General features: G+C 46.2%; 5 protein-coding genes across 10 annotated transcripts in view; 3 read left to right on the top strand and 2 right to left on the bottom strand.

Moving 5' to 3' along the window:
* Positions 1-3,187: 3,187 nt before the first annotated feature.
* P3H1 (prolyl 3-hydroxylase 1) lies at positions 3,188-20,832 on the bottom strand. 4 transcript variants are annotated; one of them, XM_081055382.1, is made up of 15 exons: positions 20,038-20,832; positions 17,194-17,346; positions 15,904-16,093; positions 15,549-15,680; positions 14,517-14,656; positions 9,711-9,800; positions 9,113-9,165; positions 8,819-8,940; positions 6,575-6,702; positions 6,350-6,445; positions 5,733-5,883; positions 4,972-5,089; positions 4,501-4,576; positions 4,084-4,224; positions 3,188-3,658 (listed from the first exon to the last, which is right to left on the bottom strand). In XM_081055382.1, the coding sequence occupies exons 1-15, from the start codon at positions 20,500-20,502 to the stop codon at positions 3,503-3,505; spliced, it is 2,211 nt and encodes a 736-aa protein (XP_080911508.1). In that variant the 5' UTR covers positions 20,503-20,832; the 3' UTR covers positions 3,188-3,502. The 4 variants fall into 4 exon arrangements, with proteins under 4 accessions (XP_080911508.1, XP_080911507.1, XP_080911510.1 ...); XM_081055381.1 differs by having other exon boundaries at positions 8,765-8,940; positions 20,038-20,554; XM_081055384.1 differs by having other exon boundaries at positions 8,819-8,964; positions 20,038-20,547.
* LOC308500467 (uncharacterized protein C1orf50) lies at positions 20,686-32,490 on the top strand. Of its 2 annotated transcripts, XR_013993734.1 has the most exons (6): positions 20,686-20,868; positions 20,987-21,102; positions 26,582-26,668; positions 27,367-27,498; positions 27,832-30,080; positions 30,120-32,490. XR_013993734.1 is itself a non-coding variant. In XM_081055385.1 (5 exons), exons 1-5 carry the CDS (start codon positions 20,793-20,795, stop codon positions 28,015-28,017), a joined length of 597 nt encoding a protein of 198 aa, XP_080911511.1. In that variant the 5' UTR covers positions 20,686-20,792; the 3' UTR covers positions 28,018-32,490. The 2 variants fall into 2 exon arrangements, 1 of the variants encoding a protein (XP_080911511.1); XM_081055385.1 differs by having other exon boundaries at positions 27,832-32,490.
* Positions 32,491-39,145: 6,655 nt separating this feature from the next.
* Positions 39,146-45,338, top strand: TMEM269 (transmembrane protein 269). The gene is made up of 5 exons (XM_081055386.1): positions 39,146-39,345; positions 43,366-43,463; positions 44,137-44,280; positions 44,906-45,106; positions 45,190-45,338. The coding sequence occupies exons 1-5, from the start codon at positions 39,254-39,256 to the stop codon at positions 45,324-45,326; spliced, it is 672 nt and encodes a 223-aa protein (XP_080911512.1). The 5' UTR covers positions 39,146-39,253; the 3' UTR covers positions 45,327-45,338.
* A 2,158-nt stretch (positions 45,339-47,496) lies between these two features.
* On the bottom strand, positions 47,497-53,865 carry SVBP (small vasohibin binding protein). Of its 2 annotated transcripts, none has more exons than XM_081055812.1 (3): positions 53,835-53,865; positions 52,868-53,017; positions 47,497-47,917 (listed from the first exon to the last, which is right to left on the bottom strand). In XM_081055812.1, exons 2-3 carry the CDS (start codon positions 52,979-52,981, stop codon positions 47,831-47,833), a joined length of 201 nt encoding a protein of 66 aa, XP_080911938.1. In that variant the 5' UTR covers positions 52,982-53,017; positions 53,835-53,865; the 3' UTR covers positions 47,497-47,830. The 2 variants fall into 2 exon arrangements, with proteins under 2 accessions (XP_080911938.1, XP_080911937.1); XM_081055811.1 differs by having other exon boundaries at positions 53,695-53,856.
* A 5,858-nt stretch (positions 53,866-59,723) lies between these two features.
* ERMAP (erythroblast membrane associated protein (Scianna blood group)) overlaps positions 59,724-60,948 on the top strand; it is a gene marked incomplete at its 5' end in the record, with an annotated part of 12,084 nt that continues 10,859 nt past the window's right edge. The window contains 3 exons of the mRNA XM_081055813.1: positions 59,724-59,808; positions 60,045-60,383; positions 60,662-60,943. Of these exons, the coding sequence (XP_080911939.1) occupies positions 59,724-59,808; positions 60,045-60,383; positions 60,662-60,943 (706 nt within the window). The remainder of the gene's footprint in view (positions 59,809-60,044; positions 60,384-60,661; positions 60,944-60,948) is intronic.

Genomic DNA, 60,948 nt, shown 5'->3' with positions numbered 1-60,948 from the left:
GTCCCACAATTGAAAAGTAGGTCTAATACCACTGGCCCTGTCTGCTTCATGGCAGAGTTTACAGGGATCAAATAATGGGTGAGAACTGCTTTTGGAAAACATAGTATGCCTGAAGAAATGTGGCTAATGGAAGCTCTGCTCCCCAAAGACTCCCTCGGGCTGGGTCTCCCCTTTGTGCCCTCTCATCCTGGGTGGGGGTGGACTGCCTGTGGCTGAAGACCCACTGCCACTTCCTGCCTGGCAGCGCCTGGCAGAGAGCGGGCGCGGAGCAGACACGTGTTGATTGTTGACTGGCTGGCATGAGGACTACATGTTTCGGCCCCCCTCCCAATGGAATACTGGAGCCCTTTCCCGGGTCCTTTCCCACTGCCACTCAGGAGGGTCTGACTCAGCTGGTTGCCATCCAGCACATTCTATGCAGCTACCACCTGGAACTTTGGAGGTGGTGCTGGTCTGACTTCCCCAACCGAGTCTGACTTTCCTGCGGAAGCACAAGCTCGGCGTGGAGAAGACTTGCCTCAGGCCACACAGCTAGACAGCAGTTCAGTTCAGCCAGCAACGTGCCCCCCCAGCCACCCTGCCCTCCCAGGCAGGGCCCCTGATCTGGGATCCCCGCATATGGCCCCTCACTGCTTGGTGCGTTGCTCCCCTTCCCCAGACTGTAAGCACCTTGTGGCTCTGCTATCAGCCTCATGTCTGTGCCCCACGCCTGACCCAGGGCAGGGTGCCTTGGTGGCACACATGCCGTCTGGCTGTGAACGTGGCCCACGTCCACATCTGCCCCACGTTGGCTGACCTGCGTGCACCCCTCTAATGCCCCCATGGGCACTCTCTTCATTTCAAGCAGACTCCCCATGGCGGACAGGGCTTTGCACATGCTTTATACGAGCAATCACAGCTGAATCTCAGCCCGACGGGCACTCACCTCCTGCTTCCGGACCGACTCACCCACCCTAATTGTATACACTTATTCTGGTCTTGTTGCCGTTGAAAACATTTGGCCTTTCGTGAGCTCGGCTGAGATGGTCTGCTGTCTCCATGCAATTAGCATACATTGAAACAGTAAAGGTCATGTGCCTTGATATGGAACCTTCTGGAAGACCAGAATCAGGTGGCTACAGTTTTCAGTCATGTTGAGTAACTACTGTGTCCTAAGCATCGAGCCAGGCACTTTTTGAGCATTCCCTCAGGATCCCTCCGGAACCCGCTGGAGCATCCTGGGAGGTCAGCACGGCAACCCCATGTCCCCAGGGAGGAAACACACTCGGAGGTCACACAACTCCAACTGATGGAAGTGGGCGTCTCGCCCACTGAGCTCTGGCTGAAGCTCATACTCTTCCACTAACATGCTTCTCTCTCCATAAGGCAAGTGAGTCACCAAACAGGACACAGGATCATCAATGACTAAAGGAACAGTGACCGTCCCTACAGGATCATTCCCATGAGCGTACTCACACGGGGTGCTGGCTCCCAGCTTAAAAAACAACTGTTCCCGCACTTTACGTCTCCCTTCAGCTCTTCTCTCTGCCCCCACGTAGAGCCAAACTCCTGGAAAGAGCTGTCTATACCCACCAGCACCACGTATTCTCCTCCCCTTCTCACTTGAGCTCACTCCAGCCCATGTTTCGTCCACACCACCGCACCAAAACATCTCTTGAAGTTCTCACTGATCGCCATGTCACCAAACCAAAAGTGGGTTCTCAGCTCCTTCCTGATCATAAGACAGTCCCATCGGCTTCCAGGACACCCTCCCTCCTGGTGCCCCACTCAGGGCAGGTCCCAATATCCTGTTGGGTCCGTGTCCTCTAGCCCATCACCTCCATCCAGGCTGTCTTCTGACTCTTCCTCTGTCTCCGCGGACGACTCCCGGCTTTGAACACCATCCACAAGTCAATGACGACTCCCAGTCACGGTCCTACCTCCACCTCTCCCTGAACATCAGACTCACACATCTCTCTATTTGGTATTTCCACTTGGATACCTAGGGAGCTCCTCAAACTTAAGCAACACGTGCAAAAACAAACCTGGTTTCCACATCACCACCCTTCTTGCAACCTTCCCTGTCATAGGAAGGGGCAGCTCCCTCTTTCCAACTGCTTAGCCTGGAATCCTTTTTGATGCTTGTTTTTCTCTTGCCATCCAATCCATCGGCAACTCCTGTTGGCTCTACTTAAATAGATCCAGAACGTGCCGTGTCACTGCCACACCCTGGTCCACACCACCTCATCTGTCTTGGAGTTACGACGGCAGTGCCGCTCTCCTTGTCCCCACTCTCATCACCACAGTCCATTCTCCACACGCACTCTTCATGGAGGTCTTTAAAATGTAACTCGGATGCTATCTCTGCTCCCCCCTCACCCCCCTTCACCCCAGGTTAAAACCCTCCGAGGACTGCTGTCCCCACCCCGAGTCAAAGCCCAAGTTCGCATGGTGGCCGACAAGGTCACTGCTGTTCTTTCTTTTCCACCTCAAAGGATCTATCACACACACACACACACACACACACACACACACACACACACACACACACACGACCTGTCTCCCCTACTAAAACAAGCTCTAGCAGGGCAGGGACTTGTTTTGTTTGCTGCATAGCCCCAGCACTGGCACTTAGCTGGGCTCAATAAACAAACACTAGGAGATTGAATAAAGGAGCACTGAGTGCAGGTTCCCAAACTCACTACCCCACCGCATCTCAAGCCCAGGAGGGGAGATGGGCTCCTGGCCAGAGGAGCTGAGTCTCCAGTTGTGCCTTTTCTGTCTCCCAGAGGTGTGTCGCCCTCCACACGGAGCCCCTGAGGTCTGTGGATTCTGCGCCAGACTGCGGAGCAGGACGCACGTAGCCGACACGGGGGCAGTGCGCCAGAGCACTGCTGACCGGCTGCTCCCCGCCAGCGAGGGATTAATAACAATCCCTGCCACTCCTCCAGTTTATAAAGTGCTGTTCTGTCCCACATTGCATCTGGGCCATACAACTGCCCACACGGGGGTCCGCGTGAGGACTGTGATCCCGTTATACACGACAACCCTGAGGTCCCTCAGGTTAAGTGTCTGGCCTGATGCTGCACGGGAAGTGGCCAAGCCGGCTTTCTGAGCCACCGTGTCCGCCACTGCGTCCTGCCCAGAGCAGTTTTTATCGGGTGAGACCTCTGGGGCAGGTGGGCATGTTTCAGTCTCCGAACATACTACCGAGTAAAAAAACACGGATCATTTATTCTTTGATTGTCTACACAGACACTTAAATACTATATTGCTGTCACGCAGCTGCCTGTGCAGGCCCAGGGGGTGGCTGTGGGCCTGTGTCCTGAGCCCTCTGCCAGGTCCAGAGGGGAGAGGGCCGTCTTGCCATGTCCACTCCAAGAGCAGTAGCACCGAGCAGACGGCTGTGAGCAGGGTCCCCTCGGCTGGGCAGCAGACGTAGCCCCAGCGGCTGGCCAGTGCACAGCGCGAGACAGTTCCTCACGGTGGGTCTCATCTCCCGTCCGTGGGGAGCTGGGTGCTGTCAGAGCTCATCCTTGTGCCCCGACTCACTGCTGGAGACAGACTCCTCTACAGGTTTGGGGGGGCTCTGCTGCACTTCATGGGGCTGCTCCTGGGGGAGGTCCATCTCTTCTGGGCTGAAGAGCATCTTCACCAGGTCGTCTGCCTGCACCCTGTCCTGCAAGGACAAACCCCTGCTATTCAGAGAGGCGTCTGAACCAGGCACTCACCACCTCTCAGGTGCCACTTCCTGGAGAACAGGAGGCTCTTCCTCAGTGGCCTCTGAGCTCATCTCCTTCCCAGCACGTCTTCCTCTCTGGGCAAAGACAGCTGGGGTGGTGCCCAACGAGGAACCAAGAGCCAAGGTCATTCTCCATCTTGGACGCCCATCAGGACTCCCTTGCAAGTAGGAAGAAGGGCCAGGAAGGAAGAGGCAAAGCAACCACAGAGACAGTGCTGGAGCAAGGAGTCTCTCTGGACTCCCGAGCCCAGTGCTCCTCTTACGTCGAAGCTATCAGCAAGGGGATGGGGCAGGGGGGTGGAGGGGTCGGGGCGGAAGCAGCAAACAGTGCCCTTCTGGTTACAGCAGCACCAGCCTCTCACCCGTTCACTGTGTCGAGCGTCCAAAGTGAACCACAGGGCAATGGCACAGCGTTGCCCTCTGGTGACGGCCTTCACTCCGTGCGGGTTCTCGGTGCCCGAGGAGAATCCCACGGCCCTTCCACACTGCGGCTGCACCTCTGCCTGAAGGGCACAAAAGGGGACACAGGACACACTGTCACCTGCCTTCAGAAGAGGCATGGAGTCATCAGGGTTCTCAATTGTGGGTGGCTTCTCAGCCTGGCTCCCCAAAGACCAAGCTAAAGAGGAAAGGTGAGCAGTCAGAAGAGCAGTGGACACACCTCCAAGCCCCCCTGGTTTGGGGAGGGGAGCACTGGCCACTAGGAAGACCGAGTGGCTGTCCTTTCCCTGCACTTTGGGGGTTTCTGTCTGCCAGGGATGGGACAAGGGCACACTCACCGTCACGGTCTTGGCATCTAGCTCAGTGAAATAAAAGTTTCCTCCATCGAAGTCTCCATTTAGGTAAAGAATGGCGCTGGGAAAGGCAGAGAACATCTTGAAACAGACTGCCTCCTCCCGCTCCCCAGACAACCCACAGTTCCAGTGCCTTCATCTCCAAGTGCTCTCAACCAGCAGCTGGAGGGCGACCTTTCACAGGAAGAAAGCATTCTAGAACCTTCTCTGAAGCCTCACAAATGTATCTCAAACCTCCCACCCGACCCCTCTCATGCCAGAGAATCTGCCATGCCCTCCCCCGGGTCCTTCTGCACCTTGCACTGTTCTCTTCCTCACTACACTGGAATGATTCCCTGATTGTCTGACTCCCTATTCAGGAAGTCTGAGGACAAGGGATCGCACTCTGGGAACAGCTCGTCCCAAACGTGTGAGTGTGTGTGTGTTGGGGGGACAGAGTGCAAGGCGAGGTGGCACCTGTAGTCCCGGAAGGTGTAGGCTGGGGGCTCCTTGATGCACACGAGGGTCTCGGCGTTCAGGATGCAGTTGTCCACGTGGACGGGGTGGCTACTGTCCTTCCTCTCAGCCTGGGCCTCTGGGGCCAAGTAACACACATTAGCACTGAGGTACCTTAGGAGACACCATCACTCTCCTGTTGCATGGGGGTACCGCTCCAAATGTGCCTGGGTCTGTGGGAATGCCCAGTGAACGTGGGGTCTCTGGCTAAGCCATCTCAGCCCAGGAGTCAGGACAGAATCATGTGTGTGCCCAATACCATCGTTAAGAATCACTGGCCTAAAACAACTCTTGACTGTAGCTCTCCATAATTTGGCTTCTGAGGATCTCACCAGCCTTATCTGATTGCTCCCCCATTTAACCTTACTCTGCAGAATGGCAACTTTCTTATTTCCCCCAACTTCCTTGCTCAATGCCTCCACTCCTTTGCACGTGCTGTTTTCTCTGGCTTGAACATCCTTCCATCACCCTGAGTACTCTATGACCCCTATTCATCCTGCACAACTGTCATCACCTCCTCCAGGAAGCCTTCCTGACTCCCCGGGTAGACTAAGTGTAACTTCCTCCACTGTACTTATCACACTGTGTTGCCACATATTTGTTTTTGTTGGTTTCCAAACCAGGATGAAAGGGACCATATCCTGTTCTCCATGTCCTCAGCATCTAGCCAGGGCCCACACAGTGTGTGCTCAAGGAGGGCTGTAAGGCTGAAGGACGCCCACCTTCGATTGCGGTGCGGCACACGAGGTGGGAGTAGGAGAAGTAGAGGGGGCTGTCCAGGCGAAAGTAGGACTCCATGACGCGCCGCACCTTCTCCGTCACGTTGTAGTACAGGTGGGCGCTCTGCAGAGGAACTTTCCCTTCCTGTCCCAGCTGCCAAGGAGACCAGTGGTCAGCTGCCCTGAATGCCCCTCTGTGAGCCAACAGGGACCACTGAGGCCCCACGCCCCACTCCTCAGCCCCCTGCCAAAGGGGCAGTATCTCTGCTTCCCACACCCCTATTGTATCATACTTGCCCTGCTCCTTCACACTTCTCTTTGTGAATAAGTTTTGCGTGCTGTGCAGAAATACAGACCCCTGGAGCCAGCGATTCTTCAGAAAGTTCTCTCATAGCTTTGGATATCAGTCGTGTCTTGCTTGCCTCATTTTATTACACTTGGTCTAATAGCCAGGATTCAAAAGTTAACCTCTCTCAGCTTAATCTATCATCCCTCCATGGCAGTTGGAATGTCGACAGGTAGACACCTTTAACCTTTCCTAGCACCATCCCCAGCTCCTCCCAAAGCCTGGGCCTCCCCTCCCCTTCTCCACACTCTCCAACGCTCAGTACTGACTCTACCTTGAGGGCTTTGAAGACAGTGACGCCATAGAACTTTTCATTAGGGGTGTGTGGGGACGTGTGGCCCCGGTAGCCATCTCCTGAAGTTGCTGCTGCCTATAAGGCCCAAAAAACAGGTGGAGTTAGTCAGGGCAGTTGACCACCTAAGGCCCTCAGCCTAAGAGGCACTGAGTGGGGGGAGGCTGGGCCCGGAGGGAGAAGGTGGGGTCACTGGGTTTCCCTTACATTGGTCAGTCTCTGCAGCTCCCGGCACTCATCATCAGAGATTACACCATCCATCACCACCCGCTGGGAACCATTCAAGACTTTGGAGTTCATGGTGAGATGGATGCCTTCATAGAGCAGAGGGCCACCTACAAAGCAATGACAAGACGGGGCTAAATCCAAGAGCCGTTCTGTCCAGACACTCACCATTGGATACCGCTTCCCTGTAAGGAAGAGAAATTCTAGTTGTTTCCTGTTCACCAGAAAAATCTCTGGTTCGGTCACTTCCAAAGGTAGGGTGGTCCAGAGAACAGAACTTAGAGCTGAAAGATCGGAGAGCCAAGTCCTAGTCCTTGCTCTACTCCCAAACAGCTGCTGCCTCTTGGGACTTCACACGTTGTGGAGGAAACATTATAAACACATTCCTAAAACATGAGCTCCAGAATCAGAAAGAACTGGGTTTGACTCCTGATCCTCCTTGTAAGACATGTATGGTGATGGTAGGTTTCTTAACTTCCTCGAGCCTTAATTTTCTCATCTGTAAAACAGCATCTACCTTGTACGTGTGATGTCTGTTTGATGTAAAGAACAGTAAGGCAAGTTAAAAGCTTAGCACAATACTTGGCACATAGTAAATGCTACAATATTTAGTACCATCACATCATCATCATCATCATTGATTTAAAACGAGGATCTTGGGCTGGACGGGTGGCTCAGTTGGTTAGAGCGCGAGCTCTGGGCAACAGGGCTGCCGGTTCGATTCCCACATGGGCCAGTGAGCTGCGCCCCCCGCAACTAGAATGCAGTCAATGAGCTGCCGCTCAGCTCTGGGGCGGCCAGATGGCTCAGTGGGTTGGAGCGCGGGCTCTCAACTACGAGGTTGCCGGTTCGACTACACAACTCCCGCAAGAGATGGTGGGCTGCGCCCCCTGCAACTAACAATGGCAACTGGACCTGGAGCTGAGCTGCGCCCTCCACAACTAAGATTGAAAGGACAACAATTTGACTTGGAAAAGGTCCAGAAGTACACACTGTTCCCAATAAAGTCCTGTTTCTCTTCCCTAATAAAAAACAAAACAAAACAAAAACGAGGATCTTACAATCTGCCCAGCCCACCTGTCCCAGGTAGCTCACCCAGGTAGTTATGAGAATCAAGAGAAATATTGAGTGAAAAGTCCCTGAAAACAAAGGAAGTCTGGACAAATTCTTTCACATGCCAATCTTGTTAAATTAATCACTGCTAATTTAAGCAACTGTAGAGCAAAGGCCAACATTTCTCTCTTCTCTCTCATGATGTCTGTCTGTGCTGGGGACACACTAGAGACTCAATCCAACTGCCTCTATTTACTGAGGCGTCCGCATGTGCCAGGCACTGAGCTGCACAAGGCAAGGGGTTGACACCAAAAGACAGTACCCATTCCAACACTTACACAAACAACTGGCAGACCGGGGGAAAGTAGGAAGAAAGGGCCCTGGAAGTTCAACAGAAAGAGGGAGGGGATCCCAAATGGCCGGGAAATTAAGGAGGCTTTGTAGGGTGTATTTGAGACGCGAACAGGCAGAGATGACAGGAAGTGAATTAGGACGAGGGATAGGCATGAACAGAGACTTCTGACAGAGACAGGCTCCAAGAACAGGAGGAGCCCAGTGTGGCTGAAGAGAAGGTGCAAGCAGGACATGAGGCCAGCGGGGAGGATGTTAGAGTCCCCATGTTTGGAAGGCTGGTCTGGCCCCCACGTGGGAAGGGGCAGGGACAGACAGGAACAGGAAAGATGCAGGGCGTATAGGAGCTGCTGGGGCCCGAAGCAGGTCTGAGGCAATGGGAAAAGAAAAGGGCTGGGGAGAGAGAGGAGAAACAGAGCAGAGTTATAATCAGTAGGTCTCCCCAAGCACTGAAGGGGACGGGCAAGGAGGGGAGAAGACCAAAGGAGCCCTGAAGACTCTGAGGCTCAGTAACAGGACGAATGATGGAAGTTGGGAGAAAACAGTTTGGAAGTACGAAAACAGGATGAGTTGTCCTACAAATACTCACTGAAGTGAACTAAACCCATGTGACTGCGACACAGGAGTCTATTTCCTACCAAAAGCCAATTCTCAGTGCTCTTTCCGGGGGACGTCCTTTTGGCGAGTTAGGAAGGACAACGAGGCTGGCTCAGATCCGGAGGCTGGCCCACAGTGAACCTGGCGCCGCCTGGCTAGTGTGGGGCTGACCTGCGTTGCTGCCTCCACGACAGCCATGGATGGCTCCAAGCTCGGTCCTCTCACCTTCCCGGGTCAGCCTGCTCACATCCAGCGACTCCTTGGTCTTTTCTTCCACAAGGGTCTCTATCTCTTTCATCAGGTTTCCAATCTCCTGGGAGATGCGGACGGCTGTTTCCCGTTCTGACCTGTGAGCACAGCCACTCTGAGGCCTGGATCTGGGGCTGGCCCTGGCTCCCACCCCAACTTCCAGACTGGACCTGCCCACCCCGTGCCAGGAGTTCACATCTGCCTGGGCTCAGGAAGCCTCAAGTGCTTCATCAGACCGATCCAAGCATGCAGTTTCTTCAAGGTCCTCACTTCTGTTTCTCTTGCAATCTCTTGGGAATCACCTCTTCTGGAGTCCACGAATCCTAAACGCAGGTGAGGAAAAAATTAACAGTGTAGGGTGACCGACTTACCGTTCCAGGTCTCGATGCATAGAATAGAGCTTACAAGAGAATCCACCTATCTGCTGCCTCATCTCAGCAGATAAAGTGAGAGGTCTCTGAACTGCAGTCACTGCTAGCTACCCTGTTTCCCCGAAAATGAGACCTAGCCGGACAGTCAGCTCTAATGCATCTTTGGGAGCAAAAATTCATATAAGACCCGGTCTTATGTTAGTATATTATATTATACCAGATCTTATAGCAAAATAAGACCGGGTCTTATATTAGTTTTTGCTCCCGAAGACACTTTAGAGCTGATTGTCCAGCTAGGTCTTATTTTCGGGGAAACACGGTAGCTGTCCAGAATTCCCTTTTGTCGTTCTCTGTCTCTCATCCACGGATTTCACAGATCCCATGCTTGGCTCAACCCCCTAACAGTTTTCTCCCTAGAATTAGATGCCACACCACTCACCCCCATCCCCTACACCCTCACGCTCCTCCCTGACCCCTGGCTCTGTACCCTGGCTCACCGGATCAACAAACGGAATTCCAAAAACATCATAAGCGAAGAAAAGCAGTTCTTTCTCCAGCAGGCTTCGCTGTCGGTACTCTTGGGCGCTCTGAGGAAACAGTAGAAGAAATGCCCTGGAAATCAGCTCTGTAACTCCTGGGGGTGCCCCCTGGCATGCGATGTGTTGCTCCCAGTGTGACCTGAGGCTCCTCTCCCACCACTAGCGTGTTATTCCCCATCTGGGACAAAAGTGGGACTTCTATGTTATAGGGTTCCTCTTGCTTGGCTCAAGCAGTACCTCTGAGGGTGGCGTAAACCACTTCCCTTGAAGGGAAAAAGCCACCTTCCACCGCCCCCATTAATCTCTGAGATGGAGAATCTGATGATTCTCAGGAGATACAGAAATGTTTCTCAAAGGAGAGTTCCTTCTTGACTTCTGCAGTTTAATCCTCAGGAAGGAAACGTAGGTGTTTTATTTACTGCATCTTTACAGTCATCTTTGAGGTCAGTACTGTTGTCCTCATTCTACAGACAGACACTGAGGTGCAGAGAGGATATGCGACTTGTTTCAGGTGACACTATAGGAAATGGTAGAGCAGGGACCTGCATTCAAATCTAGTTCTTTCCAATCCTAAAGCCCATGTGCTTTTTGTTATGTCACTGCCTCTCCTCAGACTTGGAACAGGCCGTGTCCTCCCCTGAAGATGGGCAGCTATAGCAACAGCAGCTGGGTCTGGCATCTGGCCTTCCCAGATGTGCTCACAGGTAGGGCTTACCCAGGGCATGGAAACTACCTTCTGGCGTCCCATCTTTCCCTAGGTGCCCTGCTAGTCTCCAAGCAGCAGAAGAAAGGAAAAGAAAAACAATACACCATCAGATGAACTAAAAGATGAGGGCAGTAAGGAAAATGTTAACAGCATCAATGAGTCTTATACCATCTATTATATTTACCCAAGAGGAAGATGGAAATTTTCTCCTATGGAGTTTAAATGATTGGTTTTCTTCACCAAGTGCTAGACACCAACCTAGGGATGTTATCTCATCTAACGCTCCCAACAGCTCTATAAGCGGGAGGCTGCTAGGGAACAAATCCTGCTTCTGCATTTATTCATTCAACACCAATTTATTGAACATCAGCTATGTGTCAGGAACTGTGCCAGCACTGGTATAAAGCAGGGAAACAAATTCCAGTCACCACTACCAGCCATAGGTCACAGTGCGACTTAACTCGTCTCTTGGAGCCTAAATGTCTTCATCTCTAAAATGAGAAGAACAGCACACACCTGATAGGGTGGCTGTGATGATTCAATGAGATGACAGGTGTAAAGCCCCCAGGACAGGGCTTGGCCTGGAACGGGGCTCAGCAAACGTTACTTTCTTTCAAGAAGGGGAGTTCTAGTTAAAAATGGTAGATTGACCATATGGGCTTATTTTCCTCTCTGCCCCAGACTCACTAACGTGACCATAAAGGGGGGGGGGGGAAGTATTAACCCAGCATGACAGAGACTACAAATGCCATCTTCAAACCAGGTGGTCCCATCTAGTGGCCAAAGAGGACAACTGCAAGATAACCCGCCTCCACGTGGGAGATGGCCAGAGGATTATTTTGACTAGAGATCCCAGGATTCCAGAGCTAAGGAAGAACTTTGTTTTTTTTCTTCAGCGTAGGTTGGTGACTCCGACCTCACCGAGTTGTTATGAGAATTAAATGAAATACGATGAAAGAATTTTGTAAGCTGTAAGATGCCACACACATTTGATGGGTAATTATTTTCAATAACAAGTGGCTCAACAACCGAATGGAAGTCACTTACTGCCACATCATCAACCTACTTCTCCCAGTGAGTAGAGGAAAAATTAGCCACCCTGGGCTGCAGTTCAGGCAAGCCAGAAGATCTGTGAGGAAAGCAGACCTGTGCGTTCCTGAGCCAGGTGGACAGCACCAAGCATGCATCTCCCAAGCTGGGAATTTGGTGGCTAATTAGATATGAAGAGAAAGGAGGAGTGAAAACACCCCCCACATCCTGCCAATTCCACCTCCTACCTCCACCTAATCAGTCCCTCTCTTCTAACCATGGCCTCACTCGGGCCACGGCAGCTCTCCTCTGTCCCACCTCAATACCCTCCATCTGGTGTCCTGCTTCCAGTACCTTCCCATTTGGAGTCAATCACCATCACATCTTCTTAGGCTAAGGCTTCAAACCCGTCGAGGGCTTCCCACTGTCTACCTCAAGCACTAGAGCCCAAGGTCCTGGAGAGGCACCCAAGACCCTTCAAAATCTGACATCCCCAGGCCTCACTGCCTGTAACCCCCTAGTATCATCTTCCAGTCACATGGTACAATTGTCCAGGTTGTCTGCACATGCTGTTCTCTGTCTAAAAGGCCCTTCCCTGCCTCATTCACCTGAAAGCTTTTACAAAGAACTGTCAACACCACTTCCACTTGTGTGGCTTACCCTGACTCGCCAGTTATTACTTCTCTTCCATGCTTCCACTCTAGCTTGCACACATGTCTATTATAATATATGCACTATAGTATTCTATAGATTTTGGATTCTATATTTTTCTGTATCACCAGTGCCATAAGGTATGTTTTAAATGGCATTCAAAAAGATGTTAAAGTAATACATATATAGCTGAAAGAAATTCCCAGAGTATCAACAGCCATAAACAGAAACGTTCAGTCTCCCTCCGCACCCAAGACCTCATTTCTCAGGGGTAATCCCGATTAACAGTTTCTTATCAATCTGTCCAGAAAGTTTACACTTTAAAGCATATGTATGTAGTTCAAAAAAACATAAATAGGATTTAATATAATTATAATTCTATATCTTTTTCTCTTTGCCTAAAATTGTATCGTGGAGACAATTTCATTTCGGTGCATAGTAATCTATTCATGCAATATAACAGTTGTCTTTTATGTCACTGAATGAATGCAGCAAAATTTATTTACTCCGTCTCCAAATTGATGGCATTTACCTTGTTGCCAGTTTTTTGCTTTCACCGGCAATGTTCCAATGCACAGCTGTGCACTAACCTTTGCATGCCAGTACTGTGAGGCAAATCCCCAGCAGTCCCATTGCTGGTTAAATGAACAGTGCATGAGTGTGCCTGTTTCTCACCCCCTACATTTCTCCAATATATTTGTTGCATTAACACCTGAGTGGCCTCTAGAGTAACTGTAGCTATTCACCATTTTTTCTTTGACAAGATGAAAAACTGATCCAAAGTTTACAGCCATTTTTACACAGAACATAGATGGCGTTTGAGAGAGGCCAGCAGGACACAGGCAATTGAGGGTCACACTCTGTTCCAGGAGGTGGCTGAGGTTAGAGGTGAGGAAACTGGCCACCTGCCACGTGTGTTCTATCAGCAAGACCCCCGTGATGCTACCCAACCACACAACACTTTGTATACATGGTACTGTGTGTGGGGACAGAGCCAGGAGTGCAATTTCCAGGCTCTCGCCCTCACGTGGAAAGGTGCTGGCTCAGGTAGTAAATGGCCATCAACTGTGATTGGATGGCCATCAGCTGTAGCTAGTTGGCCGTCAGCTGTAACCCGTGAGCCATTGGGCACTAATATAACTGCCGTGGCTACGCTAGCAGATAAATGGGGGCTAGCAAGAAGATGGTGGCTGAGCTGGCAAGAGCAGACTGCAGTTAGCAGGGTGGATTGCAGCTAGCAAGTGAGGTTGGTTGGCAGAGAAGCGGACGGCAGGTTGCGGATAGTGTGGCTCCTACTTTCTGTGTCTCCAACCCAGACATCAGTGAGAATATAGTGGTATGACTCCCCTACCTATGGCTCCGTGGGTGTTCCTTTTTGGCCTCACCATGTCCTGCGTTCTTATGTGGGGAACGGGACCTGATACCCCACATGACACCCTGCATGACACTGCGCCTGTTGGCTCACTACCTCATTTGACCCTCACACTTATCCTGTGTTGAAAACAGAACAAGAACCATAATTTCATTTCACAGAAGGAGAAACTCAGATGCAGAGGGACAATGAAGTGCCAAAGATCACACAGCTAGTAAGTGGGGGAACCAGGACTTGAGCCCAGATTAGTGACTTCAAATCCACCTCACTGCTCTGGACTCAAGAAGAGGGTCATATGTACAAAGAGGGTCATATGTACAAGGCATGTGTACAAATATCGAGGCTCATAGTCTCAAACTTCATTAAGTTAAAAGAGGTAAATTTTTATGTTTTTAATACAAAAATAATACTCATTCACTGAATTTAGAAAATAGAAATGAGCAAAATACAAAAATCATCATAATTCCATCACCCAGAAAGACCATTGCTAACATTTCAGTGCATTTCATTTTGGTCATTGTGTTATATAGATTTTTCTACTTGTATTGGAGTGGGATGGGAATAATGCTGAAAGAGGGAGAGATGAGACTATGGCAGAAAGAAGAGAGGGTAGGGAAGAAAATGAAGACAGAAAGTGAGAAAAAAAACACAACAAAAAAACAATGAGCATTATATTAAAAATGATAAATCTTGGCCAAATGGTACCAAGTCTCAAAGTAGGGGGTTCCAAAAAGGGGAAAGAATGTGCTGCTTTGCAGTTCTGTTTTTGAAGACTCAGACAACAGACTTCTGGGCCCAGATCCTGCTAATTAATTATGTTAATAAGGCTCCTTGCTTCCTGTGTTTCCTTGTTCTCCCAGCCACAAGCGCTCAGTGCACTCCCACATGCCCAGGTACTATGTCCCCACCAAACCCAAGCAGTGCCAGCTCACCCTTCGCTACCCCACTCTCTGCCCTCTGGTCTGGGTTCAGCTAGTAGCTGCCATAACTAACGCAAGTCTCTCACCTCACGGGGCCCAATGGATCTGGCTTGTTCTTCTCCAAGCATGGCGGTATAGTAGGCCAGATTCTGGTTCATCACTTCATCATTGGGGAAGAAGAGGAGATAGGTCTTGGCACATTCAATAGCCTGTGTATAATTCCCAACTGCAAAGTGAAAAAAAAAAAGTGGCTGACAAAAAAGGGTCTAATCCTGGGTACCAGGAACCACTAGTGTTCAGTCTCACTACGACTCAAAGCAATGGTGACATAACAAGGTAGCCTAGCTGCAAAACAAAACTGCCTGATGGGGGGGGGGGAGACGTTATAGAAGAATAAGAGTAATAAGAGTTATATAAATATAGAATATAGGATTGATTTTAAGGTGCTCAATGTCCTCAGGGCTGCCTAATATTGAAACGGAAAGTAGAACCCTCTGCAAGCCCACGTATTCAAAAATTTTCAAGTAACTCAAACACTGGATTCAATATTAGACCAACTTCAGGAATATTCCCATTTTCCTACCTTCTTTTCCCTATGGATTTTCAGAAGGGGGGAAGACTACAATAGCAGATTGCCTCTTTATTGATATGTGTTAGTCTCAATTCAACTATAAACATCCTATACTCTTGAATATGCTTAACACACAGCAGGAACTCAGTGAAGACCTGCTGACTTGTTTTTCTGGATATTGACAGGCCCTCCTGAGAACATCAGTGCTATACAAGGGAGAAGGGCTGGAAAATGCCCTGAGAGCTGGTTTCAATGGTAGGATGCCTTTGCTGTGACTTAATTCAGATGCAAAGTTAGAATATAAATGTCATAGAAGGAACAAGAGAGAGAGGTCCTAGAGCCTCCCTCTCCCAGCTTTTGGGCTGCTGGTATCGGCTACCTTGTCCAGTGGCTTGTGACAAAACACCCAGGGATCACGTGGCACAGTACCTTCCAGAGCCAGAGAGAAGGCAAACGTGTTCAAGAAGCACATTGACCATAATCCCTGCCTACCTCGCTTTTGGCTTTGCACATAAAAGCAGCAGAGAAAGAGGAAAGTCGGCCTTACTGTTATAGTAGGCAAACTGCAGATAATTATAATGCGATGGCAGGAAGTCTTCAAAGGGTTTCTCTCGACTTGGGTGGGAAGCCAGCTCGGTGACACAGTTCTGCTTACAGCTGAGAACTTGGATGTAATGATCTGAAAGCAATCAAAGAGGGGGAATAACCTAAGGTCAATCTTCAGGACTCAAGTTTTGGTTAAGATGAACAAATTGAAGTGGAAGCAATTTTTAGTCAGATTCCCAGACAAGAAATCTAGAAATGAGCCTGAAGATGCTATGTGTACGTATTACAATATTATCACAACATTGCTCTTGGAGCACAGGCAGGCCTGACCCGCGGACAGGCTCTGAGCCACGCACCTGTGATGGACTGGAAGAGGTCAGCGTTGTACTCCAGGTAGTTGTAGCCGTCATAGTCATAAGGTCCCTCGCAGAGCACCCGGCACTCCTCGTCCGCCAGGAAGTACTCCTGCAGCGCCGCCTCTAGGTGGGGCACAGCTTCCTGTGGCTGCTCCTCTGAGTAGAGTCGGACTCCCAGTCGGAACTCATCCTACTGGGAGGAAGGAGTACTCAAACGCAGGCCACAGACAACCCCATCTCCTTGTTCCTGTCCACCTTCGCGAGGGATCTCATTTCCTGCTCACCTTGGGCTATGGGTGGAAAGGGTGGCTGCTACATAATAAAGGCCTAGCGTAAGTGGTCTTTACTTGTTTCTTTTGAAATCTAAAATCATTTAACTAAATCTAGATGAAAGATATATGTAATTTGCTTGCACTTTTCTGTAGGGTTAAAAGTTTTCAAAATAAAAGTTTAATAAAAAAATGTAGTTCTTAAATGTTAGAATGTGGTCTGTGGTGATGAAAGCAATCTTTCCAGCAATGAGGGATGATTTGAGCTGCTGCATGCAACACATTATAGACTTTAGTTTCGCTCTCTGTGGGACACAGCTCCCGGTCTGTGGACAATAACTATTTTCATTGATCACAGAATTACTTAAAAATAACCCAAAAACTGTGTATGGTTGTATAATATACTAGGTATACATGATTTATTTTAAAAGTCATTCTGCTATTTTTTCCAATACCTCTATTTCTATACTATTAAAACAAGAGAATATAAACACTTTATAAAAATGCTATATCATCACAGACAATATCTCTTAAGGAATCCATACTTTTCCTGCTAAACAACTAGAATAAGAACATTGAGGAATACGGTACCACTTATTATTGTGAAAAGCCAAATCTACATGACCCAAAAAAATGTGACTTGTAAATAAATACGATCTATGCATGAGATGGACTATCATGCATCCTTTAAAAATTGTGTTTTGAAAGAAAATCTGAAGACTTGAGAAAAGGCTCATGATGTAATGTAAGTTCAAAAAGGATGATGAAACATACATATGCAATATGACACCAAATGAGGTTTAAAAATTACATACGAAAGACTTAAAAAAATAGGTCAAAACAACAACTACCAGTTTTCTTAAGGTGGCAGTATTATAGATGATTACTTTCTGTTTTATATGTATCTGCCTTTTTCTAATCGTGTATAATGAACGTATATTACTTCTGTAATCCGAAAACAACCCCAGTCAATGTCACTTGAAAAAAAAGAGAGAGAGAGAAAGGGAAAAAGTTTCTTCACCATATGGGGTTTGGCCTCAAGATCCTTGAAGTCAGTCTCCTTCACCCCAGACATGGTCTGGTAATAGTCTAGGTTCTGACGCATCTCCATGTGCTCAGGATTGCCCACGAAGAAGGTGTGCGCTGCTGCGACGGCTTTCTCCAACTTGTTTATCTAAGAATGAAGCACAGGCAATGTAATAATCACATGCAAACCCTTAGGTTTGTGTCCAAATGTGCAGTCCACAGTAAACAGGAAATCTCAGTCTTCCTGAACCTTCCACTCAGTGTGCCCCAACCCCTGCCTGGCTCAGGAAACCCACCTATGGCAGGAACTACATAGCAGAGATTAGGAGCACAGGGCCCTGGGCAGATTTTCAGCTATTTCCCAAATCAGGCTTAGGGGTTCCCTGAATTACGGGAGGTAACGCTTCAACAGTGTGAACATTCTGTTTTAAAACAAAGGTTGTATTGTAGGGGGAACATTGTGGAAAACTAAGTGCCCAAAGAATGTATTCTCAACATTCAGATGTACCAACTGAGCTGAAGGAAGTCTAAGACTTTAAGGATTTAGGAGTAGGGGAGAAAGAGCAGTTAACAAGTAGACTTTGCCTAAGAATGTGCCTAGAATTTTTTTCTTTTTTCTTGCATCAAATTAAGTATTTTCAACACTTTCAAGGAAAAGGTGGGTGGCTGAAAAATCCTTAGATTCTTTATAAAATCCAGACACAGCATCATCTTCTGACTTAAAGTCCAGGGCTCATGAGGTTAAAACAAGTGGCTAAACAAAACTGAGGGGGAAACATTGTGCTACAGGCCACAATACTGTCCATAGCAATGGACTCCAGCACATCAAAGTTACACAGGATCATATATAGAATCTAAAATAAATTACTGATGATCTAACAATTAACTACATGAGCTTTGGTGTCAGGCAGACCAGTGACAAATCTAGGTTTAATTACTCACTTGCTGGGGCTTTTGACAAGTTAGAGTTGAGAGTTTCTAAACTCAGTTCCCCTATCTGTCACTTGGAGATAGCACTCACAATCTCATAACATTGTTGGGAAAGTTAAAGGCGATAATATATACGCAGCTTCTAACGTATGGTGCCAAGCACAAATGAAGTGCTCGATAAATGTTCGCTCAGTAAATGTAAATCTTAGAACATTAATATGCTAATTTTTTTTCTTTTCTGATCATTGGTACTAGTAAATGCACACTAAACAAGGAGACTGCCTGGCTGTGACCCTAAAATAGCTAAGTGACCCACGGTCAATAATCCCCATCTCTGTACCTCAGTTTCCTTAATTGTAAGATTAAGAATTTTTTCAAGCCTATCCATTTTATGGATGTATTCCCTCGCCTATCTTTCAGCATTGCTCCCGACTTTCTGTTTTCCCCCATCTCCTCACTCCTCTCTCTACTCCCAATCCTTCTTACTCCCTAAGCACTCAGGCATCTACTTTCCTTCTTTCACGTGAACGAACAACCGCCCTCATCTCCTAATGATTCTCCCTGCCGCCACTTTCTGCTTCTTCCAAGGCATGTTCCACATGGCTTCCAGCATTAGCATTCTAAAACCCAATTCTGATGATGGCTCCCTGAAGCCTGCAGAATTCACTTCCCACTCTGGCCTCACTCTATCTGGAACGGCCATCCTTGCTCTCCTCTAGCAATATCTAGGATCAGCTTCAAATGTCACCTCTTTTTTCCAAGTCTAATTTCTCCGAGACAAAGTTACATTCTCCCTCCTTTGTGCTCCCATAGCCCTACGTATGTACCCTTTTAGTAGTCCTCCCTGTAGTGATTCTTAATAGCAAAGCAAGACAAACAATGAAACATAAAGTCAAGCACTTTAGTTACCTGGACAACAAATGGAATGTAGTAGGTATGCAATAAACATTTATCAAAGAATTTTTAAAGGTGCTGGTAAGTGACATGACCAACAACACAGCCCAGTTATTTTGGTTTCAAGCCCCGTACTATTCTGAGTAACTAGGAGGAATGGAGCAAAACTGTGCATGCAAAATGCTTGTGGAGAGGTGGAAATCTGAGGTCCCCTCAATTTTCTAAGTTTCTTTTTAGGTCGAATTGAACGTCTGTTAAACTACGGATATAACCGATATGCTGCACAGCTCCTCCTTCTTTGTTCACCCAATAAAATGAGGCCAATAATAGCACCCACCGTACAGAATATTGCTGGGATCTGAGTAAGTGAATTAATAAAAGCAAAGTACTTAAAACAGTGCCTGAAAGTTATGTGCTGGCTGTCATCATCATCATCATCACACAGGCCCAGAGTGCTCCAAATCCATGTATACACTCGGACTGAGGGCACTCTCGAATTCCTAAAACTACTCATTTTCTTTGGAAACCTAACAGACCAGCCAGAGGGTCCCGTACAGGGAAGGGCCAGACAGCCCCTACTGGCGACGTGGCAACCTCGCGTCTTCAAAGAAAGCTGCAGCACTCGGGCGGCAGGAAAAGCATCACTGAAACTCGAACCGGAAGGAAGACACTGCAGAAAGGTCCTACCTTCTCGCTCACCCATTTACAATGAAATCGGGATGAGAGACCCAAGGTGCCGCGTTAGTCCCCCGGAGGAGGCCTCCCGGGGAAAACCGACAAACCCAAGCTTTGCTTGGTGGGTGCCTTAATCCCAGGCTGGACCTTTGGGGTTACCAGCGAATTGGCGAACTGGGCGAGGTGGGTCTCCCGGCAGGGCCCTGGCTCTCCCTGCGTCCGAGGTCAGGCGACCACCTTCCGTGTCCGCGGATCCTTCCCTGGCCCCCCAAGCGCCCCCGCGTCGCCTGCAACCACTCCCAGGAGGAACCCGGCCGCCCAGGCCCAGGCAGGCCTGCACCTTGAAGTAGGCGACCTGCAGGTAGTTGTAGGGGCTCCGCTTGTGGAACTCCAACTCCAGCTCCTCGCTGAGTGAGTGGGCGGCCGGCGGCCCCAGGCAGCGGCGCAGGCAGGCGGCGCGGCGCAGCAGCCCCCCGAAGAAACGCAGGTCTTGCAGGGCGGCCGCGCCCGAAGCCTGCGTGAGGCTGGGGGGCGAGCTGAGGTCCGTCTCCCACGGGACGTCGGCGGCACAGCGGCTGCGGCAGCGCAGACGGAGGGCGCGCAGGGCGGCCCGCGAGCGCAGCGCGCGCTCCATGCTCAGTACCACCCCGGGCCAGTCCCCGCGTGCGTAGGCCGCAGTCCCCTCGGCGAAGAGCAGATCGGGCGCCGACATGTCCCAGCCTGCCTCGGACTCCACCTGGGCCCGGGAAGCCGTGGTGACTACAGCCAGCAACGTGCTCAGGAGACTCCAAGCGCCGGCCGCCATCGCCGCCTCACACCTAACCCTATCGTTCGCCACCCGCCACCTAGACCGGAGTCCCACCCCCGGGAAGCCCCGCCCCGCCCCGCCTCCGAGTGAAGCCCCGCCTCCTACGTTGGGCGGTGCATGTACTCCGCCCCTCAGCGTAGTCCTGTGCGTGAACCGGAGCCCCGCCTCCCAGCTGCGCGCCTCTGACGTCCAAAGGTCGGGGAGCACGGCGTCATTGTCCACCCGCCTTTATATGCGTTCTCTTCCGCTTTGCGCCGCCTGAGCGGTGGGGAGCAGAAGGTCCCGTCATGGAGGACGCTGCAACGCTCGGGCGGACTGAGGGCGTCCCTGAAAACCAAATTCAGTCGGCGACACAGCTGGGAGGTAGGCGGGGCGGGAGTCGGGTGGGGGAAAGAGGCCGTCCGGGAGCAGCTAGTCTGCCGGCCTCCGCGGGAGGCCGAGGGCGGGCGCTCACGGCCTGTGCTCTGCGTGTGTGTCGCAGGAGCCCTGGTGGAGCTCACGCCGAACCCCGGCGGCCTGGCCCTCGTGAGCCCCTACCACACCCACCGGTCCGGTGACCCCTTGGACCTCGTGGTGCTCGCAGAGCAGGTGCTGAAGGTGAGGAGACGCCGCCGGGGAAATAGATAGCCGTCTTTGTTCGCGTTTGGCTCAGCGTCTTACGGCTCGAATGTCACAGACACTTGGCGTTGGGGTAGCATGGGTTCTCGTCTCCACTGTGCACACGGGGAGAACTGGTTGTGATTGCGCCGGCGGCCCGCCCCGAGCTCTGACCGGAGACCGGGGGCTCCTGCAGCGGCCCCTTGAGTGCCCGTGCGCGGCGTCCCTCGTGGGAGGGTTTGCGCAGCGCCCGCAGTACACGCGATTTCCTCTGGGCCTTAGGACGGCCCTTTGGATTAAGCAGTGCAGAAGTTAATGCTTCTCATGTGACACGTGTCGAGAATTTTCTGGGCAAGTTTCGAGGTCACTCTACTGCAGACTCTGCAGGCGTGCGGAGTTCACTTCAAAGTGCTTCTTTCTCTCCGTAAGACCGTCATCTCAGGAGTTTCAGAGCCTAACATCTTACGGAAGGGCAAGGACTCTGACCTTGCCCCCGTCCCCTTCATTGGACAAGCCCAGTGCTTACGTGTTGGTGGCGAAAAGAAGGAAAAGAAGGAGGAAATACGAAATAACGGGGGGAAAAAACACTGGAATTTGGATGAGTTTTAATCCCACTTTTGATATTAACTTGCACTGCGACTTGTGGCAAATTACTTTAGCTGGACCTTAACTTTTTAAACTATAAAATGCAGGGTTTGAACGAAGAGAGCTCCTACATCCAAAGCTCTGAAGAACCAAATTCCATCTAAGCTCTTATCAAGACTTCAGTTGTAGAAGCCTCTTCAGTTGGTACCTACATAGGGCCTTGCTGCTTTAAAGCGTATGATAGCCCCTTATCCTTGTATACACTATCACATTTGGCCTTGGTTAGGTTCAAAGGTCTTTGTTTTGCTCAAAAATATTTAATATTTGGGGGTCGGCCGGTGGCTGTGGCTGACGTGGGTGTGCTCCTAACGCCGAGGTCAGGTTCCATTCCCACGTGGGCCGGTGAGCTGCACTCTCTACAGCTGAGATTGTGAACAGCGGTTCTCCCTGGAGCTGAGCTGCCGTGAGCAGCTGGAGGTTGGCGTGGGTTGCCAAGTGCTGCCGTGGGCTACCATGTGCCAGCGTGAGTGGCCAGGAGCCGGTGTGAGCTGCTGTGTGCTGCCCTGAGTGGCCAGCGGCCCGCAGCCAGTGTGAGCAGCCGGCATCCGGCGAGAGCTGCGGTGGCTGCCGTGAGCTGCTGTGAGTGTGGCAGACTGGTGACGCGACCCACTGCCTGGGTGGGTGGGGCTCATAATACCAGCATGGGACTGGGCGCTGTGTCCTATACAACTAGACTGAGAAACAGCGGCTTGAACCGGAGTGGGTGGGGGGAGGCGGAAGAAGGGAGAAAAAAAAATTTAATGTGCTCAAGTTGCCTCACATATACATCGCTGAATTTCAGTTTTGTTTTGTTTTTTTTTAAATTAAGGATTATACAAATGCTTAGGAAAGCTCCTTTGATTCAAACCTATGCCTTTTCTTTACTAGAGGTAGAGAGCAAAGTATGACTTTTATGGATTAGGAGAGTGTAATGTGTTTAATCAGATCACTGTTATTGAGAGGGAGGCTTCCAGGGCCAAATTTTAGGCACACATTTTCTTGGGTAACTGAGTAACCTTCGTGTTTATTACAAAGTCCTGAAACAAAGAAGAAACACAGTTTTTGTTACTTCAGCCTATAATCTAGTGAAATACAGAGGACTCATTGTACTGCCTCCATTTTTTCAATACTATAAATCTTTGAGAAGCTATAAAAAAGACACTCTAGAGACAAATTGAATCAAGCATATTTAGTGTCTGTATACTGAAATGTACTTTCTAGCAGGACTGACCTCTGAACCTGCCTTTTAAATACTGCATGTTTAGAAAGCTCTGGAGACCTGGTGTGAAGACATGAAATTTGGAATCAGACTGATCTGTGTTCAGATCTTCAACTGCCATTTGTTAGCTGTGAAACCTTGGACAGGTTGCTTCACCTCTCTGAATCTGATTCCTAAAATGAGAAAGTGAAGTTATCATCTTTACCTTCATGAGGTGTTATGAGAATTAAATCATAATATATGTAAAGGGCCTTACTCAGAATGATTGGGTATGTGCTTAGTAATTATAGGTACTCTTTCGCTCATTTCTGTTTTGATTAGGCTCTTTTATTTACAAGGAGCAGATTTGCTGACACCGCCTTAAGAAAAAGATTTATTATAAGGCTGCTCCTAACCTGGAACTACCTTAGTTCTAGAAACCACCTAATCTCTCCTTGGCTATAAGGTGCTTCATTGTCCTTGGAACAAAATGCAGATTCTTTTGCCTAGGCCATAACGGCTGGCCTGACCTGGTTTGGTCCCGTCCTCTTTTATGCCTCCCCCTCACTAACTACTCTTCAGTTGCTCTGGTTTCAAAAATGCCTGGAATATTTTTCTTCAGTTTTTGCATGGCTGTCCCTTTCCTTTTGTTCAGACCCAAGTCAAATGTCACATCCTCAGTGAGGCCTTCTTGTCTATAGAAGGCTATACCCCACCTCATCCAAATGACAATATTATACACATGCGTTCCATGTGTCCTCACCCCTACTTGTTAGTAAACCAGTTACTTCACTCATTAGCTTTCTTTGATCTGCTTCTACCACATAATTATGGTTATTTCCTTCATAATAGTTCGTCGTTGTTCTGAGTACATATAATGCTAGCTTTAATTATCTTTCTTTTGGGTGTCTGTATTACTCCCCAGAGTTGTGCTGTACAATATGGTAGCCACTAGCTACATAATGGCTGTCGAGTACTTGGAACGTATGGTTACTGCAACTGAGAAACCAAATTTTAAATTTCATGTAGTTTTAATTTAGCTTTTAAACCTGATAATTTAATTATTGGAAACTTTTAAATATATTTGGAACAATTTGTGTGAATCGACTCTTTCAACTAGAAGTTTTCTGACGTCGAAATACAGATCATGTATTTCCAATGAAAATTTAGCATCCAAATTGATAGGTGCTGTGGGTATAAAATATACACATAATATGAAATGAAATATCTCAATTTTTAAAATATTAATTACATATTGAAATGATCATTTTTGATATATTGGGTTAAATAACATTATTAGAATTAGGTTTACATATTTATTTTTACTTTTTTTTCTTTCATAACCAAAATTTTATTGGTTGTTTTGAGGATAAGTACACAGACATTTCAATTTGTACACAATTCTTAACGTACGTACCAAAAACCTACAAAGTAATATAGTTGTGATTCTTTTCTAAAGTTAGTCCAGTGACTTTTCAGCTTACAATTTGGAGGTTAATTTTCCTTAATAGAATATCAAGTACCAATATCTTCAAACGTTAATACACTGTTACATCATAGCCCCACGAATTCACAATTTAATATTATATGGACTACATACTCAAATTTTCAATCTTTCACAAAATGACTGAAAAACTGGACTACCGTGACCAAAGATTGTACAGAGTGCAAAAAATCCGGACTAGGAGAGCCAAGATCAAGGAGTGGTTTTGTTTAGGAAACAATTCTACCAAAAACAGGATAATAGAAGTAATTAAAAATGTTCAAGACGTATTAAATGCATGACTGACTCCAAATGGCCATTTAATATGCTTTATATTGTGGGATATAAAAAGTACCCCCATCTATGGAATTTTAAGCAACCCGAAGACAGTCAAAGCCTTCCATAGTCAATAATATCCCACTATTTTCTGGTTGGACCAAAAAATAAACAACCCGCAAATGATTTAAACTCTTAAAAAACATTTACACTTAAAAAACGGGATGAGGTGGAATTCCCTCCTTAAAAATGTTTCTAGAGCTACTAAAAAAACTTGCATTTACAAAATAGTTAATAAAAATATTCCTCTGAATTGTACAAGAAGAGAGACAGGGACCACTGATAAGACGTGGTGTGATATTAATCAGACTTGGCTTCTTTCTCTCCTGCTTCATCAGGGACTGGACTCTCCTCATCCGTTTTCTGCAGGTAAATCTTTAGTTTCTTGGTTAGCCACTTCGGCCTGTTTTCCCTTGGCTCCCCCTTTCCTTTTTGTCTGCAGATTTATCCTTTCCTGACACCTTTTTCGGCTTCGTTTCCACTTTTGAAGGAGCAGGTTTAGCCGACCTCCTCTTGGGCACCTTGGCGTCGGGGCGGGCGCCGTGCCGGGTGCCACAGGAGCTGCTGGGATTCGCGGCCGCAGCGCTGGGAGAACCGGATCTATTTTTACTTTTAACACAGCTACAAGAAAGTTAAAAATTACATATGCGACTTGCTTCATATTCTAAAGAACAGTTGCATTAGAAGTAATCTTGCAAGGACAGTAATCTTGTCGAAGTTAAGTGCCTCTCGTGTTTGCCAACGCATCCAGTGCTTAGCATAGTGTCTGACATGCAGTAGTTACTAAATGTGTATTTGTGGAACAGGTAAATGATTGGCTCAATTTACTCAACTGTTTCTGTTCACGGGCTTATTCCTGACTTTCACCTTAAGCTTCCTCAACTAAGCAGAAAATTCTCTTAATATTTCTTAATTCCAGTTCACATTTAACCTTCTAATTTCTTTTCCTTAACTTAATTGTATTCCACTGGAAGTGAATCAGCTTTTCTTGAAAGTAAACCGGAAGTTTTGACAGATTTCTGATGCCTGAGTGATAATCCTTCCCAGTACATGGATTGAAAACACCAGTCTCTCCGAGCTTTGAAAATTGTCTGATTTATTTTAAGCAGTTTCCATTGCCTTCAGTTGCATTTTGTAGCACATGACACGCAGTCTTACGTGTACGTTATCGCTTTGTTTCACGTCTGCATCATAGGGCAGTCTTGTAAAATTCATTTTAAGTCACATGGAATGTAAATATAAGTTAAAATATAACTAGGTGTGATGTAAATAATTTAACTGAGGTAATGGTCAGATAACAGATACTTTCTATATATAGCTAGATTCCTATTAGCAGGTGATAAGAGCTATATCACAAGTGTCTTCGGATTTTTATTAAGACCCATCCATGATTTCAGAAATGTTTAAACATGAGAAAATAAATGGAGACCAGAGGAATAAGTGCAGCTAGTCAGGCAAAGAGTAAGGGGGGAAATGTCTTAGATGGAGGAGAGGGCATATTCAATATATTTGGTAGCGAGAGAACAGGGCATGTTGGAGGACTGAAGAAGTTCAGTGTGACTGGAACATAGAGTGAAAAGGTAGAAAGCTAGGAGGAATAGAAAAGAAGGAGCACTTAAGTCTGTGGTGTGGGGTCACATCAGGATTGGCTTCTCATAAGCAGTGCTGTTTGAGCTGGGCTTTGAGATGAATGGGTGTTCATGGGGAAATGGTGAGGATGGAAGAATATTTTAGGCCTACACAAAGGTGCCATAACTCTTCACATTGGTATCTAAATAAGAACATCATAGAAGTCTGATCCTTTTTTGACCCACAGTTCAGTTTTGTCTCAACTTTAGGCTAACGAATTCATCCGAGCAAATGCCACCAACAAGCTGACAGTGATAGCTGAGCAAATCCAACATTTGCAAGAACAAGCGAGGAAGGTAAGTAATGGCTTTTAGGTAGGCTTTCATTTTCTTCATTTGCTTTCCATGATTGACTGAGCTTGCTTATTTTAATCATTGTAGCTTGCCTTCAGTACCTCCTACAAATGTATAGAGGTGTTGAGTGAAATAGAATGACCCCAAGAGTTAAGTATAAGATATGTTTTTTTCACTAAGAGAAAGTTCAGTAAGGTAAAGTATTTTAAGGAAAACATTTGTTTTAAGTTATAAAAGATGTATACTTACTACAGAAAAATAAGAAAGATATTTCAAGCCAATAATGTTTAACATTGGGGCGGCCGGTTAGCTCAGTTGGTGAGAGCGTGGTGCTAATAACACCAAGGTTGCCGGTTCGATCCCTGCATGGGCCAGTGTGAGCTGCGCCATAAATAGATAGATAGATAGATAGATAGATAGATAGATAGATAGATAGATAGATAGATAGATATAGATAGATGATAGAAAGAATGCTTAACATTTTGAAATACAATTTTTCTAAAGGAATTTTTATAGCACAGTATAATTATAGTCTAACTTTGTCTCCTCAAAATCGTCTGGATCCCAGTAATGTGATTCATTGCCATGGGGGAGCAAGGTCATAAACATTGAACAGTTTCCAGATTTTCATTGGGACAATCGCTGACTATGAGTGCCTGTTTTCTGCAAAGCCTAATTTGTTACCTCTTTGTGGTTCTTAGATATTAGAAGACAGTCTCAGAGATGCTGATTTGCACCACGTAGCTTGTAACATAGTGAAAAAACCTGGCAACATTTATTTCCTTTATAGACGGGAAAGTGGTCAGAAGTATTTTTCCATTATTTCTCCAACGGTACGTGTATTTTTTGCACAAAAATCTAGTCTTTGAAAATTTTTGGCGCACATGTGTGAAAATGTAGGCATGGGGATTGGTAAATGGTTTCTGAGAGAATTGGAGGTGGTATGAGCCCAGCTAGACATGACTCTAAAAAATATACATGTGCTTAATTCATTTCCCAGCCATTATCTCTGTGAAGGGAGAAATCTGATGTGTAATGTAATGCTTTCTAAGGATGATTCTGAATGGTCTGAAATGAAAAGCCAAAAAAAGAAATGTGGCATAATTAGGAAATGTTTCTTTATGTCCTACCCTGATCAAGAGCTGACTCTCCTTTGCCTTCCCTAGGAATGGGGGACAGGGTGTCCACATGACTTCCTTGGTGCCTACAAGCTACAGCATGACTTTTCCTGGACTCCGTATGAGGACATTGAGAAGCAAGACGCTAAAATCAGCCTAGTGGACAAGTTGCTAAGCCAGCCATTGGCCCTGTCTCCGAGCTCTGAACCCAACTTCCAGGGACTGACTCACTGAGAGTAGACGCTGACAAACAGCTCTCACAGCAAGGACCTGTCACCTTCTCGTTGCCCCCATTCTTTGCCTTAATGGGAAGTGACATGAGAATTGAGGGCATGTATGTGAATCATGACCCTCTGTGATTGTAATGCTGCATTACTTTTAGTTGGGATGGGAATGAATCACATGAGGCTTTTTTGGGGGATCCTCTCTGGTGCTCAAATACCCACCCAGTTGGTTTCAGCATACTAGCCAGTGTACTTTACTGCATTAGAGAAAGAAGAGTTTCTTCTTCCCACAGAAAGGTTGGCAAGGATCTCCAGAGGAGGCTCTTTTTAGTTTTTTCTGTAATTAGTCTTTAAGATTGGGTTTTGGCTACTTAACAGATAGTGCAACTCCAGTTTCAAATTCATCTGGGAACAAGAATGAGGGGTAATGGAGGATGGTAAACAAATTAGCTTGGCTGCGCTAGAGACTATGGGATTCTGATATTGCTGCACTATGATTGAGGTTTGGCTTGCCCCTTCTCTTTCTGTCTTGTTAGTGACCGGAGTATCTGAGGCAGCAGCAAAAGCCAGGTTTGGGGAGGGTCAACCTCTAAACTCACAGAATTTTAAACTCACAGAGATGTTGGAGGCTGCTACTAACGATGTAAGTCCACTTGATAACCTCACTGAGGAGGAGATGCAGGGTTTAGCCATCTGCAGCAAGACAAATCCATTTAAGTAAGAACTTTAAAATACTGTGGGAGAGAGAATGGGGCAGTAGGTGAGAAGAAAAATAGCCGATTTGTTGGTTATGAATGAACTTAGATCAAAACTCATTTTCACCTAAATTGTTCAAGAACTTAACAGGCTTTCTGGCTGAGTTACTAAACCTGACTGGACTCTTGTGGGACCCCACCTCACTTCCTGTTTATTCAGTGGAATTAACTAAATTTATAGCATATCCAGCATGGCAGTACTTCCTTTACAGCGTGAATTAAAAGTAGAGATGTGTACTTGAAATCACAGTTGTCCAAGTTGCTTTCTGGCAATGGGTGTCCCTCATGCCAATCTGCTTGGTAAAACCCTAACCACATTCTGGCCTTTCCTTATATGTTGCACTCCTTGTGAGTTGTAAGCGGTCCATGATGGCCTAACACATATGGGGCTAGAAACTGACCAGGTGACACTTGGTCAGTCAGATCACAAAGGGATGGTCTGTGGAGTAAGCTGCAAAAGCCTCTGGGATGCTGTGGGACACACACACACACACACACACACACACACACACACACACAAGGGTACAATAGTTGATTCTGACTACAGAAAGTTACCCAGGTTTCCAGAAGGTCCTCATCTGCATTTTGAAAAGGTGCTTCATTAATTATCTATTGCTGTATAATTACCACAAACTTACTGGATTAAAACAACACACATTTACTTCAGTTTCTGTGGGTCAGGGGTTGAGACACACTTAACGGATCCTCCGCGTCAAGGTTTCTCACAAGCTTGCCATCAAATTGTTGGCCAGGGTTAGGTTCTCATCTGAAAGCTCAGCTGGAAAAAGATCTGCTTCCAAGCTCATTTACAGTGTTAGCAGAATTTCAGTTCTTCCAGGGTTGTTGGACTGAGATTACTGACTGTTTACTAACAGATTGTTAGCGAGAGGATGCCCTGAGTTCCTTGCCGCATGGGTCTCCTCAGAATGGCAACTTTCTTCATCAAAGCCAACAAGGATGACAGTCTGCTAGCAGGATAGAAGTTAGTCTTATGTAGCCTAACCACGAGAGTAAAATCTCATACTTTTGCTATATTCTATCGATTAGAAGTAAGTCAGAAGTAAGCCAGTCCACACTCAAGGCGATGAATTATATAAAGGTATAAATTATACAAGAGCATGAATACCAGAAGTAATATAACATTTAGGGAATTGCAGCCAATTTAAAGTGAAGAATGTGGGCTGGGGGCTATGGAAGAATAGCTAATTGAAGGATTTGGGGTAGCAAGTTAGTAATACTGGCCTTTTAGAAGCCTCATTTTGGTAGCAGAGGATGAGTTGGAAGAAAGACCATTAGGCAACCTCCATCCCTTGTACAGGTAAAATGATGGAGGTCTGAACTAACATCCCTTGTACAGGTAAAATGATGGAGGTCTGAACTAACATGGTACAATGAGGTGCCATATTTCATCAGTTGTAAGATGCACTTTTCTTCCCTCACATTTTAAAATCTGAAACCTGAATGCTTCTAAAAGTCAATGTCATGTCATAGTTTTTTTTCTTAGAGCTACATAAAATAATTGTGTCTTAATGGAGGCATCTTAGATTTGATGAGGTTATGGCATTTTAAAAGTACAGCAGGTATTCAAATAATGTTTCTTTTAATGTTTTGTTAAACGTTGATGTTAAAACACTAGAAACTTAACTCTTGTTTATATCAATTAGCCTATAGTACAACTGGTTTTGTTATACAACGTTTTGCTTAAAGCCATGGAACCTATTGACATTAAGTGAGGATTGCACCTTGTTAACTAATAACATGTAGGAGGATGAGTGAGAAGAATCTTAGATAATGCTTGAATTTCTGTCTTGAGTGTGTGGATCGTAGGGATCCACTCAATAAAATGTGGAAGAGGAAGACATCCCTGATATTTTCCAGAATAATTAGCAATCTTTATTTCCTTTTCTAATTTACTGTGCTGACCCTGCCCAGATTCACTGGGTGTGAGTACCAGCTGACTCTCCCTCCCTCTATGTACCCTAGGGTTCTGGAATGAGGGAAGGAGGGCTTACTGTATTCTTACCTTCTCAAGTTATCAGTCCACAAGCATTGGGAATATTGGTATTGTAGATACAAAGATGATAAATACTGTTCAGTGAGCTCTGTCAAGCATATCCATTATCTGATTTAATTTTCATATAACTCACCACCGATGAGGCATATACGATCCCTATTTTACAGAGTGGAAACAGCTGTTTTGGCAGATTAAGATAGCCCTAGAAGATCTCAGTGTAGGGTGTAGAGAAGTTAAAATATGAAAGTGATAGAGTAAGATGTGTATATGGAATAGTATAGGAGTAGTCCCCTTGAGTGTTTAATGATGAGCCTACATAAGATATATGTCAAGATTCAGAAAAGTAACTTAACCAAGGTCACACAACTCATAAGCAATAGTGTGTATGCACACACACACTACCCGACCTCCCCTACCCCCCAACTCCATTCACAAGTTAGTCTCCTGACACTTTGTTTTGAACTGCTCTGGACCAAGCCGTTGGCCCGCTTTACTTTCTACTGGGTGATCTAATCTATTCCCTTGGCTTTAAATACCACTACATGCAGCCGGCTCCAATGATGTCCAGCCCGATCTCTTCCTCTCGAGTTTTATGTAGACTTGTTTATCCAAAAGCCTCACTTGATGTCATTACAAACTTAACATGTCCGAGGGCGACCCGATGGCTCAGTTGGTTAGAGTCCGAGCTCTGAACAACAGGGTTGCCGGTTCAATTGCCACATGGGATGGTGGGCTGCACCCCCTGCAACTAAAGAATCAACACCTCTCTCACTCTGTTGTCGAGGTCAAAAAACCAAATTCCCTGATTCTGTTTGTTCTTCCCACACCAATCAGCAAGTCTTAGCTCTGTTTTTAAAATACGTCCCAAATCTGACTGCTTCCCACCATCTCCACCTGTTTCCCCTTAGCCCAATGCACCCACATTTCCAGCATGGACTAATGCAGTAGCTTCCTAACTTGGCTTCCTTGCCTCCATTCTCACCTTCTTTTATTCTGTCTCCACAGAGACTGTAGGCATCATCTTTTAAAATGATAAATCAGGTCACAACACTTCCATATAAAAATGACCCAAGAATTGCTCCTGACACTTCTTGCCCAGGTACTATGTGATTTACCACTCTCGGTACTCACCATGGTCCTGCTGACCTTGTTCTAACACATCAAGTTTGTTCCTACTTCAGAGCTTTCACATTTGCTCTTCTATCTGCCTGGAACATTTCCCCCCAAGATCTTTCCATGGTTTGCATCTTTCATCATTTAGACCCCTGCTCGAATATGATTCCTCTGATGACCCTATCAGAAATACCAACTCCTCTCATGTCAAAATCACTTCTCACCCTGCTTTGTTTTCCATAAAACTTATCATGACCAGACATTATTGGTTGCATTTCCCCCATCCTTGAGTGTAGGTTCTGTGAGGACAGAATTGGTGTCTGTCTTATTTACTGCTAATCCTTAGCACCTAAAATAGTGCCTGGCACATAATAAATAATAACGAGTGGATGAATGGGGGGACATCTGGAGCTCTGCACTTAATTACATCCTGCTAAGGATCTTAGTCAATGTAGCTAACACATATAACGAGAGCCACAGGTGTGATTTAAAATTTTTTAGTAGCTACATTGAAAAAATAGAGGGAGCATTTTCTCAATCCGTTGAGATTTTGTTTCCCAGCAATTGTCATCAGGTTGACACAAATAAATTCTCATAAGTTAAAAAAAAAAGAGAAAATATATGGTGATGGGAGGAGAACTGACTCTGGGTGGTGAACATACAAAGTGATATCGTGTTTCGTCGAAAATAAGACCTAGCTGGACCATCAGCTCTAATGCGTCTTTTGAAGCAAAAATTAATATAAGACCAGGTCTTATATAACATAAGACTGGGTATAATATAATGTATAATATATATGTATTATATATTTTGCTCCATCTTTTGGAGCAAAAAATATAAGATCCGGCCTTACATTAATTTTTGCTCCAAAACACGCATTCAAGCTGATGGTCCGGCTAGGTCTTATTTTGGGGGAAACATGGTATATAGATGATGTATTACAGAATTGTACACCTGAAACCTATGTAACTTCACTAACAATTGTCATCCCAATAAACTTTAATTAAAAAAACACAAAAAATAGAAATAGGTGAAATTAACTTTCATAGTACATTTTTTTCTAACCCAGTATATCCAAAATATTAACATTTCAACAAATAATTGTAAAAAATATTAATGTTATTTTAAATTATTTTTTTGAATCAAGTATTCAAACTCTGGTGTGTGTATATTTTATATGTACAGAACTTCTCAATTTGGACTCGTCATGTTTTAAGTTCTCTAGAGCCAGATGGGCTAGTGGCTATCATATTATTGCAAGTATAGACAGTCTAATCTTACTGTTCTGTTCTCCACTTCCTGTGACATCCAGAAAGGGAAGAAGCTAGAAACTTCTGGCAGATAGGGAAGAGGGACTTTCTTAGCTACCTCTGCTTCTCTCCTTCTTCTAAAGAAGCCTTGGGGATGTCCAGGCTAACAAATGCATGATCATGTAATAATATTAATAATATACTACTACTACTAATAATATGGAGGTTTTGCTCTGTGCTAAGCATGTCATATAATCTCATTTTACAGATTAGAAAATAGGTTCAGGAAAACAAAGTAATTTGTTCCAATTTACACATTTGGTAAGTGTTAGAGCTGGAATGTAACGTGGTTAAAAGTTAAAGCCAGTATTCAACCATTATGCTACCGTTTTTAATTGACCACTTTAATGGTCCACATGGCATGGACAAATTAAGAGAAACACAACAGAAAGAAACCGACCTTGGCTTGGACTCAGTACACCTCTAGTTGCCTCCATCTTGGTTACCCCTTTTAGTTTCTCAGAATGCTAATTCTGATTTTAGTGTCAGACTGTGTTCAGGTCTCAGCTCCACTAATTATTAATGAGCTACTTCCCATTCCTGTCCGTTGCTGTCCAACAATACGCTATAAAATCAACCAATTTTCTCTTCTGGAGAATAGGAATGCTGATACTAGCCTTGGGCATTTGAGAAAATCCAGTAAACAATGATAATGTCTGTAACGCATCAAGCCCTATGGTTGGTGACTAGTAGCTAGCCATTCCGGACATGCTAGAGCCTAAACTACTCTTTCCCCATCAGGTTGAAAGGAAAGGGCAGTGTCACTTGACCTCCTAGCTCCACCCCTTCTTTTTGCATATTCTCCTGTGGGGTCCTGGGAGCTCTTGCTCTAATTGAGCGCTTGACTAGGTTGGAGAATGTGGGGCAAGTGTTAGACCGGTGCCTGGGATCCTACCCAGTAACAAGTTTCTCTCGTAGCAATGCTATTCAAACAGTTGCCAACTCTAGACACCTCAGAGAGGCTCTTGCCTTCTCCCTCTCAGTCCTCTCCCACACCTTTGGGATTCCGTTCCACCATGGCTCCTAGTCTGGCTACTTCCCATTCCCGTCAGTTGCTGTCCAACAATAAGTGTTGCTCCTGCAACCTTACCTCACAAGCAGAATTACATAGCCTTCCTCCACAATGGCTGCCAGAATAATCTTTCTAAACCAACCTGACCACGTCACTTCCCTACTTAAAACGTACTATTTTCAGGACTGAGTGTAAATTACTCGGCTTGTCATTCACCCAACAAATACTGGGGGGGGGGATTTACTGTACGCATAAGCATCTTATAGGCACAAAGACACAGCGCTGATAAATGCCCTCCCCACACGGAGCTTACATTCTAGGGGCCCTTCACAATCTGGACCCCAGTAACCCTTTACAGCCCTGTCTTCCAAACTCCCTTCCAGCCCACCTCCCACTAACCTAGCTCTCTGGTCTCTTCCCCTGCCAAGCCTTCCCACACTCCCGGTGATGGAGAGACTAGTCCCCTTCTCTCAGATCCCTCCAATCCGCACCACACCCACTGCAAGACCTAGGACTTCCCTGCAAACTGGGGCCCCTCTTCCGCCAGCTCAAGTCCGGCTGCCCCTCCCCCGCCTCTCGGGGATTGTGAGCTAAGAGCCAGGGGTAAGAGGCCTGGGACCGGTGCTGCCGGCCCTGCTTGGGCCAGCCCCTCCCCACCGCACAGGGAGCTGGGAAGGAGTGCGGCCCTGTCCCATCTAGGAATATCCTGTCCCCCAGGTGAGCATCTGTGGCAGTGCTTGTCCCTCCCCAGAGCGGGGAAGAAGTTGTTACGAGGTGTGGGCGCCCAGCCCCAACTTCATCTCTTCCAGCTTTTCGCACGGGTGTCCTTGGCGGTGTCGTCATTGTCCAGTGGCGCCCGGACTGGATGCAGAATAGCAGGCAGGGAGGGGAGCGCCAAGGTCTCCAATTCAGAGGACCGGCTCCAGAGAGGCTGGCTCTCTGTTGTTGGGGGATGTTGGCCTTGAGGGCGAAGGGTGGAGTGGGGGCAGAGAGGAGGGCGGAGGACGTCTCTAACTAGTGATTGTGCCCTGTGTCCATTGCCTGCTGGAGAGGTAGGTCCACCTGGACTTGCTCAGGCCAGTGCTGTGCCCGGGGTTTCCCAGCAAGGACCCTGCCCCGCCATTCATTTCCTTTCCTGAGGAACCTCAGGGTAATACTAGGTCTCCCCTTGCCTGCCTTCTGCAAACAGCCCCAGTGTCCTGCCAGTTCTGCTCGCTCACATCTCCTCCCTCGCCAGTCTCATGGCTGGTGTCTTTTTTCTGCAGTTTCTCCCTTCCAGACCACCTTCCACTCCCAGCCTCTACCCGAGCAAGACACCTTTCTAACTAAACATCACTGCCTCCCTGTAGGCTGGAAGTCAAGGTCACACGGCTGTGTCACAACTGTGGCCACACGACCATCCCCTCGAGTCACTCCTCTCTCTCCCTTGGATCCAGGCTCCTCACTGTGCTTTCATACCTGCAATTCCTTTTGCCAAGAAGTTCCCCCTGCTTTGTTCATCCTTAGAGAGCCTCCACACATGTCACACCAGCAAAACCTTGCCCTGCTCCCACCCCAGCCTTAGTCTCTTTCCCCGCACACCTGCAGCAACTGGACATCCCCTTGTCCACCCTCCCACTCGCCACGCTGCCTTCACTGCCCTATACACATCCGCCTCCCCTACCAGACTCCGAGCTTCTTGAGGGTAGAGCCTGCATCTTATTCTTTCTGTCCCCAGAACACACAGGCCTGGCACAGCACGGCATCAGCAAATGTATTTTTTAAATGAGTAAATGGAAGATCACAGTGTTGGGTAGAGGCCACATTTGTTGAAAGGGCTGAATTGTTGAGAGTTCACTTGAGAAGGCTGTTTGGAGGACAAGCTGACCAGGCTTGATGCAGGCGAGAGAGGTGGTTTGGTGCAGTGAGAGGATCTCAGGAAGCACCAGAGTGATGGACACTGTTCATAGTCGCTGAACAGCTCCTATTGTCAGGCCTCAGGCTGGGCACAGGGGCCCTCCTGCTGCACTCACGTTGCTTCCCCTGTCGTAGAGAAGGAAGGCGAGATAGGCCATGCCAACAGAAGGTGCCAAGCGTAACATGGCGCACACAAAGAGTTGTGGCAGGGCAGAGGAGCACCTCACATGCTCAAGACGGGTGTCAGGCTTCCCAAAGGGGACCATCATCCAACCCAAGGCCAGAAGGAGGGCCAGAGAAGGGGTCAAGGGGCAGCAGAGACAGGAGGCTGAGAGTTGAGCAGGGCTCCATCATGAAAGGCTTGAATGCTAAATGAAGGAGCTGGACTCCATCCTGAGGGCACTGGGGAGGCACTGCTGGCTTCCAAGAAGCTGGGGAGTGACGTGATCCAGTCCTGCAGGCCACTGCTGTGCAGTCTCTGCCCCGTCCTGAGGAGCCTTCATTAAGCCCCCTGACACACTAGGCCCCTCTTCTATGCTGCATGGTCACGGCTCCTGTTCTGTGCATGGCTGATTTCTTCTGCTAGACTGAGCTCCTTGAGAGATGACACCAGGTCTTAATGTTCTCTGTGTCCTAAGAACCAAATGTCGCTCAGGACCAAATGTTTGCTGAATGAATGGATTGTTCCTTTTTCCTCTGGGTTTCTACAGCTCTTACTCCTAGGTGTACATCCTTTCACACCTGGGACCTGTGCATTATGCTGAAAATAGCATTTAATTGGGAAATGCTGGATTCAAATCCTGGCTCCACCATTTACTGGGATAAGCGCTTAACTATCCTGAAACCTGTTTCCCCATCTAGAAGATGAGGTACCACCAGGAACAGAGTAAGTCTCCATATGCAAGCATGAGTCTTGTTTTCCTGGATAGCCTGGAAATTCCCTGACGACAGGAGCTAAGGGTTTTCTCAGCACTGAGCTCGGTCTGAGCTCACAACGACTACAGTGCGCAGTCCTGTTGGTTGGTAGACAGCAGAGTCCAGAGGAAACTTACAGAAGTCGTCAGTCTTGATCTGCCAGTTCCGGTATGTCCTTGAGCAAGTTTCTCCTCTCTCTGAGTCTTCTTTGCCTTACCTGTCAAGCAGGTAGGGATAGTGATCCTTATCTGGCAGACCTCACAGGGCCAGTGGAAATCACAGAGGTACAAGGGCTTTGTGAAGGAAAGAGCTAACAAAGTAGACAATTGATCATTAATTTAAAAAACAAAACCAAAGTGTGAACTAGTACAGATGAGGTGTGTCTGGTAATCAGTAGACAGACCCCAGGCATCTGCTGACCGGCTCTGAGAGGCAGAGATGCTGGGCTACTTCTCTTCCAGCCAACAGTGGGCTAATGTGGAGCAGAGGTGTTTGGTCTTGCTGGGTTCAGCCCTGAGGTCAGGAGAGACCGGGGTGGAAGGATTTGTGGGAAAGGAGTGTGCACCCAGTCCTTTGCCCCCTCTCTCCCCATATTTCTCTGCCTCGCATTGCTTCCTGTCTTAGGTTTTTGAGGCGCCCTAGCATGAGAAGGTCTCAGGAGTCCCAGTGGCTTTGGGGATGTGGCCCCTGACAGCCTTGGTGATTCAGGCTGTCCTGTGGGAGCAGTGAGCCCACAGCGCCGCCCTGGGAAACTCCCAGTTCCAGACTTCAAGTCTAGCCCCTCCTGGCCGCTACCATCTTAGCAGCAGGCTTCACAGGAAAGGACGGGATTTATCTTAGCTGGTGCACAGACCAGAATGGCCAGGGGCTGTACAGAGGGGCTGAGTGGAGGCAGAGTCTCAGCTCCTTACCTCTAAAAATGAGTGAGGATTAAATGAGAAAACAGACATAAAAACACCTTGGAACTTGTATATTTTACACAAGTGCAGGATTATTATTTGTAGGTAATATGTTTACACCAACCAGTGCGGCCTCCCCGTTTCAAAGAGCACTGGGGCTCTTTCTCCAAAAGAAACTTGGTGTCACAATCCGTTTATGGGTAGGTAAGGAGTGTGCATGAGTGAAAACAGACGAGCTGTGAAAATGGGCAAGGCCAGGGGCTGTGAGAGGCTGGGAGGGGTGAGGAGGCCCAGGCAGGGCCTGCCCCCTGTGTGGAGGCTGTAGCTGCCCAGCAGGGCTGCTCTTTTGCTCCTACCCCACAAACCTCCTCCTGCAGAGATCTGTGCCCCCAGGGGAAGAAACACCAGAATTAGAATCAAACAGGTGGGATCAGGTCCTACTTACCTAGTATGTGACTTGGAACTAATATCTCCATTTCTCTGAACCTTACTTTTCTTATTCATAAAATGGGGAGAATTACAGCACCATCCCCCAAAGTCATCAGGATCAGAAGAAAGCACACAGTGAAAAGTGCCTTGTGTACTATTTCATGCTGGGCACATCCAATTTTTTTGTTTCTCATCCCTTCCCCTGTTGGAGCTGGGCTTGCTGATCTGATCGGGGCATGTCAGAACCAGGACATTGGGGCATCTCAGCCTCAGCCCTGTTCTTCTGAGGGAGTGAGCGAGGCTTGCAGAATAAAGGAGACTGAGTGCTTCCTTTCCCTCAGGTAGCCTCTTTCCCCCTGGACCACTCCTGGGGGAAGGGCATTGCCCCTTCCCAGTGTTTTTTATTCCTGTGGGGCTCAACCCAAAGTACCGGAAATAGCTTTGTAATTCAAAGAAAAAAAAAGAAGAAGAAGGTCTCACCTATGATAAAGGGCTCTGTGACAAAGAATGGGGGAAGGACCCATACCCCTTGGGCCATGGGGGTGCCAGGAGGGTCACCATATGGGCTGGAGGGACGGCTGTGCTATGGGGCAGGGGATGCACTCAGAGAGGGGTGGGGCACTGTGTTTGTGCCAGTTCATTTGCTTTGCCGATGGGCTTTCCCAAGACTCTCAGCTTCCACACCTTTGTCTTCACTTCCTGCGTCTCCTCCATCCACCTCCTGTCTGCCTCATTACAGCCAGTGAGACAGTGTTGAGAGGGTACATTCTGGGAGGTCTTGGGGAACAGGAGCTACCTGGTCCTTGGGAGCCTCTTTGATCTTGGGAACCCGTTGCCCCTCTCCCCTTGGCCCCAGGTCAGTGCACCAGTTTCTTCCTGACCAACGACCAGAGTCAGCCCCAGATGAATGAACTTTCCAGGAAGGATGTTACCAACACCTTGTCCCTGGTCAACATGATCCTGGGGCTCTTCTCCATCTTCTGCAGCTTCTGCAAGTAGGTTTGGGGCCCAGCGAGGTCTCAGTGACGAGCTGGAGCCAAGGGCATGAGGGAAGGAGAGCCAGGCCCAGAGGTCTGGCTCCAGGGTCAGGAGAAAGTATCATGGTTGGGAGTCAGGAGGTCAAGATTCTCGCCTCAGTTCTACCACCAACTTGATATGTGACCTTGGCTAGGTCCCCTCCCTGAGTCTCAGCTTCTCCATCTCTAAAACAAGGAGTTCACACTATGATCTCTATAGTTTCTTCCATCTAGGGCAGTCTAGAATGGTTTTTATGAGAAAATCAAGAGAGTCTGCTCTGATAGCCTTTACACAATCCTTGGGTAGGGCGGCTACCATTCAAATTTTTTGATTCATAAATTAGAACATATGATCTGGTAGAATATTTAAATTAGCACTGTTCTGGAAAATCTGAGACGTGTATATGGGCCTCCCAAATGTTGTAAGCGAATTATATTTCTGTAAATTGAATCATATTTCAATGCCTTGGCAAATCAGCTCTTTATAGATAAATCGTTTATAATGCAAGTAACATCCTCCTAATTGGTTTGAAACTCTATAACCATCAGCAGGTGACTTCTCTGGATCTGTTTCTCATGCCTAAAATGATTTTACTTGATGATGTTTTAAATTCCCTCCCAGTCTGAAAATTTTATGATTCTCTAAATCTGGGTTTTTGGAGTCTCATCAAGTGGGGCCTACCTGCAGCAGAAAATCTTTATCTTCTTAGTTCAGCTTGATCTTCTGGGAGTGTGGTTTTTATGCATTATGATGGGCCCAGTTCCCTTTAAACAAATAGGTATAGATCTAAACAAAGGAAATGCTGAGGTTGTTTGGGGACAGCTGAGGGCTGGGATAGGCTCTCTGGGCCACCCAAGCATTGCAATCAGGGTGTAGACTTGGGAATAGCCTTCTCAGGCAGGTTTGCCTGAAATTGTGGAGGCTGCTTTCAGGGGCGTCTGGGAACATGTGCTGGACAGAGCATAGAAGCCTCAAATGTACAGTCAGAAAGAGCTCTTGGAAGTCATTTACAGCATCAAAATACATGAGACAAAAACTGATAGAACAGCAAGGAGAAAGTGATGAATCTATCATTATTGGATATTTCAACATCCCTTTATCAGTAATTGACAGAACCAGCAGGCAGAAAATCAGTAAGGATATAGTTGAACTGAATAGCACCATCAATCAACTGGATCTAATTGATATTTATAGACTACTGCATCCAACAGTAGCAGAATATACAGTCTTCTCAAGCTCACCAAGATAGGCCACATTCCAGGCTAGAAGACCTTAACAAATTTAAAAGAATAGAAATCATACAAAGTATGTGTTCAGACCACAGGAAATTAAACTAGAAGTCAATAACAGAAAGAAAACTAGAAAATCCCAAACAACACACTCCTAAATAATACATGGATAAAAGACTCCAAAGAAATTGAAGTATTTTTAATTAAAAGAAAATGAAAATCCAACTTACCAAAATTTGTGAGATGCAATGAAAGCAGTACTTAGAGGAAAATATATAGCATTAAATGCATATATTAGAAATCTGCTCTATGACAAACAACATCCAGAGAATTGGAAGACAAACCACAGACTGGGAGAAAATATTTGCAAAAGATACATTGGAAAAGGGGGTCAAATATATGGTGATGGAGGGAGAACTGACTCTGGGTGGTGAACACACAATGGGATTTATAGAGGATGTATTATAGAATTGTACACTTGAAACCTATGTAATTTTACTAACCATTGTCACCCCAATAAATTTAATTAAAATAAGTAAAACATGTTTGCAAGTTCATTGACACTTCTTCCATGAAATTTTAAGTGTAATTCAACCTCCCCTTAAAAAATAAAAATAAAAAAGATACATTGGATAAGGGACTATTATCAAAATATACAATGCTTAAAACTCAACAATAAGAAAACAATTAAAAAATAGCCAAAGACCTAACAGATACCTTACCAAAGATATATAGATGATATAGAAGCATATGAAAAGATGTTCAACATCATATGCCATCAAGGAAATGCAAATTAAAATAACAACGAGATACCATTATATACCTGGTAGAGGGGCCAAAATTCAGAACACTGCCAACACCAAATACTGGTGAGGATGTGGAACCATAGAAATTCTCATTCGCTGCTGGTGGGAAGGCAAGATGGTACACCACTTTGGAAGATAGTTTGGCAGTTTCTTACAAAACTAACATAATCTTACCGTGCGATCCAGTAATCACACTCTTTGGCGTTTATTCAAATGAATTGAAAACTGTGTCTACACAAAAACCTGAACTTGGATGTTTATGATGTTTTATTCATAATTGCCAAAACATGGAAACAACCAAGATGTCCTTCCTTCGGTGAATGGATAAATAACCTGTAATCCAGACAATGGAATAGAGTGCTACAAAGAAATGAGCTATCAAGCCATGAGAATACATGAAAGAAATTTAAATGCATATTATCAAGTGAAAGAAGGCAATCTGAAAAGGCTACACATTCTGGAAAAGAAAATATGAAGAGAATAAAAAGATCAGTGGTTGTCAGAAATGGGTGGGGTTTGGGTAAGACATGAATAAGTAGAGCACAGAGGGTTTTTAGGACAGTGAAAACTCTATATGGTATTATAATGATGGACATATGTCATTATACTTTTGTCCAAACTCATAGAATATGTAACGCCAAGAGCGAACCCTGAGGTCAACTATGGACTCTGGGTGACGATGTCTCAGTGTAGGTTCCTCCTTGGTAACAAATGTATCATTCTGGTGTGTGAAGTGAATAATGGAGGAGGCCATGCATATGTGGGAGCAGGAGGGATGTGGGAAATCTCTGTAGTTTCCTCTTAATTTTCTTTTAAAACTTCTAAAACTTCTCTAAAAAAAATTAAGTCTTAGAAAAAAATTGAAAAGAAAAAAGATCTAAAACCAATAATGTAAAACTTCTACCTAAGAAACTAGAAAAAGAAGAGCAAATTGAATCCAAAGTAAGCAGAAGAAAATAAATAATAAAAATTAGAGCTTAGAGCTGAACTTAATGAAATTGAAAACAAGCAGTTGGCGCGGCTGGTTAGAGTGCAGTGCTCAAAACACCAAGTTCGCTGGTTCCATTCCCACATGGGCCAGTGAGCTGCGCCCTCCACAACTAGATTGAGAAACGTCTTGACCTGGAGCTGAGCTGCGCCCTCCACAACTAGATTGAAAACAATGACTTAGCATGGAGCTGATGGGCCCTGGAAAAACACACTGTTCCCCCAATATTCCCCAATAAAAAATTTTTTAGAGAAAAACAATGAAACCAAAAACTGGTTCTTTGAAAAGATCAATAAAATTGATAAGCCTCTAGCCAGGCTAAGAAAAAAAGAGATAAGACACATATTACCAATATCAAAAATGAAAGCAGAGGCATCTCTACTGATCCCATGGGCATTAAAAGTATAATAAAATAATATTATGAATAACTTTGTCCCCACAAATTTGATAGCCTACATGAAATGGACCAATTCCTTAAAAGACTTAAGTTATCAAAACTCACAGTAGAAGAAATAATCTGAATAGGCTTATATGTATTAAAGAAATCATTTGGCATAAACCCCTCATTTTACAGATGGAGGAACAGAGGCCTAGAGAAGGGGGAAGTGATTTACCTGAGAATTCACAGTAAGATGGTTGCAGAGGCTGGGCTAGATTCTAAGACCTTTGTGCAACTGAATGTACCTGGAATTTAGAGTTGGAAGGAACCTTAGTGATTACCTCGGGATTTGGAGCACCCCTTTAAGACTATGGGTTGAGAGTATGGAAGGGATATGTGTGTGTGTGTGTGTGTGTGTGTGTGTGTGTGTGTAAAACAATGTACATCAGAAAGGATGTGAGTGTGGGGACATTGCAGGGGTGTGTACCTGTGCAAGTGTAGGAAACATATTCAATGTATTGGAGATGTGTGGAGTGATTGTTCCGTAGACACTATGAAAGAGCTGTTCTGTTCGGGCCTGCTGGCCTCCACTTTAGGAAATCCCACTGTGCCTCCTGGATGCTTCTGGTCAGCTTCCTGGTAGACATGGCAGTCAGGGCAATGACCAGACACCTCAACATCTGCTCCAAATTGGGTGAGTCCAGGCCTCAGACCCCTAATCCCTGACCCCAGAAGTACCCATGTCAGGTCAGCTTCTCCATCTTCTCACATCAACAGGTCTTCATCAGTCATGGTCCTGTTCCCCTCCCTCGGGTATAGCAGAAGCAGCCTTCGAGCAGGAGCTGGGAGCCCCGCAGCCTAGCCCTAGCTCCTCCGCTGGCTCACATGCTGATCACTGGCCATCCTTGTCCTGGCTTTGTTTCCTTGTCTGCCCTGCTTCCCTGTTCAGGGCCAATGCAGGGACTGGGGGTGGGAGTAGTGGTTGTAGTGGTGCGGGGAGGAGGCGAGAGGGGAAAAATTACTCTGAGCAGAGCAGCTGGTTTTAAATACAGTATTTCCATGTAAGATTTTGTTTGAAAAAGAATTCCTACATAGTTTATCAATTTGTATCCACTTGAAGTCCAACCCTTGCATGTGAAGAATGGGGGAGCTAAGACCTGGACAGGGAAAGACTTGCCTAAGGCCACATGGTCAGTCTGAGGCAGAGCCGCAAAGAGACCCGTCTTTGATCTATAGACAACCGCAGGCAGCTGTAGCCCTCTGGGACCTCAGACCCTGCTTGTCCCAATTCCAGCTCCCCCACCAGAGGGTACTAAGGTACAAGACACGTAAGTATAAGTTCTTCTAACCTTGGCCTTCTGGAGCAGGAGCTGAGCTGAATGACATTGCTGTCTTCACAACCTTTGGCCTGGCCTCTGCCCTGCTCCTAGGTGTGGATGGGCCTCTGAATGCGTTCCTGGCCATCATCTATGTGTTGGCTGCTTCTTTCCGCCTGTGTTTTTATTCAGCTGGTGAGTGGAACCCAGCCTTATGGCTGAGGTAGGCAACAGAGGGGGAGGAGCTGCTGGATGCCAGAAGCCTGGGGTGTAAAAGAGTCCTTCCTTTTATAAAGTCCCTCTTCCTTCCTTCTCCTGTGCCCCAGACCCACTGGAGGCTGCAGGCTGCATTGGCAGAGCCCTGGTATGGGGCGCAGGGGCCCTCGGTTCTTGGCCCAGCTGTGCCTTTTTCTCACTGTGTGAACTCTGGATGGAACACATGGATTCAGACTCTAGAACTAGAGATCGTACTCCAATTTCCCAAAACAGATGGGAAGAATGAGCTCTGGTGAGGGAACTGCTTAGATCCCAATGCAAGGGAATGCAGATGCGACTAGATCTCAAAGGAGCCTTCTACAGAGGCTTCCTAGGGCCAGGGGGCACGTCAGGTCCTAGCTGGCTGGCTTGACCTTGGGATCCAGTGCAAAACGCACACATCATCTCTGGGGACAACTGAATGCTTCACAGTCTGTCACTGTCCTGGGATTAAGGGGATTTGGAGAGGGGGGCAGGAAGACCCACAGAGACAGCGGCTTGCTTCACGCGGATACCTTTAGGGCAGTGGGAAGCAGCTAACGCCCATATTTTCCTTCTCTAGCAGGCATTCCCCTCACATACCAGGGCCTACCCTGCCCCTATGCTTCCTGTGTTTTGGCCTCCACTTCCCTTCTGACCAAAGGCAACACGTTCATTCTCTCTTGCATGGCCTCACTCATGATTCTGTTCATGATAGACCAGAGCTACTACCCACGTGATGAAATCCTGGAGTCTGAGAAGTGGAAAAAAATGGTTTATCTAGGAGGTGAGTGGGGATGGCAGAGTAGAGGGTGGGAAATACACGTAAGACGGCTTCATAAAAACTGTCGGCCTTTTTTCTTCTTCCAGGTATCATCGTGCTGCTATTGTGTCCATTCTCACTAACCGCTTTTTACTGCCTGATGTGGTCACTCTCCTACATCTTCTTTCCAGATGTTCTGTGGGGCAAGGCAGCATGTCTTAGGCTACAGCACCAAAGAAACTAAGAAGCTCTACTCACGTCCACTGGCCTCTGTGGGTTTATGCCAGCCTGGTGGGCCAAGCCTTGCCTTGTCTTCACTAAACCTTTCCTTGTTCCTGTGTTGTGCATGTGGTAGATACATATGGCCTTGAACCAGAACAACCCACAGTAGGGCCAGCGGCTTTCACTTCTTCCCTTTTATTCAGGGATCTGAATCCCTTAAGGACAACAGTTGTTTGTGTCACGTGGAACAGGATTTTTTTCCAAGCTAAATTTGAGCCAGGTTTGAGTTCCAGCTCTCTTACCACCTGGGTGACCTTGTGCACTAAGATTAATTCCTTGGAAAGAAGTGAAACCCTTCAGAATTAGTACAGCCTCCACCTTGGCCCTGCGTGATGGTCATTACTCCACTGGTAGGGTGGGGTTTGGCACTAATGCATTTTTTCCTTTAAAAAATGTTTCGATTACAGTTGACATTCAATATATTAGTTTCACATATACAGCATAGTGGTTAGACGTTTATGTAACTTACAAAGTGACACCCCCGACAAGTCTAGTACCCACCTGACGCCGGTTATTACAGTATTGACTATATTCCTTATGCTGTACTTTACATCCCCATGACTATTTTCTAACTGCCAATTTGTACTTCTTAATCCCTTCACCTTTCTCACCCAGCCTCCAACTCCCCTCCCGTCTGGCAACCATCAGTTTGTTTTCTGTATCTATAAGTTTCTGCTTTGACTGTTCATTTATTGTTTTTTAGATTCCACATATAAGTGAGATCATATGGTATTTGTCTTTCTCTGTCTGATTTATTCCACTCAGCACAATACCCTCTCGGTCCATCCATGTTGTTGCAAATGGTTAAGATTTCATTCTTTTTCATGGCCGAGTAATATTCCCTTGTATATATGTACCACATCTGTTTCCAATTGTCTATTGATGGACACATAGCTTGCTTCCATATTTTGGCTACTGTAAATAATGCTGCAATGAATTTACAGAGTCTAGCTCCACAGAGCAGAGCTAATCCCAGGACAATCACATTGCCCAACTTGAACACGTGTAGGATTTTGTAACTTAAAATTCTATATTTCAACAGTCTAAGCTTCTGTCTTTTGTTTTGTTTAGAGATCATACACATGGCAGCTTGAGGGCATCATTTGGTACCAGGTCCTCATTATGTGTTTCCTAAGCTCTAAAATATTAAATTCTAGATAATTAAATGCCACTCCATTCTAAAATCCAAAGCAAATAAACAGTATTACATGGAACCCTAAAGTACAACTCAAAAAGACCGCAGCTCCACTGAAAGATGAGTCCCCAGCACTGCCTGGGATACCAAGGATGGGATACCAAGGATTGTTGGCTGGTCCACCCTGTCCTCAGCTAGGGCACCCGACCACCGTTTACCTCAGGGTGAACTTTTTGAATGTTTGTGACAAATATGCATTAAATCTAAAATTAGGATTTAAAAACAAAAATCTAAAGACGTCCACATTGCTGACCTGACGCTACAGGAACAGAGAACACCCCTCTTCCCCACTGCTCTCTATTCGTATCTCTAGCATTTATATTTTTTGTGAGATGACTATGTCTGTGTTCCACTAGATATTAAGTTCCTTCAGCTTATGCTTTTGGATTTGTGCTGCGTGCTGCAGTGCCTGGCACTCAAAAATGTTAACTTTGGAGATGAATTGATTCAGTTGTGCATTCTAGTGAGCTATATGCCAGGTGACTATAATGTGGTAACAAATCCACAAATATCCATGAGCTCAGACATTCCAGTCTGAATATTCCCATCATAGACCTATTTCTGGGCCTGAGAGTCACCCCAAAATTAAAAAGCAAAAGTGCCTGCACTCCCCTTCCTGTTGGTGCAGGTCCGGGGCTAGCTGTCTGCACTCACAAGATGAGAGGCTCCTCGCTTCCAGCCTCTGATCTGGAGCAGTGGAGTAAGAGGGCACAGACTTATACCTGTGTGGTTAAAATGGAGGGCAGGAGAGGCTGCAGAGCTTCAGCCCGGGAAGAATGAGAACTGGAAGCAGTCACGTTCTTCTCCCCTCTCCTCTGCATTCCCCTCTGGAAGGAGCAAGGCTTTCCTCTGCTCACCTCAACTTTTCTTTCTATTGCATTCTTTTTGACTCCACTTTCTATGGCTAGGCACCCCCAAACTAAAGTATGAGCAAATGCACATTTTATTAGTATTTTATTTGTATTTTTGGAGATTTGCAGTTTCACAAGAAACACTGATTTTTTTTCTCTCAAACAATATAAAAAGGTTAAAAAAAAAGAACACTGTCTTCAAAGAATAAAACAAGTCTCTTCAGCAAGCATTGGGCCAATTCTGATTGGAGGAACCAGTGAAGCAAAAGTTACACACAGGAAGTTCAGATTTATCCAGTTTTAGGAATAACACAAATGTCTTCTTGTTTAGTTCTGTCAGGCTCCCAATGGGCCATCTCAGCTTAAAAGTGGGAGCTCACAGACAAAGCCTCCAGGGTCCAGCTCCTCTGAACACTCGGCTCACTCACCAGGAGGCTGCATCTGTTTACAGAACTCATCAAACTGCTGCTGCTCCAGCTCAGTCATGACTCTGTTGAGGGCATAGATCTGAATGGGAGAAAAACATGTGTCGCAATGGAGGCAGCTGCTCAACATATCTTCAGACACAATAGGCTTCGTCAAGTGAAAATGCCAGAACCGCACCAGTAGTGCAGGGACAGTGACAAGGGAACAGGACAAGTAGATACTAATTCCATTTGGGTTATCAGGAAACAAGCAATGAAGCAGCTGACTTAATCTGGCCTTTCGAGGATCAGTAGGATTTGAACAGGTAGAGATTGGGGAAGGGACTTGATAGGTGATACGGGAAGGAAGGGATATTATGATTTAATGAATCAATTAATGAAAAATACAGGATTAGTTCTGGAAACTTCAAGTATGCTAACATGAAGGGTATTACAGAGTGGGGTTTGGGGAACTAGAGAAAACAAGTGGTATGTTGGGCCTTAAATGCCACGCCAAGGGGTCTGAACTTTATCTGGCTGACTCTGGAGAGCCAGCAAAGGCAAGTGTGCTGGGGAGCAGCTTGCTTATATCCGGGCTTTGGGAAGGACAGCTGGAGACCATGTGTGGGATGCAGTGGGGGGAGGAGAGATTATAGGCCACAGATTATAGGAGGCATCTATTGCAACAGTACAGGGTGGGGGTATTGGGAATAGGATCGAGGGCAGGCATTTGGGTGGAACGAAAACTGCAAGAGACATTCTAAGGTAAAGGCAGGATCTTGACCTTATTCCTCACCTTTATCCTTACAATATCAATGTCTCCACTAAAGAACAGAAACATAAAACTTCCCAATTTGTAGAAGGAAAAAATGAAGGGGCATGTCTGTGTACAGAGGAAATAACTTGATTAATTAAAAAGAAGACAAGAACGGAGAAAAAAAGAAACTGAGAAGTGAGACACATAGAAAATACAAAATAAGAGCAGAAATTAATGAAAAGGCAACCAAATGTACAATAGAGAGGATCAGCATAATTGCAAGATGGTCCTCTGAAAATACTAAAGCAAACTCTGCAAATCTCTGACATGAATGATCAAGATAAAAAGGGAGCAGACACAAATAAATACTATTACAAATTAAAAAGAAAACATAATTACTGATGTAATGGATATTACAACAAAACATTATGAACTTTGTGTCAATAAGTTTGAAAAGGTAATGAAATAAATTCCTAGAGAGCAAAATGATCAAGACTAGAATAAACAGTAAGACTGAACGATCCTATATCTTTTTTATTGTGACAAGAGCCTGTAATCTTTAAGAAAAATGAAATTCCAAACTGATGAAAATAGTTACAACTACACAAATGAGTCTTAAAAAACATAATACTCAAGGTTAAAATGGTCAAGTTTTATATAAATTACCGCAATAAAAACAAGTGAATAAATTTGAATGGTTTAAAAAAAGATGCCAGGGTGGCCAGTTAGCTCAGTTGGTTAGAGCGCGGTGCTCTTAATAAGGTTGCCGGTTCGATCCCCACATGGGCCACTGTGAGCTGCGCCCTCCACAACTAGATTGAAACAACTACTTGACTTGGAGCTGATGGGTCCTGGAAAAACACACTTAAAATAAATAAAAAGTTTAAAAAAAGAGGCTGACTGAAGAGAGCCAGTCACAAACTACAGTAACAGATATAAAGTTCAGAAACGTGCAAATCTAGACTATATTGTTACACTACGAAGCATTATTTAGGAGTACACACAGAAATTGTAAATTAATGAGAAACAGCAAGGAAGCGATTAGCATGAAATGAAGGAATGAGGTGCCACTGGGAAGGGTTGGGACATGACCAGAATGGGCCCCAAGAAGCTCCTAAGTGATTGGTCATGTTCTGTTTCTGTAGTTGGGGTAGGTACAACGGTGTTTGTTTTACTCATCTTCTGTAAGCTGCACACACACACACACACAGTTTTTGAAACCTCTTTATTGACTCATGCTTTAAATTTGTAATCTGCACATTACTGTCCTAGGGACTCAGAGGAACATTAAATATTTAGCTTCTTGGAGACCCCCAGATCAAGGAGGCAGGCTCGGAGGAGAAAAGGGAAAATGAAAGAAGCAGAGAAATAAAAGAGACTCAAAACTGGTCAGGAAATCCGAACTAAGGAATGAGACTCAAGAAGAACAAAGAATCACCAAGAGTGTCAAATGCTGCTTGAACTGCCAAGTGAACTGCCAGTCACCCTCACTTCCTCATTCACAGCTGATTTTCTGGAATGTGGCATCCTTGCAGAACTGAATGGAAACTGTCTCTCTGCCTCCCCACAAGGGGTCTTGTCACATTCCTATTTTAGGAGATGACATTCCAGGCAACACAAATAAAGAAAACAGCAAGGCAGCTACAGGGCAAAGCACAAAGCAGGAGCTGAAGGACAGAAGACCTGCTTAGATGGCAGTCCTGCCCCTCAATTCCTCATTAATTAGGGATTCTGGTCATATCGCTTCATCTTAAAATGAGGATACTTTCAACTTCACAGAGCCATGGATCTGGTATCTCCCTACCTCACTGCAGGAAGCATTTACCAGGTTAAAATGGGAGGGACAACAGTACCTGAGTAACGATAAAGCCCTGGTGTGAGCTCCACGTGTGGCCATGCATGTGCAGGTGGGCCCCGTGCCTGCACATCTGAAGAGCTCGACTAGTGCCAGCTGCTGCGAGAGTGCAACGCCAGCGTTACGTTCCAGCAAGTCAACATAAACACAATCAGTTGTTCAGCTCAGTGTCCACACTGAAAGCAAGCCGACCGCTTGGAAGCACAGTGATCCCTGATAACAACTGCTGCCATTTACTGAGTGCTCTCTGTGCCAGGCCTTGTGCTAAGTGCTTCCATATAACATTTCTGTCCTTTATAACAATCTTGTGAGGTAGATCTCATCCTCATTTTACCAAGGAGGAATTGAGGAACTGAGGTTCAGAGAGGTTAAGTGTCTTATCCAAGGTCACACAGGAAGAACTGCGATTTACAGAGGGGCTGGGATTTGAAGTCAGACAAATCTAACCTGTGGAACCTCACCAGAAGGGCATCAGTAAGGACATCTATCCCCATGGTGTGCACAAAGGACAGCCCTCAAACTATTCACCAAAGTGCAATGCGTCAAACCATCAGGGGCTTGGATCCAGGAGGGGACAGGGAGGTGAAGGAAAAAGGGTGACAGCAATTTGTTAGAGTCCAGGTCCTCAGCTCTCAGATGGTCTGCCTTAATCCAAAGGCAGATTTCAGTTTATGGATTAAGTTCACACACACTTTTAAAATTACTTACTATGTTTACCGCCTGCCTCACATACTGAATGCAAGCAAGCTCCACAGGCAGGTATTCTTCCTCTGCCTTGTCTGGTCATGTATCTCAAGTTCCTACAACAGTGCCTAGGACATAGTAGTAGCTCAATATTTGTTTAATGAATGGATCAGATTAGCAAAAATTTAAAATCTGCCACTGTCAAGTGTTGGAAAAGAAGTGAGCAATGAGAAATCTCTTACATTGCTAATGCAAGTACAAGCCTGTACCATCTCTTTGAGAGAAATCTGGCAACGTCTAGTAAAACTGAAACATACCCAGTAGTTCTATTTCTAGTTATACATGCCCTACAGAAATTCTAGTACAAGTGCCAAAGAAGACATCTAAAAGTTTTTCACTACAGCATTGTTTGTAATAGTAAAAAAGTAGTAAAAAAATAGTAAAAAAAATAGTAAAAAAGGAGTAAAAAATAGTAAAAAAAAAGTGATAAATAATTTAAATGTTCATCGCTGGAGAAATGCGTCAATATACTAAAGTGGATTCATAAAATAAGACTATTGCAAGCAGTGATGAGGAATAAACTAGATTCTTATATTAACATGAATAGTTCTAAGAAACATAATGTTAAGCAAAACACAAAATAAAACATGGAATTTACTAATGTAAAATTTTAAATGTCAAAGAATACTGTATATTGTTCAAGGATATCTATTAATATATTTGAATGTAAAAAATAGTGGTTGCCCATGGAGAGGGAAAAAGAGTATAAGACAGGAGATGGACAAAGGAGACTTCAAATTTATATGTAATTTTAATTTATCTTACTTTAAAATGTCTCCAGGCAAATAGGACAAAATGTTAACCACTACCAATCTGGAGTACACAGTACCTAGGTGCTTGTTATAATATTTTACTTTTCTGTATTTTTTAAATTTTTCAAAAAAAAAGGGAGGGGGAAATAAATGAAAAAAATAAACAGAAAGAGGAAAAAAAGTGCATCAAGCTTTCCTTTGATATTAAATAGTAAAATAAAATACTCATGTCTGGATGTGGTTCAACCTAGACAATGTAAACAGTTTAAGCTTTTTATTCACAAATCGATGGTAAGTGTTGACTGAACAAAGGACCCATTGATGGGGGTAGAGCTTGGACCTCTCCTTGGACCTCTCCTTGGTTATGAGCAGCCATCCTCCAGGCCAAATCCAGACAGACCATCTGGGCTGGGGTGTCTGACACTTGCTCTCTCTCTCTGACCCCTCCCTTACATGTCCCTTCTCTCTCTCCCTTCTTCCTTCCCTTGGGTCCCCACCACAAAAGCTCTGCACCAGGAGTCATCTGGAGACCTGACACTGGTTGGGGTTCTGACAGTAACTTGGCATGTAACTGTGAGCTGTCCCTTCACCATTCTGGACGTCAACAATCTCCTCTCTAAACCTGGGAGGACACCTATTTTGCCTGGAAGGAAGTAGGGCTTCCCATCACAGTACTCCTCTCTACTACCTGTTTCCCTGAAAATAAGACCTAGCTGGACAATCAGCTCTTATGCGCCTTTTGGAGCAAAAATCAATATAAGACCTGGTGTTATTCTACTATAAGAGGTCGTATCTAACATAAGACCTGTTCTTATATTAATATTTGCTCCAAAAGATGCATTCGAGCTGATTGTCCAGCTAGGTCTTATTTTCGGGGAAACATGGTATTTCTCTAGCATTGTCTCCAGCAGACTACAGGTGTACAGGCCCCCTCCTCAATCTTACCTCTGCCCTTTGTCTTTGCTTCAGCTCCTGCTGGGCTGATTTCTGCTTGGCCTTCTCTACTCTGGTGACAGGTTCTTTAACTTTGGATTTCTCTTTACGTGCAGGTGGATCCATGACTTGGATTCTGAATACTTCTTAGTCAACTCTGGCCTGGATGGTACAGAAAGAGGGAAAGGAAAGCAAGAGAAGAGTTAGGGGAAGAAGATGGGAAGGGGGAAGTGAAGGAGGAAGAAAGAAAGAAAAGTAAAAGAATCGCCAGTCACTCGCCCAATGCCCTAGCTCAGCCCCCTCCTTTCACAGGTGAGGCAGTGGCCCGCTGGAAAGGGCGCCGCATTTGGAGGAATAAGACGCGAGTCCCAGCAATACGACCTCGCTGGGCGTTCCCAGGTCAATCTCCCCATTTTGAGTCCCAGTTTTCTGGGACAATAGTGCATTCCCCGGCCTCCTTCCAGGAGCTGCTGTGTGAAGACCACATGAGAAGACCCAGGTGAAAGCTTTTCACACACCGGAGCGTTCAGTCCCCAACGTGGGACTGTTATAATTCCGCGGCACCGAGGCCCGGAGGGACAAGTCAGCCGCAGTCCCCAGCGGGGCAGGGAGGCCCTCGCTTGGCGCCACGTCCAGCCTAGGGGCTAGGGCTGTCCTCAGCCCTGCTGGACAGTTACGGCCCCGGCCGCCGCAGGGCCCCCGCCCTCGCCGTCCGCGCGGGGACAGCCGCCGCCCCACCGCTCGCCGGGCCCGCCCTCGGCCCGCCCCCGCCCGGGCCCGCCCCCCACCGGCCGCCAGCCCGGGGCCCGAGCCCGGCCCCGGGGGACGCTCCCTCCTACCGCTGCTCTCTGCGGGTGCAAAACGGCGGCGGGCGGCGGGCGGCGCTGGGGGGTCGGTGCCTTCCCTCCCGGCCTCAGGACTTTGGGGCCCCGCCGCGTCGCAGACACTGCCCCACGCTAGGCACCCTCCGGACCCCTACCTCCCCGACTGCAGGCCCGAGCCGCGGCGCCTCGGAATGGGCGGGGCCGGGGCGGGGGCGGGGCCGGCGCGCTCGGAGGCCCCACCCTCAGGCCGAGCCGCGCGTGCGCCGGGACGCTGTCGGGAAGCTTGGCAGAGGTGCTGGGGCTGGGCTTGGGGATGCTTAACGAAAGCTCTTCCCCGGAGTATTTTCTGGGACTGCTGCTAGGTAGGCTCTGAAGGGTGGGAGCTGAAACCTGGGACTAGAATTGTAACTTTCGGAGCCTCAGTTTCTTAATTCTAAAAGTGGGGATGCTGAGGGTCCGCCAGATGGCTCAGTTGGTTAGAGCGCAAGCTGGTGGCCACAAGGTTGCCAGGTTCAATTCCCACAGGGGATGGTGGGCTGCGCCCCCTGCAACTAAGGTTGAAAATGGCAACTGAACTTAGAGCTGAGCTGTGTCCTCCACAACTAGATTGAAGGACAATGACTTGGAGCTGATGGGTCCTAGAGAAACACATTGTTCCCCAATATTCCGCAATAAAAAAACCCCAAGATTAAAAAAAGAATAAACAACTAAACAGACTGGATATAGGATTTGAAAGAGTGGAAAAGCCAAACTAGAAGGTCGGAAAAATAGTGGAGCCACTGACACAAGTGAAGGCATGATGAGTTGGCTAGGGAAAGAATGAGGAAGAGCATCAGTTAGAGGTGTGTGTATGAGACAGAATGAGAGAAAGAGAGAGAGATTACTTTGCACTTACATGTGGCATTGGGCCAGAAGAGTTGTCCAGTAGTATGTTTGGACTGGATTTGAACAAATCATGTGTAACAAGACATGACTGAAACCATTGAAAACATGTGAATGTAGACTGGATATCAATATCAAGGAATTGTTATTAAGTTTCTTTTTTTAATCTTAATCATTGCTTTTTTTTAATTGGGGAATATTGGGGAACAGTATGTTTTTATAGGACCCATCAGCTTCACATCAAGTCGTTTTCAATCTAGTTGTGGAGGGCGCAGCTCACTGGTCCATGTGGGAGTCGAACCGGCGACCTCGGCGTTAGGAGCACTGCGCTCCAACCACTGAGCGAACCAGCCACCCGAATTGTTAATTTGATAGGTGTATTAATGGCATGATTTGTGTGTGTGTGTGTGTGTGTGTGTGTGTGTGTGTGTATACCTTAAAAATTATTGCTTTGGCAGCATCATTGAAAATGTCAACACAGTGAAAAAGCAAACAACGGCTTAGTGTTATGAACACAATGATACTGGTGGACCTCCTGAAAGTGTCTCAGGGACTCCCAGAGCTCAGAGACCACACATTGAGAACTGCTGTCCTATAGAAACTTTGGCACATGTGAACCAGGAAACATATATCAAAAATGTTCATAGCAGCATTGTTTGCAAAAGCAAAAGCCTAGAAACAACCCACATTTTCATCAAGGAGGGAAGGGACAAACTGTTGGTATATTCATACAATGGTCTACCAACACAGCAGTGAATGAATGTACTGGAGCTCTGCGAATGAGTCTGGATGAATTTCAGTGTCTATTTTTTAAAAGATATTCATTCATAATTTATTTATTCACTTATTCAATTAGAGTTTTTTTAAATTAAACTCATTAGGGTTTGACAATGGGTGAAAATTACATAGGTTCAATCAGTGTCTTAATTTATAATCCACTCAAAGCAGAGTGTGAGATAAGTCGTTCCACACAAGAGTTTATTTAGGAGGTGATTCCAGGAATCAGAAATGCCGAGTGAGAAGAAAAGGGAGAAAAACCAATAAAACATGCATTATTGAGCTACTGATGACTGTGGGCTACCGTGCTCTTCCCACTGGGAACTGTCTGAAAAGCAAGTAGAATAAGTTCAGAACTGTCCCCTCCACTGACTCCTGTCCCCACAAGTCGATCCCCTAGGGCATTAACTTTCCTGAACTCCTGGGCTGCCAGGCTTTGTAGAGAGCCTGAGCTGAATGAGCAAAGAGCTCATTTGGGGTGGCCTGATGGCAGCTTGTCTGCAAGTCTCACCTACTCTGAAATAGGGTGAGCTGAAGGGACATGGTTTGGGTCACAGGACTCAGAAACTAATGCTGAGTGAAAAAAAAAGGAAGTCAAGGAGAATTACGTACAATGTACTCAAAAATACGTGAAAGCACATAATGAATTGTTAGGGATACAATTACGGACGTTATGAATATACCATTATGGATATAATGAAAGCTGTCAAAACAGGCAGGAAAGGGTTTATCACATGTTGGGAGACAGTAAGCAAATTTGCTTGTCAGAAAGCACACGTGAGGGTGCAGCTGGAGATAAAGGTAGTGAGTTAAAGAAGGTGGCTAATTGTGGGTGTCTTTGAAACCAATCTTCAATTTTATTCAGATTTGGAAAGTAAATGAGAGTAAGCTTTTCAGAAAGGGTGTTTTAGGATCAAAACGTATAAATGGGAATTTGTATGTACTTAGTTTGGGAGGGAAAGATTGCTGAGGGGCAAAGGTACCTCAAACCTGGTGGCACCCAGAAGTTCCCTCGCTTTTAGGGAGGCTCCTCTTAGCTCTGTTTCTTTATCAGGGGCAGACAGGCAGGGTGTGCCTTGTTTGTGTATAGGGACAGCAAGAAAGGAGTCTGTAGGACTCCCTGGCTGAGGGCTTTGGAAGTTAGAATAAAAAACAAAATTTCCCAGGCCCACCTCCAGAGCCCTCCCTGCTAAGTCTGACTGATGTCTGATCTCCATGAATGAATGGACGGAGGGAGTGTTCCCAGTTTGGAGACCCCAGCTCTGCTGGTGAGGGACAAAGGGCCCCGATACCAAAGGTGGTAAGTTCTTCTTCCCCTCCCCTCTCTTCATTCTTTATAGTTTTTTGACTTTCTCAGGATCCTCAGGTTCATTGGAGAAACTAACCCCTTTCTCTTTATTCACAAGAACATTTTAAGGACAAAATGGGGCATTGGGAAATGAGCACAGAAGCAGACAAGTGACAAGGGGGCTGGATGGGTTTTGTCTAAAGACTCTCACTCAGGTGTTATTGTCATCATTAATTATTACAGCTAGCATTCATGTAGCCCTTACTATTAGCCAGGTCCTGTGCGGTGTGTTTTCAGACTGATCATTTGTAGATTTGCTGGGTCTTCTTAAGTTGCTTGGAGTTATCAAGGGAACTTCTGTTGCAATGTTTTTTCCTCTGCCCAGAAGTAACCACTGTTTAATATATATACATTCTTGTCTGTTTATCTAAGCGTCTTCCCCCTACATTGTATAATACTATGGAGAGCTTTTTAATGTTATTGTTTGGGTTACAGTGAAAATTTCCCAGGGCTATTAAAGATTGTTCTATCATGTGATTATGAAATGCTATACAGTATTTCACTGCAAGAATGTACCACAGTTAATTATTCCCGTTATAATGGACTTCTAGGTGGTTTTGAGTTTTTTCTTTTTGTAAATAACTTTGTGATGAGCCCTGTCACCGTCAAAGCCTTATGCACATCTTTACTTCAGTAGGATTCTTTTCTGGAAGTAAAATGACTGGATTAAAACTTTCGTGTGTGTTTGTAAATCATTTGATACTGATTGCTACATTATCCTTGTGAAAGTTGTTTACCAGTGGGCAAAAGAGTTACTTTGTCCACATGTGTAGTAACTCTGGGTATTATTTTTTTCTAATATTTTATTTTTATTTTTATTTTATTTTTCTAATATTTCTTCCTTCCTTTGAAGGAAGACAAAGCATATCTAACTGTGGTCTTAATTTGCATTTCTCTGATGACTAGAGAGTAAAAATCCTATTTCTGATGTCATCCTCTCCTGGGTTTGTCTGCTCTGATGGTTGCTTTCCGTGAATCGTAACTTGGTGACGTGCTTCAGGGAGATTCCCCTCCTAAAGCCACCTCAATTGCCCTCATTACACAAGAGTGACAATCTGATGGAAGGACTTCATTGGCTTTTTTATTCTTAGAATCTGGTGCAAATCATTTCACGTGTATTTTCTATGAATCCTCACTATAGCTTTACCTATGGGGTAGGTGCTATTACTAACTTCATTTCATGTGTGAGTGGGAGGAGACGTGGAGGCGAAACTAGCCTGGCTAAGGTCACACAGCTAGTTAATGGCAGAGTCAGCGCTTAATCCCAGGCTGACTCTAGAGCCCATCCTTTTGACCACTTAATAAACTATCTGAATCTAGGAAGATGGGTCCATGGTGAGCGGGGGTCCTCTTATTTGGTTTCATGCAGCTCTGATTCATTTTGGAGCTTTGTGTCACTCTGGGCATGTCTACTCAGGATGTGTTTCAAAAGCATCTTCTAACTGAGGATTTGGGGGATTGGGGTAACTCCAGGGGATTCTGGGCCCTGCCTATGTCCATCTCCAATGATAATTGGTAAGGTAGACAGCTTTTCTCATTTACCTAACTTTTGTTATTCAGTTTCTCACTAGCTGGCAAACTGTAGGAAAGTGGGTAGGATAGAGACAAAAAAACAAAAACATCTGTTATCCTAACCTCAAATATACCTAACACCAAATAACCTAACACCTGTTATTTGCAGGTGTCCTAGTGTTATGTGGCCACTTGTAACACTGGGACATTAGAAGAGTGTGTTACATGCATCATGATTCAAAAACAAAAACAACCCTTCAACCAGTGTGCTGTTTGCCACAAGAAAAACAGAACTGGAAATGTGTTCAAAGCTTAAATCCATCTTCAATTTCCCAACCTCTCTTTGACAGCCCTACGTCCTCCAAGTCCCATCTTTGCCCTATTCCAAGACCTTCAGGGACCTGGCCTGATGACTTCTACAGAAACCCTCCTCTTGGGAAAGTGTTTGAAATCTTGGAGAGATTTTAAAAGATGTTATCTCTTCCTCTAGTGTTTTTACATTTAAACTCCTTCCCCAAAGATGGCATGAAAGATTTGTTTCCTGCTATAGGAATCCCAAGCAGTCAAGTCAGTGGGGAAAGATTTTATAGTTGGGAATCCTTTAGGGTCTCCCTGCGGTTAATGCATGTAGGGCCCCACACCTCCCAGGGATAACTGTCCTCTTTTAGTTTGGTAACAATTAAGGGCAAGAATAGTACAACAAAAAAAGTACAATCGAACACTTGTTCTGCCAGGCATTTGTGGCAAGTGCTTTTCAAGCAGTATCTCCTTGAACTCTCACAGGAAGAAGGTTTCCGCTTGATAGATTAAGACCTGGAGGCCCACCTGCAGATGTTATTTAACACAGAAATAGTACATGATGAGCTGAGATTGAACCCAGGTCTTTCTAACTCCAGACCTGAGTTTGTGGGATCAGTGCCTTCGTGACGAAATGGAGGGACCTCACTGCCTTGGTTTTTTGTTTCTCAAGAGTCAAACTGGAAAGGGTGTCAGGGAAGAGCTTCAGGCCACACTGAGGGGGCAAGATTGGTTTGTAACAGGCACTTCCCAAGTCTGGCCTGGGACACTAAATGCAAAAAGAAGCCAGTGCTCTGGTGTTTACCAGGTTAGTTCTGGGTAAGTTCTCACTCTTCCAGACTCCTCCCTATGCCTTCCACATCACAGCAGTGTGTCACCCTCAGTCCTCACCTCATCTCCACCATCGTCCTCTCTCACGGCATTTATAGACTTACCCATGATGCCAGCCTGCGGGTTGAGTACTTACCTCCTGCAGTCCTCACAATCCTCCTCCAAGGAGTCAGAGTTAGTGTGCCCATTTTAAAGAGGGAGAAACAGTCTCAGAGAAGTTAAGTCACAATGTCACACGGAGGTGAGTAGCAAAGCTGGCATTTGAACACTGGTCTGTGTGATTCCAGAACGCATGCAGCCTCCATCTCAGTCCCACCTCCTAGGCTATACACTTTCTCACGTCAACTCACCAATCCCCTCTGGCGTCTGTCTCCCTGTGTCTGGCCTCTTAGTTCGGATGGAGACGGCAAGGTCCTCTGACTCCTGGCTCTCCAGCTGCCTCATCACACTCGTCTGCCTCCAGCTGCCCATGCACGTGTCAGGTAGGAGTTCCTGAACCTCTTTTGCCTGCCTGGGACATCTGACCAAGGAATCCCAAGAATAAGTAGCTCTGGCCAGAGGCCTTATTTCTTCTTGGGTTCTGTTCTGCCCCTAATCCTTTCCAATGCCCTTACCAGGCTCTCTCTTTCCCCCAAGATATCCCCTTCTTCCTCCCTTGCCGAGTTCTTGCTCTCCCACCCCTCCCAGCTGGCGTTGTCCCTTTTTGTCTGCACTGCAGGGGACCTCAGCAAGTTCCACCTGGCCCCGCTAGGGGGCACAGCCGAGCTGCTCTGCCCTGTCTCCGCGTGGCCGTCCACCACGCTCACGGAGGTGTGGTGGCTGCGGTCCCCGCCCCCCGGACGCTCCCAGGTGGTTCACCTGTTCCAGGATGGGAAAGACCGTGAGGAAGATGTGATGCCGGAATATAAGGGGAGAACGGAGATGGCGAGAGACCACCAAGAGGGAAATATCACACTGAAGATCCATCACATCCGGCTGGAGGACAAAGGACTATACCGATGTCAGGTCCACATTGGAAACCGGAGTCGAGAGGGCACCGTAACCCTACAGGTTGCAGGTTAGTTAATTTTAAAAGGGACTGACTTATGGAATGCCATTACTGGCAGGGGTGGATTTGGAAAGGTATTAGGGTGCAGCCAGAGACTGTCTTCACCCTTTGGGAAGCGCTTGGGAGAGCGGAGGTGGGGAGAGGGTAGGCATTCAAGTGCCATGAACAGCCACCCATCACCCTCCCCCCCGCCGCCGCTCACCAGGGGAGCCTGTGCGATGGAGAAGAGAACGCTGGCCGGCGACCGCTGCGTTGCTGATGCCCTGCTATGTGGCTCTCCTTTCCAGTTCTAGGCTCTGACCCTTACATTCACGTGAAGGGCTACAACGCGGGATGGATCCAGCTGGTGTGCAGATCGGTGGGATGGTTCCCAAAGCCTTGGGCCCAATGGAGAGACCCTCAGGGCAGGGTGCTTCCGTCCGAGCTGGAGGCCTCCTCCCCAGACGACGCTGGGCTCTTCCAAACAGCACTGTCCAGCAGAGTCAGGGACAGCGCTGTGGGCAACGTGTCCTGCACCATCCGCAGCACAGCCCTCGGCCAAGAGAAGACCGCAGCCATGCTCATAGCAGGTAAA

This window comes from Rhinolophus hipposideros, assembly GCF_964194185.1.
Source record: "Rhinolophus hipposideros genome assembly, chromosome: 8".
Taxonomy (NCBI): Eukaryota; Metazoa; Chordata; class Mammalia; order Chiroptera; family Rhinolophidae; genus Rhinolophus; species Rhinolophus hipposideros.
Note: the sequence above shows the minus strand (reverse complement) of the source record. Positions and strands in the feature narration are given on the sequence as shown.

Bases quoted from the DNA above. Each gene is read 5' to 3' on its own strand.
- SVBP (XM_081055812.1), bottom strand. From the start codon at position 52,981: ATGGATCCACCTGCACGTAAAGAGAAATCCAAAGTTAAAGAACCTGTC. The intron at 47,918-52,867 runs GTAAGATTGAGG...TCTCCCATTCAG, and splicing joins AGCAAAGACAAAGGGCAGAG to ATCTATGCCCTCAACAGAGT.
- P3H1 (XM_081055381.1), bottom strand. From the start codon at position 20,502: ATGGCGGCCGGCGCTTGGAGTCTCCTGAGCACGTTGCTGGCTGTAGTC. The intron at 5,884-6,349 runs GTAGAGTCAGTA...TCTCCTTGGCAG, and splicing joins CTGTCTTCAAAGCCCTCAAG to CTGGGACAGGAAGGGAAAGT. The intron at 4,225-4,500 runs GTGAGTGTGCCC...TGTGCCCTTCAG, and splicing joins TAGATGCCAAGACCGTGACG to GCAGAGGTGCAGCCGCAGTG.
- TMEM269 (XM_081055386.1), top strand. From the start codon at position 39,254: ATGAATGAACTTTCCAGGAAGGATGTTACCAACACCTTGTCCCTGGTC. The intron at 39,346-43,365 runs GTAGGTTTGGGG...CCTCCACTTTAG, and splicing joins ATCTTCTGCAGCTTCTGCAA to GAAATCCCACTGTGCCTCCT. The intron at 44,281-44,905 runs GTGAGTGGAACC...CTTCTCTAGCAG, and splicing joins CCTGTGTTTTTATTCAGCTG to GCATTCCCCTCACATACCAG.
- LOC308500467 (XM_081055385.1), top strand. From the start codon at position 20,793: ATGGAGGACGCTGCAACGCTCGGGCGGACTGAGGGCGTCCCTGAAAAC. The intron at 21,103-26,581 runs GTGAGGAGACGC...TCTCAACTTTAG, and splicing joins TCGCAGAGCAGGTGCTGAAG to GCTAACGAATTCATCCGAGC. The intron at 27,499-27,831 runs GTACGTGTATTT...TGCCTTCCCTAG, and splicing joins TTTCCATTATTTCTCCAACG to GAATGGGGGACAGGGTGTCC.